Source organism: Balaenoptera acutorostrata, chromosome 2, assembly GCF_949987535.1.
Source record: "Balaenoptera acutorostrata chromosome 2, mBalAcu1.1, whole genome shotgun sequence".
Classification (NCBI taxonomy): domain Eukaryota; kingdom Metazoa; phylum Chordata; class Mammalia; order Artiodactyla; family Balaenopteridae; genus Balaenoptera; species Balaenoptera acutorostrata.
Window position 1 is genome coordinate 172,057,127 of NC_080065.1, and position 72,089 is coordinate 172,129,215.

A 72,089-nucleotide genomic window follows, 5' to 3' on the forward strand; every position below is an offset into this window, starting at 1 on the left:
GCGATGAGGAGTGGCCCCCGCTTGCCGCAACTAGAGAAAGCCCTCGCACAGAAACGAAGACCCAACACAGCCAATAAATAAATAAATAAATAAAAATACATTTAAAAAAAAAAAGAAAGAAAGAAATGGGGGACCCAGAAAGGGTTTTTTGCCCAGGAGGGCCAGTTTCAAGTCCTGCTGTGACCTTTCATGACTCAGAAAGAAGAAAAACATTTCTGGCAAAGCAATCAGATTCTGGGTTGATGGTCAAGGTAGAGCTGAGCATTCCCTGTTGGATCAATGGGACAAAGAAGGGTCCACAATGTTGCCAAGGTTTACAATGGACCTGTGGAAAGACGGGGTTGCTATTATTTGAAGTTGATAAGGTGGAGTCAGGTGTTTGATTTGTGGACTTTAAATGTGTCTCTAAAAAACCCAAGTGGAGAGAGAATATCTCATTCTGTCTGGCATTCAGGGTAGAGGTGTGGGACTGTGGATGAAATTTTGACTCTTGAGTGTATACACAGTACTTAAAGAGGTAAGATTCAGTGCTACCACAGGGATTATAAGACGAAAAGAGCCCTGAGAAATGAGTCCCGAGGCACTTGAACAATTAGAAGTTGGGGGGAAATGAGCGCCATCCGCAGTTTCCACCGAGGTACCCCCACCATGCCCCTCTAAACTCCAGAACTACATTTCCCAGAATCCTTTCCGTCTGTGCTTCCTGGTTAGCGGCCAGTTATGAAGTCCCGCGACACTTAGAAGGCGGAAGTGAAGCGGAAGCCATTACTCTCCGGAGGCGATTGCTGCTGTACACATGGGCAGAGGAGTGGTCCACCGTGGCCACTTCCGAGCTGTTGGTCCCCGCGGCATACCGGACCTTTCAATGAGGTTCTCGTCTCTTCGGCGGCAGCTTCCGTGACCTCTGCTCCCCGTGATTCTACCCTCCGTGATGTAAGACCCGCTTTCCTCACTTAACCCTTTACTCCCCGCCTTCCTGAGGACAAGAGAGGCCCACAAGGCAGGGAGGGGTAACGGGGGACAGGGACCTAGGACCGGGAAGCCAGGCAGCCAGTCGGAGTGTGTTTTAGATCCTGTGATAAGCAGTATGAAACGCTAGTGATGAAGTTTAGGACCACTGTATTTAGCGACGAGGGGGAGGCACTGGTGATCTGGTCCAAAAAAACTGACATCTTGGGATGGGGACAGAAAAGCCCGGCCGAAGTGAGTTCAGGACATTATTTTGGGGGGGGGAGGGGTGTGTGTGTGTGTGTGTGTGTGTGTGTGTGTCCGGAATTGGAGACCGCAAGGATAAACTACCTACCTTTTGCTTTGTGGTCAGCTTTGTCTAACATTAATAGGAGCACACTGGTTTTCTTTCTGTTAGCATTTGTCTTGAATACTTTTTACACTTAAACTTTTCGGTTAGTTATCTTTATTTACTTTAGTTGACTCTCGTGTAAATAGCCTATAACTAGATTTTAAAATGCACTTCAACATTGTTGTTTAATTTGAGAATTAGTCCATTAATATTTATTGTGATTACTAATATTTTGCGTTGATTTTTACCATCTTATTTGGTACTTCCTGTTTATTTTTTTCCCTTCAAATAATTATTTTATCAGAATATAGGACATATATGTCTCACAAAAATATGAAAACACAGAAAATTAAAAGAAAAATAAAGTGAATCTGCAAACCAGGCCAAGAAAAAGTAAGAATTCGAAACCTCAGAAACCTGTATTCTCCTAAACTTCATCCTTCTCTTTCCCCATGATTTTCTTCCTGGATTTTACTGCTTATATGTTTTCTCAAAAATGTATTTACTAATTTTGGTAATTACTTGTAGGTGGACTTACACTAAAGTATTTTCAGAGACACCCTCTTCCCATATTGATGGAAGTACACATTTTAATTTAGAGATTTCCAAATATCTTGTAGAAGATTACACGCACCTACCTACCCATTCTTTTTCAGGTATTTTGTGACTTAAATTTTAGTCAGTTTACAAAGTTCCACATACCGAGGTTTTGTTTTCAAGTTGAGTTGAATATATATATATGGATTTTGAGAATATTGGCATCATTATGCCATTGAATTTTACAATTAATTAGTTATATCTTTTTTTTAAATAAATTTATTTATTTTTGGCTGCACTGGGTCTTTGTTACTGCGTGCAGGCTGTCTCTAGTTGCTGCGAGTGGGGGCTACTCTTTGTTGTGGTGCACGAGCTTCTCACTGTGGTGTCTTCTCTTGTTGCGGAGCTCCGGCTCTAGGCGAGCGGGCTTCAGTAGTTGTGGCACGCGGGCTCAGTAGTTGTGGCTCACGGGCTTAGTTGCTCCACGGCATGTGGGATCTTCACGGACCAGGGCTCGAACCTGTGTCTCCTGCATTGACAGGTGGATTCTCGACCACTGTGCCACCAGGGAAGTCCCAGTTATATCTTGTATAATGCCTTTCAATAAAGTTTTATGAGGATCAGCAAAAACGATTTAAGGGTTTGGTTTGTTGTTGTTGTTTTTGTTGTTAGATTTATTCCTAGGAAAGTGTATATTTTCCTTTTGCATCACACACTTTTTTTTTTAAAACAGAACAGAGTCACACATTTATTTTTTTTATTTATTTTTATGTATTTATTTATGGCTGTGTTGGGTCTTCGTTTCTGTGCGAGGGCTTTCTCTAGTTGTGGCAAGCGGGGGCCACTCTTCATTGCGGTGCGCGGGCCTCTCACTATCGCGGCCTCTACTTCTTGCAGAGCACAGGCTCCAGACGCGCAGGCTCAGTAGTTGTGGCTCACGGGCCTAGTTGCTCCGCGGCATGTGGGATCCTCCCAGACCAGGGCTCGAACCCGTGTCCCCCGCATCAGCAGGCAGACTCTCAACCACTGCGCCACCAGGGAAGCCCACACACATTTTTTATTATTTACTTTCTCTGCTAGAGAGGCTGAGGACTTTGAGTAGCATTGAATGGAGTTTGGATAGCAAACTTGAAGCAGTCCTATTTTCTTTCTGACTTTAAGGGAAGTTAACTTGAATGTTTGCTGGAGGCTTTTTTTTTTTTGGAAAGCGTTTATTAGGTAAAAGAAGTCTCCTATTTCCTAATTTAAGAGTTTTTGTCACGAACAGCTGTAGGCTTTTAACAAGTGATTTTCAACCCCCCTCCCCCAGCAACTACTTTGATATGTTGATGGATTTCAATCACCTTTTGAAAACTATGCCTGGTCTGTGATAGGTTCTAGTTCTGTTTGTGCTTTGAATGAATAAGTGAAAAATATGACTTTCTCATTTACCTGATAATGTGGTGAATTAAACCAATTGATTTTCTAATGTTACATTAAATTTGCTTTGATAAAATAACTAAATTGGAAAGGATATGTACTATTTTATCAGTTTTGGTTTCTGGTTGCTAGTATTTTTGTTTGATGATTTGCATCTATGTTTGAGTGAAATTGGCTTGTAATTTTCCTTTTCTGTTTCAGGTTTATTCCAGCCTCATAAAGTGGGGTGGGAGTGTTCCCTCTTTTTTCTAAACTCTGGAATATTTTGCCTAAGAGTAGAATAACTTGTTCCTTAAAAGGGAGTTTTACCAGGAAAAACCATTGGGGTCTGAATTTTCTTTGCGGAAAATTTTAAAGCTGTTGTTTCAGTTCTCTAAGAGTCATAGGGCATCCAAGTTCTCTATTTCATTATGGTAAGTAAAATTTCTTTAGGAATTTATTCATTCCATCTAAGGCTAAATTCTGTAGTCAAAGTTGTTAATAATGTGCTTTTATTATTATTATTATTTTTTTTTAAATATTTATTTAGTTATTTATTTATTTTTGGCTGTGTTGGGTCTTCGTTTCTGTGCGAGGGCTTTCTCTAGTTGTGGCAAGTGGGGGTCACTCTTCATCGCGGTGCGTGGGCCTTTCACTGTCGCGGCCTCTCTTGCTGCGGATCACAGGCTCCAGACGCGCAGGCTCGGTAATTGTGGCACACGGGCTTGGTTGCTCCGCGGCATGTGGGATCTTCCCAGACCAGGGCTCGAACTCGTGTCCCCTGCATTGGCAGGCAGACTCTCAACCACTGCGCCACCAGGGAAGCCCCTTTTATTATATTTTTAATGCTTGCTGCATGTGTAGTGTTTTCTAGGTTTTCATTCTTGTATTTATATGTTCTTTTTTTTAAAAAATGCATCCTGCCAAAATTTTGTCAATTTTGTTTTTCATGAAGAACCACTTTATAATGTGTATGTTTTCTATTTCATAACTTTCTGTTCTTTATAATTGTCTTTCTTTTACCTTTTTGGCATGTTTCTTTACAGTTTCTTACATTGGAACCTGCACATCGAAAGGATTACAGTGATAGTATTTTATTATACTTCAGTTCTAAATATTATCAAATATTATGATTTCTTTGGCATGTGAATTATTTAGGCCTTTTTCTTTTAATTTCCATTTCTGTGACTTTTTTGGGTAATCTTTTGGTTATTGTTTGCTAACTTGATTGCACTATAGTCAGAGATTGATGCCATTTTCTGAGACACACATTGTGCCCCATGTGTGGTTGGAGTTTATAGTTAGGAAATACTGTTTCATCTTGTGCAATCTGCATATAGTTATTGAATTGTTTGCTTGAACATATTATTGAGAGCTCTGGTAGTGGCTTTGTCCATTCTCCTTAGAGTTCTGCCCCCCTCCCCCCCCACCGATATATATATATTTTTTAATAAATTTATTTATTTAATTTTGGTTGCGTTGGGTCTTCCTTGCTGCACGCGGGCTTTCTCTAGTTGCAGTGAGCGGGGGCTACTCTGTTGTGATGCGCGGGCTTCTCATTGAGGTGGTTTCTCTTGTTGAGGAGCATGGGCTCTAGGCGTGCGGGCTTCAGTAGTTGTGGCGCAAGGGCTCAGTAATTGTGGCTCACAGGATCTAGAGTGCAGGCTCAGTAGTTTTGGCGCACAGGCTTAGTTGCTCCACGGCATGTGGAATCTTCCCAGACCAGGGCTCGAACCCGTGTCTCCTGCATTAGCAGGCGGATTCTTAACCACTGCACCACCAGGAAAGTCCTACCACTGATATACTTTTGAGGCTGTATTATGACATATATACAGCTTTTTCTTGGATTGTACCTCTTCTTTTTGTAATTCCTCAGTTTTCTCTATTAGCCTTTTTGCCTTAATTCATTCTGATATTAATATATTTAAACCAGGTTTTTTTTAAAGTATTTGCCTTGTATATCTTTTTTTTTTTTTTTTTTGCCTTGTATATCTTTTTAAAATTTCTGTTCTTGCTATATCCTTTCTCTTGTAAACAGCATATAACTGGATTGTTTTTACTCCATTTTGAGAATATCTGTATTTTAGTTGAAGCATTTTGTCCCTTAACATCCTTTTTCCTTTTCTCTAGCTTCCTTTGATTTGAGGAGTTTTTTCATTCCACATTTTTCTTTGCATATTTTGAATTTATCTACATGTTTATATGCATATTGAATTTATTTATGTCTATTATTTTAGTGGTTATTTTGGAGTATTCTTATTCATGCTCATTCATGAAATTTAGATTTTTTTTAATTAATTAATTTATTTATGGCTGCGTTCGGTCTTCATTGCAGTGCGCGGGCTTCTCATTGCATTGGCTTCTCTTATTGCGGAGCACGGGCTCTAGGCGCGTGGGTTTCAGTAGTTGTGGCATGTGGGCTCAGTAGTTGTGGCTCACGGGCTCTAGAGCACAAGCTCTGTAGTTGTGGCACACGGGCTTAGTTGCTCCGTGGCATGTGGGATCTTCCCAGACCAGGGCTCGAACCCATGTCCCCTGCATTGGCAGGCAGATTCTTAACCACTGTGCCACCAGGGAAGTCCCTAAATTTTTGATATGTTATCACTCTCCTGATTTACATGGTTTTTTGATCATGCATTTTAATTCTATCTTTTTTTAAACCTCAGAAGAGATTATCATTGTATACAGTCATTTTTAGTTTCATTTTACCCACACATTTTCCATTTTGTATGCTTGCTTTGATTCTTGGACTCTGATGTAAGTTCTTAACACTCTTTACTTTGGTTCCTTGATTTTTTTCTTTCTCTCTAAAGTATGTATTTTAGATTTTCTCTTTTCTGTGAATGGCAAGCCCAAATATACCATTATTTTGCCATCTTAGTAGACATTTTGGTTGCTAAAGGACTGTATATTTTATTCCAGAGCCATGAAGATGTTCCACTATCTTCTGGCTTCCATTGTTGCTGGCGAGGAGTCAGGTATCAGGCTAATGTTTTTTTTTTTTTTTTTTTAATTTTATTTATTTATTTATTTATTTATTTATTTTTGGCTGTGCTGGGTCTTCGGTTCGTGCGAGGGCTTTCTCTAGTTGCGGCAAGTGGGGGCCACTCTTCATCGCGGTGCGGGGACCGCTCTTCATCGCGGTGCGCGGGCCTTTCACTATCGCGGCCCCTCCCGTTGCGGGGCACAGGCTCCAGACGCGCAGGCTCAGCAGCTGTGGCTCACGGGCCCAGCTGCTCCATGGCATGTGGGATCTTCCCAGACCAGGGCTCGAACCCGTGTCTCCTGCATTAGCAGGCAGATTCTCAACCACTGCGCCACCAGGGAAGCCCAGGCTAATGTTTATTTCTTTAAAGCAGTGATTCTTAAAGTGTACTCTTCAGACCTACAACATCAGCATCACCTGGGAACTTATTAGAAATGCATATTCTTGCATCCCCAGTTTCTGATTCATCAGAAACTGGGGATGTGGCCTAGCAATGTGAGTTTTTTGGTTTGTTTTTATAAAATATGTTTTCAGTGTGTTTTAACAAGCCCTCCAGGTGATTCAGATGCAGCTTGAAGTTTGGAAATCATTGCTTTAAAGGTAACCTGTGCTATTTCCCCTGGCTGCTGTTAAAATATTCTTTTTGCCGTTGCTGTTTCTCTGGTTCAGTGTTATTGTATCTAACTGTGATCTGTTTTTATCTTCAATCTCTTTATATTTGCTTTCTGAAATGAGAAATCCACAGCTACTATATTTTGCAGTAACTGCCTGTGCTCCTTCTCTCTCCCTTTGGAATTCTATTTAGAATCAGTTCAGCCCTTTTCCCTCTGTCCCCCATGGCTCTTTATACTTATCTTTTTATCTGTGTGCCCTCATGTTTATTCTCTAGAAGTGGTTTTTAAATGTAAGCCTGCATAAAAGTCACCTATAGTGCTTGTTAAAACAGATTCATCAGTCTACTCCAAAGAGTCTCATTCAGTTGGACTTGGATATGAACTGGGCATCAGAATTATTAAAGCTCTCTAGATGATGTTTATGCAGCTGGCTGGGGGACCACACTTTGTGTGATACTCTAGAAAACAATTTTTGGGGGGCTGTGTGTAATCTGATAAAGCTATTTACCTAGTCCCCCCATTTTACCTTTATTTCAGCAATTGTAATTGTCCTTTTAGAAATTACATATTTTTAAATTTCTGAGTATTTATCTCCAGCTTGTGAATGATTTTGAAAGATATGTCTTTTTTAAAAAATTAATTAATTAAATTTATTTTTTGGCTGCGTTGGGTCTTCATTGCTGCATCCGGGCTTTTTCTAGTTGCGGTGAGCAGAGGCTACTCTTTGTTGCGGTGCACAGTCTTCTCATTGCATTGGCTTCTTTTGTTGCGGAGCACGGGCTCTAGGCGCGTGGGTTTCAGTAGTTGTGGCATGTGGGCTCAGTAGTTGTGGCTCACGGGCTCTAGAGCACACGCTCTGTAGTTGTGGCACACGGGCTTAGTTGCTCCGCGGCATGTGGGATCTTCCCGGACCGGGGCTCGAACCCATGTCCGCTGCATTGGCAGGCGGATTCTTAACCACTGCGCCACCAGGGAAGCCCTCTGTCTGTATTTTGTGTTGCACTTAAAATAGTTTTTTTTTTTTTTTTTTTTTTAAATCTTTTATTTATTTTTGGCTGTGTTGGGTCTTCGGTTCGTGCGAGGGCTTTCTCTAGTTGCGGCAAGTGGGGGCCACTCTTCATCGTGGTGCGGGGACCGCTCTTCATCGCGGTGCGCGGGCCTTTCACTATCGCGGCCCCTCCCGTTGCGGGGCACAGGCTCCAGACGCGCAGGCTCAGTAGTTGTGGCACACGGGCCCAGCTGCTCCGTGGCATGTGGGATCTTCCCAGACCAGGGCTCGAACCCGTGTCCCCTGCATTAGCAGGCAGATTCTCAACCACTGCGCCACCAGGGAAGCCCCACTTAAAATAGTTTTGAGGGGAAGGTTTAATCAGTATATCTAGATTGCCTGTTGGAAATAGAAGTCTTAATCTGCCCTTTTAGCCGTGGGACATTTCATCTGGTTGAAAGCTTACAGATAGTGAAGTACATAGAGATATTAATTTACAAGTGTAACACATTTCTGGACTGAGAAAAATGGCATGCAGTGTTCTCACAACTATTGTTACTTTGTCTATGTGTACAAGAATAACACTGGTAGAAACAGTTCTAGCAGAGGCAGAAATATCACTCCATAAAAGTAACAAAAGAATCATTCTATCTTTAGTATTTACATCTGCAAATTCTGAATATCTTGGGGCAGTATTACAAAATTGAATGTGGGGATTTTAAATCAAATATTGGAAGAATTATGGCCACAAAAGGAGAAGTCACAATAGAACAATTTAAAGGGTAAAATGTGTTTTGGACCAAAAAACTGATGTAGGAGGCAGATCTTCTGTAATTGTGGGGAGCAGGGGTGAGATTAGGGTGAGGTATGTGGGTGGAGGCATTAACCGTGCACTTGTATGATGCTGAAAGCACCTCTTTGAATTTTGTACTCCAGCAACCTCTCTTACCTCACCCTAGTGCTGGTCCTGGCACAGAGAAAAACAGATCCCAATGAGAAGGGGCTAAGATGTGTTGCAATAGAAAAAGGGAACTGTTTTCACTGTGTTATAAAGGAAATTAAAAGAGAAATTAAACAATCTCAGTAGCCTTTGAAAATTCTCTCTCCATCGCATTTATCTGTGCTGATATCAGTCTGATCATCGTGGTTTTGTTTCATGTATTGTGTAGAAACGGGAGTCAAAACTTCTTTAATAGATCCCATAACTGTTTCCAGACTCCCCTGCTCCACTTCCAGTCACTTAGATGCTGAGGTAGTCCTGTTGCATCTGTATTCAGGGTCACTGAGTGTAGCTCAACAAGTGGTATAATGCTCAGATGAGAAACACTCCAGAACCTCGCTCTGGCCTCTAGTTTGCATTACCATGAGACTTTGAAAATATCCCCCAGGTTTGAAATTGATGTGAGTGCACTCTCTATCCAGGCTTGAACCGTTTGTTTACCTTGCCCCACGTTGCGGGCAGTAGTGAATGATGGGGAGCCAAGGTGTGGCTAAGCTTTATGGCTGTGTCCTAGCACATGGGTCAACATACATCTCATAGGACCTGAAGGGGAGCCCCCCACACACATACACCAAGATCCATAGACCCCCTCCTTTGTGATCTTCCCAAGACCCCCGGGTCCAGGAGGGCCTTCTCAATATGGAGAGAAATGTAGATCAGCTTATTTGTCATCCATTCATTCTTTTTGCTCACTGTTACCCTGTTTGTTGTCTGAGGTACTGTTCCAGACACCTCAACAGTGAAAAAAACAAAGAAGTGGAAAATCTATCTGCCTGGAGCTTATTGTCAGGCTGGGCATAAGGGAAGAAAACTAAACAAGTAAAATACATAGTATGTGTGGGAGAGACAGTAATGCTTACTAGGTGTTCTGTGTGCTGTCCTACACTTCCCAGGATCCCTGGAACTAGCAGGGGCATGTGACTAGTTCTGGGCAATGAGCTGTGAGCACTTCAGGGTCAGAGCATATGTGTCAAGGTGCACAGTTCTCTAGGCACACCCTTCTCTCATCATCCATGGCCAGAATGACCACAGGTTTCAGTTGGCTCAGTTATAAGAGGCATGCCCCCGTGTAACTGGTAAAGTTTCACCACCAGCCCAGGTTGAACAAGTAACATGAGCCAGACATAAACTTCCGTTTCATCAAGTCATTGAGATTTGAAGTCTGTTTTTGCAGTAAAATAGAGCCTACCCTGACTTACACGGTATGTTAAGTGGAGGTTAGTGCTTTGAAGAAAAATAGAAGAAGGAGTGGGGTTTAGGGGTAGACAGGCAGAGGTTTGCATTTTGACTAGAGTGGCCAGTCAATGCCATGTCGAGACACTTAAAGTTGACTAAAGATCCGAAGCAGGAGAGGGAGCAGGTACACTTGAATGTGGAGAAGCACATTTCCATGTAGAGAACAGCAAGTGCAAAGATCCCAAGGCGGGAACATGCCTAGTACAGGCATAAGGCCCAGTGAGGATAGTGTGAGCAGAGCCAGCGGGGGCCGGGAGCCAGGAGGGGTTGTGGATGAGGCAGCAGGAATGTAGGCCTTTGGCTGAGTGAGATAGGACGCCAGCAGGTTTTGAGCAACAGAGTGATGTGACCTACATTTTACTGGCAAAGTTCTACTTGCCGTATAAACTAAAGGACAGAAACAGGGAGACTTTAGGAAGCTATTGGAATGATCTAGGAGAGAGGTGGTGCCTTCCACCAAGACAGTATTAGAGTAGGTGGTGAGGAGTGGCCAGATTTTGGGTAAGTTTTCAAGGTAAAGCCCATAAGATTTGCTGGTGATTTGGATCTAAAGTGTGAAAAAGGAGAATCCAGGATGACTTCAAGGCTTTTTGCCTGTAGCTCCTGGAAGCATGGAGTTGCCATGGAGATGGGGAGGCTGGCAGGAGCCCAGCATTAGGTGTTTACCTTCAGGTCTTATTAGATATTGCAGGGGAAATGTTTTACGTAGCGCTCATCTGCCCATTTCTCTTGCTCATGCTGCCTGGGGCAAGTACCAAGGAATGGAGAGTGGCATCCACTGTAAATTAACAGTTTACAGTTTAAATCGCCAACAGCCATTTTGTTTTATGATAAAAATAATGGTGTTTTAGAGTGAACATTTATTGAGCACATACAGTCCCATAATCCAGTGTTATAACCTCCAGTTTCCAGATGAGAAAACAAGTTTAGTGAGCCCATTCTTTTTTTTTTTTAATTAATTAATTTATTTATTTATTTTTGGCTGCGTTGGGTCTTTGTTGCTGCACTCTGGCTTTTTCTCTTGTTGCGGCGAGCGGGGGCTACTCCTCGTTGCGGTGCGTGTGCTTCTCATTGCCGTGGCTTCTCTTGTTGCGGAGCATGGGCTCTAGGCTCCTGGGCTCAGTAGTTGTGGTTTGCGGGCTCTAGAGCGCAGGCTCAGTAGTTGTGGCGCTCGGGCTTAGTTGCTCCGCGGCATGTGGGATCTTCCCAGACCAGGCCTCGAACCCGTGTCCCCTGCATTGGCAGGCAGATTCTTAACCACTGTGCCACCAGGGAAGTCCGTGAAGCCATTCTTGAATGGAGCCCCCATGGGCAAGAAAGCTGGGCTTGCAGCAAGGTGGGGTCACCTGAGGTCTCAAGGACAGACAGACAACAATCTTCATGGATGTGTAATCAGAACCTGGATGTCAGTACTGAAGGGAGGAGGGATTTCAGAGTGTGAACATGTGTGGGATGGGGTAGAAGAAGGCCCAGGAGAACCCTGGCCCTTAGGGATCCTGGCAAAGGAGGAAGGACCACGAGCAGGATTCTCAAAAAGAGCAACCAGAGATGGAGGGGGACAACCTTGGGATTGATGCACAGTGGCCAAGAGCAGAGGCTCCCCAGGAAGAGGGAGAGAGGGGAGGTTGGTAGTGGGCAGGATCATGTATTGAGATCAAGCAAGACAAGAATCAGGAAAAAGCTGTTTCCTGATTTGGTGTCAGGGAGTTCACATGCAGAGGCCACCTTGAGAGGGGACATGTGTGGCTCTGGAATCAGGTTCATTAGCCCCTGTTTTGTGACCTTGGTCACATGACCTAACCCTTCAGTACATGCCCCACTTTTCTCAGGATACTGCTTACCTCCTGGGGAAGTTGTGAGAATTAAATGAGAGTCCCTGGAAAGACTCAGGAGATACTTTGTACATAGTAAGCATGCTTATGTTGTTATTTGTAGCATTGCTATTGATGTTGGCAAGAAAAATTGGGGGACAGAAACTTGAGCAGAAATTTGTAAATTGAGAATAGAGGAATAAGTGGGAGGCGAGGGTGGAGACCTTGTTCTTCAGTGACCCTGAACCTCTTTTTTTAACTTATCGAGTCTCTTCTCAGTAATCTGATGTTGGAACCCAAAGGCACAGAGATCCAGAAAGAGCTTTGTAAGTGAGAATCCTCTACTTGAGAAAGGCAATGTTTGTTCCAAGTTCGACCTCAGAAGGCTTGCAATACCCCTTTATACCCAGAAGGTGGCAGCACCTGATCTCATTTGGAGACAGGTACCCTGGTATCTAGAAATGAATGAAAGATGGTTAACATTTGTGTATTTCCTCACTGCAAAAGGGGAAAGAGAAGGGAGCTAATATTTGTTGAGAATCTACTACATCAGCTGATGTAGTATTCTTGAATCTCTGAGAACCCTCACTGTTCTCACACAGGTGGTACTTATCAAATAAAACTATGCCCCCACTGCCACCTCCAAAGGGAGGAATGAACTCAGGCTTGGCAGTTAAAGAAATTAGAGCCCAGGTCTCACCCCTGCCATCTGCTATGCAATTTTCTGGCAGTTACTTAAACTCTCTGAGCCTGTTTGCGCACCTCTGATGGTGCTATAAGGCCCATCTGATTGGTTTTTTGTGGGGTTCAGGTAAACCCAACACTGGATCGTGCTTAACATGAAGGTGGGACCTGGGTTCCCACCAGTGGCAGTGCTGTTCACTCCCTTTGTAAACCTTTCAAAGAGAAATGCAACTACTTTTATTATTATTATTTCACCCAGTTTCATAAGTTGTCCCCAAGAGTATTATATTTTTCCAATTGTGTTTTTTTTTTTTAAAGGATTTTCTTATTTATTTATTTATTTATTTATTTATTTTTGGCTGTGCTGGGTCTTCGGTTCGTGCGAGGGCTTTCTCCAGTTGCGGCAAGCGGGGGCCACTCTTCATCGCGGTGCGGGGACCGCTCTTCATCGCGGTGCGCGGGCCTTTCTCTATCGCGGCCCCTCCCGTCGCGGGGCACAGGCTCCAGATGCGCAGGCTCAGCAATTGTGGCTCACGGGCCCAGCTGCTCCGTGGCATGTGGGATCTTCCCAGACCAGGGCTCGAACCCGTGTCCCCTGCATTAGCAGGCAGATTCTCAACCACTGCGCCACCAGGGAAGCCCTCCAATTGTGTTTTATTACATCTGATTTGTGCATATTTCTAGAGAAAAGGTAAGACTGGTGCTCGGTAACATTGAATTACAGCTCAAGGAATTAAACAGCTTGCCCCTTATTTTCTAGTTAACAAGCTATAAAATTGTGTTCTACAGTATTTTACATCCCTACTCAGTTTTTAATTTGAAAAGAACATAATTCATCACCTTGGCAAACAAGTGTTTTTTTCCAGTGTATGATAAATGTGTGTGTAGCTAAAGAGACTGCAGATAAAGCAGTTTTGGAGAGCATTTTGGCAACACTTACTAAATGTTTAGTCATAAATGTTGACTAAACATTTCACTATCTAGAAATTCGTTCTAAGGAAAAACTTGAAAAAAACTTCAAAAATTTAGCTGCAAATATTTCTTCCAAGTGTTGTTTTTCTACTTGTGAAAAATTGGAAATATTCTAAACATTTTAACGTAAGATCATTTCAATAAATTGATGTGCCTATCTAGAAACACTGAGAAAATGAAGACATTAAAATATCAAGACATTAATGAAAATGAAAATACATTATACAAATAGTATAGCTGATTCTAAATTTCATCTGCAAAAGAAAATATTTGAGAATATCCAATATTTTTGACAAAGGAAAACTGATGAGTGACACATTGTCCTAGATACCAGAAGATACTAATGTGATTTTTTTTTAACTTTTATCATTTGAACTTGATTTTACTATTCATATATCCTTTTCTTCATTCAGTATTTTAAAAGTAATTTCTATGTGCGAGGTACTGTGCTTGGCATATGTATAACTGAATCACTTTGCTGTATGTCAGAAATTGCTGATATGTATAACAAATCAGCATAAATTCAGATGAGATTTGATAATCACCTATATGAAAAAACCCCCAAAACTGCTAAAGGATTAATTCAGCCAAACAATAAATGACTGGGGTAACTATGACATATGGATTAGCAGTGATGGAGGTCAGGGCAAGATGCCCCAAAATATGCTGCTTTGGCATATTGATTATTTTGAATTAAAGTTACATAAGAAACAGTTGGCATGAGAAGGACACTCTGACCCTTTTTTGCTACCCTGAAAGTAGGAAATAAATCTCCCATGTGAAAGGCACCTTCCCTGTACCAGAAGGCAAAGAGACATCCTTATCTCCAGAGATAGATATGAAGTTCAGAGCTGAGGAGGCTGTATAAACAAATTTGTTACTTCTTTACCAATTTACTACCTCATGTCAATTCTTCACAAATTTATTGTTTCTTTGTCTGAAAGGTATAAAAGCTGCCTGCTTTGGTCACTTCTTTGAGTCTCAGAGAATAATGTGGCATTGACTGAGAACCAGACAACCTATCAGTGACATAGAGTCTAAACACCACCCCAGGCTTAACATGTATACAGGTAGCTTGGTGTCTTTAGGAGTTCAAAGATGTTTGAGATTGTGCTGTCTTGGTTTTGGTATCAGGGTAATGCTGGCCGTAAAGATTGTGTTAGAAAAATGTTACCTCTTCTATTTTTGGAAAAGTTTGAATAGGATTGGTGTTAATTCTTCTTTTAAGTGTTCGGTAGAATTCACCAGTGAAGTCTTCTGGTCCTGGACTTCTCCTTGTTGGGAGAATTTGATGACTGATTGCGCCTGTTTATTTGTTATGGGTCTGTTGATTTTCTATTTCTTCTCCAGTCCATTTTGGTAAAGTGTATGTTTCTGGGAATTTGTCCATTTTATCTAGATTACCTAATTTGTTGGTGTACAGTTGTTCATGGTATTCTCTTTATTTTTATTTTTTAAAATATTTTTTCTATTTCTATAATGTTGTGGGTTTTTTTTTTTTTTTTTTGGCCATGCCTCACGGCTTGCAGGATGTTTGCTGACCAAGGATTGAACCCGGCCCTGGCAGTGAAAGCCTGGCGTCCTAACCACTAGGCCACTAGGGAACACCCTTTTAGAGTCTTTTTAATTTCTGTAAGGTTGATAGTAATGTCCCCACTTTTACTTCTTCTTTTTTTTTTAAATTTATTTATTTATTTATTTATTTATGGCTGTGTTGGGTCTTAGTTCCTGTGCGAGGGCTTTCTCCAGTTGTGGCAAGTGGGGGCCACTCTTCATCGCAGTGCACGGGCCTCTCACTATCGTGGCCTCTCTTGTTGCGGAGCACAGGCTCCAGACGTGCAGGCTCAGTAGTTGTGGCTCACGGGCCCAGCTGCTCCGCGGCATGTGGGATCCTCCCAGACCAGGGCTCGAACCCGTGTCCCTTGCATTGGCAGGTGGATTCTTAACCATTGCGCCACCAGGGAAGCCCCCCCACTTTTACTTCTGATTTTAGTTATCTTGTTGATCTTTTGAAAGAACCAACTTGTTGATTCTAGTTTTTCTGCTCTCCATTTCATTTATCTCTGTTCTAATTCTTTTGCTGCCTTTAGGTTTAGTTTGCTCTTATCTTGTTGCTTAAGATGTAAAGTTAGGTTGTTTGAGATCTTTCTTCTTTAATTTAGGTATTAACTGCTATAAATTTCCCTCTGAGCGCTGCTTTCATTGCATCCCATCAATTTTGCTGTGTTATATTTCCGTTTTCATTTGTCAGAAAGTTTTTTCTAATTTCCCCAGTGATTTCTTCTTTGTCCTGTTGGTTGTGTGAGAATGTGTTGTTTCATTTCCATGTATTTGTAGATTTTCCAGTTTTCCCTCTGTCATTGTTTTTTAGGTTCATTCCATTGTGGTTGGAGAATATATTTTGCTATTATTGGTCTTAAAATTGGTTGAGAATTGTGTTTGGCCTAATTTATGGTTTATCCTGGAAAACCCTAATTTTCTTTTTTTTTTGTAAGTGTAGTTCATTGATTTTCACTGTGCTTGTCCACTTTTTTTTTTTTTTTGTCCACTTTTTAATGTAGACATTTAACTGTATACATTTCCTTCTGAGAATGACTTTAACCTCATTTCACAAGTTTTCATTTGTTGTATTTTCATTTTCATTTAGTATAAAATATTAAGTTTCTCTTGTTTCATCTTCTACATAAAATTATTTGTGTGCCTTTAACTTCCAAATATTTGAGTATTTTCTAGATATCTTACTGTTATTAATTTCTAATTTAGTACATTTGCTATCTTTTTAAATTTGAGACTTTTTTATGGTCCAGCATATATGATCCAGACTCTATTGCTGGGTGTTGAATTGGAGAAAGTTAAATGATTTGGAGACACGTGGTGTAAGAGGTAGAATTCATTGACTTTTTTTACAAGAGTTTTAAATCGTCTACTTTATTTTATTATTGAAGTATAATTGATTTACCATGTTGTGTTTATTACTGCTGTACAGCAAAGTGATTCAGTTATACATGTATATACTTTTTTTATTATTCTTTTCCATTATGGTTTATCATAGGATATTGAATATAGTTCTCTGTGCTATACAGTGGGACCTTGTTGTTTATCAATTCTGTATATAAAAGCTTACATTTGCTAACCCCAAACTCCCACTCTATCCCTCCCCCAAACCCCTCCCCCTTGGCAACCACCAGTCTGTTCTCTATTCATTGACCTTTTCTGCCCCCACCCCCCTTCATTTTCTACTTAATATCGGGCAGTGGATTAGGACCTGAGTACAGTGGTGCACTCTTCTAGTTTACTATATAGTTTAGGAAACAGAGTATAAAACAAGGAAATAAAAACAAGGAAGTAAAAACATAAAAATACATTGTGACAGGTTTTGTAGGAGAAAGAGAGTCAGCTAACAGAGAAAGCCAAGTTCTTTCATATGAAGATAATAACTTAAATTTGTAATGTGAAGAAGGTTGTGTGGCTTTTTCTTTAGTTTCTAAGTGATTAGAGCTGTGGACTGGAGCAGTTAAGTTGCAGCTTTTTTTTTAAACATCTTTATTGGAGTATAATTGCTTTACAATGTTGTGTTGGTTTCTGCTGTGTAACAAAGTGAATCAGCTATATGTATACATACATCCCCATACCCCCCTCCCTCTTGTGAGCAGCCAGAGAGCTGGCTACTGATTCTCTTTGTTGAGCCCAGAAACACAGGCTCAACAGGCTTTTGTATGAGATGTTCTTTGGTGGCTATTAGTAGGCAGTGAGAATATGATTTCGACTTCATATTGGACCTTGACTGTTAGAGATGAAAATTAAGGGACATTAAGGGAAGCCTTGGCGAAGCACAGAGTATGAAGAGCAATAGGGTAAGGGCTGATTCTTGAGCAAATTCAGCCTTTAATGGTGGAAGGAGACCTTCTGAAAAAACCTTGACAGAGTATCAAGAGAAGTAGAGAGAGAACCAGGGAGAGAGTTATATAGAAGCCTAGAAAGAGAATGATTCTCGAAAATATACACCAAATTTTGCTGAGGAATTGTATTTTCTGTGAAGATGGAGATGATGGTAGTTGACATTAGGTACACTGAATTAGGGAGATGGTCAGTGTGGACTGTCTTTATAAGCTTTTGCTCTGGAGGGAGGGCTAAGTGTAGTCGAGGCAGATCTGAAGAGGTTGGCTTTAGAAAGGAGGGAGGGCAGACATCTTACTGGTAATAGGAGTCATAGGTCAGTTGTGGGAGGAATTTTTGTGTAACTGGAGACAGGAAAGTAAGAAAGACTCCACTTAACTTTTTTAAAGTAGAGTATAATTTACGTTCAAGAAAATGCACATATCTCAGGCGATCAGTTTGATGAATTTTTTGACACGGTGTACATTGTATAACCACTAACTGAAAAAAATAATAAAATATTTCAGTTGCCCCAGAAAGTTCCCTCTTGCTTCTCATTCTACCACCATATCATATTCCTGCAAGGAGGCGACCAACTTTTTTCCTTCTGTTGACTTAAACACATTTTGCTATCAACCTTAATAAATTTTACCTATTTGTGGAATTGGAGTTATAGAGCTTTTGTTTTTGTTTTTGTTTTTGTTTTTTGGTCTCGCTTCTTTGTCAGCATTATAGAAGTTCATCCATGTTGTGTGTCTCAGTAGTTTCTTTTCGTTGCTGAGTAGTATTCCACTCTACATACCACAGTTTGCTTATTCATTCTTTTGTTGATGGATATTTAGATTGTTTACACTTTGGGGCTATTAAGAATCAGATTGCTATGACCATTTTTATATGAATCTTTGTGGACATGTTTTAAACTTTTTCTCTTGGGTAAATATCTAGGAGTGGAATTGCTGAGTCAAATGGTAGGTATACTTTTTAAGAAACTGGCGCATTGTTTTCCAAAGTGGTTGAACCATGTCACACCCCCACCTTTATTATATGAGAGTTTTGGGTGTGCTGTATCCTTGCCACCATTTAGTGTTGATAGTCTTTTAATTTTGGCTGCTCTGGTGGGTTAAAATATTATTCCATTAGTTTTAATTTGCATCCATCTGATGACTAATGATCTTGAGTAACTTGTCATGCTTATTGTTGCTCACTCATTAAATTTTGTGAAGTGTCTAAGTGTAGCCCTTCCTGAGTTATTTTTTATTTTTTATTATTATTGTTTTGTAGGAGTTCTTTATGTAGTCTGAATGTGAATTCTTTGTCAGGTGTACGTACTGCAAATATCTTTTTTCCCCAATCTGTGGCTTGCCTATTTATTTTCTTTTTTTAAAAAAATAAATTTATTTATTTATTTATGGCTGTTTTGGGTCTTTGTTGCTGTGCGCGGGCTTTCTCTAGTTGCGGCGGGTGGTGCCTGGGCTTCTCATTGTCGTGGCTTCTCTTGTTGCGGAGCACGGGGTCTAGGCACACAGGCTTCAGTAGTTATGGCACGTGGGCTCAGTAGTGTGGCTTGCGGGCTCTAGAGCTCAGGCTCAGTAGTTGTGGCACACGGGCTTAGTTGCTCCACAGCATGTGGGATCTTCCTGGACTAGGACTCGAACCCATGTTCCCTGCACTGGCAGGTGGCTTCTTAACCACTGTGCCACCAGAGAAGCCCTTATTTTCTTAATAATATTATTTGATGAATAGAAATTTTTAATTTTGGTAAAGTTTAATTTATTGATTTTTTTAAATGTTTAGTTCTCTTTGTGTCTAGTCTAAAATATTGTTCTGTAACTCAATGTTGTTAAAGTGTTCTCTGTGGATTTTACTTTTTGGTGTCTGAGTTATCTCAAAAAGGTTTTTTTTAATTCAAATTTTTGTGTATGCAGTGATAATGAAGGTCAAAGTTCCTTTTTGTCCATTAAGTTCTTGCAACACCTTGTTTTTTTCCTAATTTGAAGATCTAATTGGCTTTCTTAGGCAATTTATGAATTGGGCAGCATCCCGTCTACTGACTATAGAAGGGTGCTGTCTCAGCACTATTTATTAAAAAGACAACTTTCCCTAATGAATTTCTTTATTCCCTTATTGAAAATCATTTGACTATGCACGTGTAGGTCTATTTCTGTTTTGTTCCATTGCCCTTTTTGTCTATACTTATTCCAATAGCTTTTCATTACTGTAGTAAAGTTAGTAATATGAATCTTCCAAGTTTATTTTTCTTTCTTAACATTGTTCTGGCTCTTCGAGATCTTCTGCATTTTGGTACCCATTTTAGATTTGGTTCGTCAATGTCTAGAACACAACCTGCTGAGATTTTGGTGATGACTGCGTTGTATCTGCAGATGAATTTGGGGAGAGTGAATACCTTAATAATACTGACTCTTGCAGCCCCTGAAAATGATATAGCTCCTCACTTATTTAGGTTTTTTATTTCTTCCAGCATGGTTTCACAGCTTTTATTTGGTTTATTCGTATGTGCTTTATATGTTTTATGCTATTATAAATGAAAGTATTTTTTAAGTTTCATTTTCCAGTTCTTTGCTGAGTTATGTTTTTTTAGTTGTGATTACTGTGAAATGAAATGCAAGATTATTTGCTGAAAGCAAGGGTCATGTAAGACAGTTTTGGGTTTAGAAAAACTGGTGAGATTTTTACGTGGTTTTGGGGAGATTGGAAGATTGGATTACCACTTATGCTTTTCTTTAGTGTAGATGCTCCTTCAAGGTTAGTGACTGGGTTTTGAAAGCTGCTGGTGTGACTGGGTGTGTGCAGACTGGTCTTTCCAAGTACTTTCAGGGAGGAAACAGATGGTTGGAATCATCCCAGACTGGTCTTCTGCTCATTAGGGGTATACTAGGTAGAGGATTAACGGAATTTGGACAAAATTTTGTAGAAGTGATGGATCATGATGGATCTCTCAGCTGAACAGGTGGGGCAATGAAGAAGAATTTGCTGTTAGGGAGCAAGGTGGTAGAAGCCTGGGTGGCCCGGAATCCCCTCTAAGTGGTAGAGTTTATGTGAGAAGAATGTTGTGTAGGAGGTTTTGTCCAGAGAGCAAATTTCTGAATCATTGTTTGTGAAGTGAATCTGATTCTGGTGATGACAAGGCCTGGGCCGTGGCCCACAGGTGTGTATGTTGGTGTGGAGTGGGGGGCCAAAAGGCACTGGCGATCAGAACACATGGTCCAGATGGACCAGTCCTCATGGATGCTGGAGCCATCCTAAGCCAGGACTATGCCTTGAAGTTGAAGAAGTCTGGGGCCCAAGTGTTCAGTGAGCGACAGAGTTTAACAGAACTGTAACTGGGGACAAATTACTTGAGAGAGTGAATCTGAATCTTACTTGAGGTAGGTCAGGGACCTCCACCACGTTGCCTGGAGGTTTTACCTAAGCAAGGTTAAGGCCCAAGCTGAGGCAAGCTGCTCCAAAGAGGAAACGCTGAAAAACGAAAGTTAGAAGTGTCCTGTTAGTGGGAGAGACAGAAAGCCTTTGGCTACACCTAGTAGTCTTTTTCTCATTTACTACAGATGCCTGCTCCAAGAGTCCCATGAGAACGAGAGAGTAGCTTTCTGGTGCCAGTGCCCTGCTTTCGTTCGGGCAAATTTACTATCATTCTCGCAGGATGGCAGCTCTTGGTCTGTCTCCCACATGTGGTAAGTTCTTCGGGTGAAGAATGCCCTCAGAAATCAAGCCTCAGTGGCCCCTGCCCCTTCACTGAGGGCAAGGATGTGCACAGCTAGTGGGAGGGCTGCCAGGTTAGAAGTGGAGGAACTGAACGAGGGTGGGAGCAAAGTCCTGAGAGCTCCCCAGGTGACTGTGTCTGATTCAGGGTCTTTGTGAGTTTGGGTGAGGCAGGGAGTGTTTGTAGTTGGTGTGTAAGGAAGGATACTGGTAATTGGTAACCCTGCGGCATCCCATTTATTATTTTGATAAGTCTGGATGAAGTAACAGCTCTATCTCAGAGCTTTTATTTCTTTACCCATGAATTGAGAATATATATCATTATGTTTATGACTATGTAGGCCCACCACCCTTTTTCCTGTCCTTGAGTAGAGCAGGACTTCTCTGGCTTGTTGTACAACAGTGTGTGTGAGGGAGTGTGAGATTGGGGCATGTGCACTGCACACATATCGTTAGTGTGAGACCGTTTCCTGATCTGCGAATGTCAGGTGGGCTTTAATCCTCATGGGTCCTCTCTTCTCTAGCTATGTCCAACCAGGAGCCTGCCTATGTCCATGAGTCAGAAATTCCTCTTTCTTCAAAAGACCATTCCTGTCCCCAGGATGTGGAGCTGTTTGCATACAATGGCCTGGAGCCTCATACATCAACCAGTGTTGGTTCCCAGGTACACCAAGGATCTCAAGGCCCCTGAGGGTGGAGGAGGCACTTCCCTAGAATGCCCCCAACATCACATGTTAGGATTCTTTTAGATCTTTATCCAGGCTGATCGATGCATGATCAGGGTGCAAGAGGAAGAGCTGGAGAAGTTGGTGAGGCTGTCCTGGTATCAGGGATGTTAGGGGAAATGACTTATATAACAGGTGTTTCTCTCATAGTATAGCTCAAAGCTCTCAGGCCAGGTTTGGAGTTTAAGCAGGTTTGATCCCATGTCAGAGTTGCATTTGAAGCAATGAGATTATCTCATGAGATTTCTCATTGGAAGAGAAAACATCTGAGGACTGACTTCTAGGGTAAATGTTTAGACCCCAGATCCCCGTATTGAAAATCCTGTGTTTAGAGTCTCTTCTGTGTAATCTTTAGCTTCAGCCATCTTTGAACACAGATAGGCTGGGTTCTCACTGACCCCAAATGTGTGTGGTGTTTCAGAAATCAGTGACTTTCCAGGATGTTGCCGTGGACTTCACTGAGAAGGAGTGGCCCTTGCTGGATTCTTCTCAGAGAAAACTGTACAAAGATGTGATGCTGGAGAACTATAGCAACCTTGCCTCAGTGGGTAAGGCTGGTGGCATTTCTTCATTTATTCGTTCATGAATGAAATGTCTTTGTTGTAAGTACTTGCTGTGACCCAGGAACTGTGTGGGGATTCGGAAAACAGTTACGAACAAGCCGACCTGGTGCCTGCCCTGATGGTACCTTGGATATTGAGACCTGTCCATTGCATTGCCCTTGGAGGTTGTCAAGTGTATCTGAGCTTGGGCATAGCTTTCTGAGTTAAGACGGCTTCAACCCTAGCAGTCCAGTGGTTAGAACTCTGAGCTTTCACTGCCAAGGGCACGGGTTCAACCCCTGGTTGGAGAAGTAAGATCCTACAAGCCGTGTGCCACGGCCAAAAAGAAAAAAAAAATCCTCATTCTTTTGAAGGGCAAAATGTGTGGGTATTTGTGGTTTTGTGTTTTATGAAAGCCTTTCACTGTGTTCCTTAGAAATGTGGCACCATCATTTTGCTGCTCCTAAGTCAGACTTGTCCATCTTCAGAGCACTGAAGACCAAAACACTGACCCCAGACTAATGGAAGGGGTTGTCCTCTGCACGATCCTCCCTCAACATGTGTCTTTCCCCGTGAGTAGGGTGTCAGGTGAGCAAACCCAGCCTCATCTCCCACTTGGAGCAAGAAGAGGAGCTGAGGACAGAGGAGCAGGAACTTCACCAAGGCCCTTGTCCCGGTAAGCACCAGGCAGACACAAGTGCTTCTGAGAATCTGCTCTCTCCAGTGATTGGGATGACAGAGATCCGTTAGGAAACGTCACCCAGGGAAATCTGAAAATGCTCTTTCTCTTTCACTGTCCCTCCATCCTCTCACAATTCTTTTGGTCTCCATGTCCCTTCGTCTTTAAATTCGACATGTGTCCAAATGGGTTCTTTGTCCCATTCTTTCCTACTCAACATTCCTGATCACACTCTTAATGTCATTATCAATGTCATTCTTTGAAGAGGTGCTTCTTAGTGAGTCAGCTTAAATTTCTACCCTTGTCATTGCCAAATATCTCACATAGCCAGATTTTTCAGTCATTTTTACTCATGTGTGTTCTCCCCTTTCATATTCCCTTTCCTTCTTTAAGGTTAGTATTTGCAAAGAAGGCCACCTCTGTTTTTGTCACCATCATCCCACCATTTTCTTTCTCCAGCAAGTTAATATTTTACCAATTTGTTTCAGATTGGGAGACTCCATCTAAAACCAAATGGTCAATTCTTATGGAAGATATTTTTGGGAAGGAAACATCTAATGGTGTGACAATGGTAAGACTTCCTTGGGATAATTCTGGATCTTCCATATTGGGAGAGGACAGGGGCAGCCTGAGTTAGAAAAGCAGCTCAAAACCAGGCAGGTCCCCAAGAGGAAACAGTGTCAGAAACACTGAATATTACTGATTTGGGGAAAACCCTAAAACCTGGCCCCAAACCTCTTCATTTAAAGTTCCAGTGAGTAAATATTTCTATAACTATGTCTCAGATGTTGAGTGTTGGAGCTTAATTTAGTTTTAAACAGTTAACAAAGTATATGCAAAAAGCTTTATGAAAGTTATACACATGGAGCCTCAGGGCATAGCATTCACTTATTTTCTTTGATGGAGTCCAAATGAGGCAGGAGCAGTACTTTTGCATTGCAAATTATGACATTATTAGTCATAATGATGTGCTTCTATGCCAGTTTATGTGGGGATAGTCTTAGGAATGTAATGAATATGGGAAATGCCTTAGTCAACACTCCCTCTTCATCAACAGGAAAGCAGTCGGCTTGGAGAGAAATCCAGTGAATATGCTAACCTGTTTGACGTCTTCAGCATGGGTGCTCACCTTACTCAGCAAATGGGAAGGCACACTAGCAAGAGGCCTTATCACCGCCGGGACTGTGGCGTGACTTTCAAGAACAGATCCCATGTAACCCAACATGTGAACATTTACAATGGGAGGAAAATGCATGAATGTCATCAGTGCCAAAAAGCTTTCACCACGAGCGCTTCCCTTACACGGCACAGGAGAATACACACTGGGGAGAAGCCCTATGAGTGCAATGCCTGTGGTAAAGCTTTCAATGACCCCTCAGCTCTTAGGAGTCATGCAAGAACTCATCTCACAGAGAAGCCCTTTGACTGCAGTCAGTGTGGAAATGCATTCCGAACCCTCTCCTCACTGAAGATACACATGAGAGTTCACACTGGGGAGAGACCTTACAAGTGTGATGAATGTGGGAAGGCATACGGCAGGAGCTGCCATCTTATTGCACACAGAAGAACACACACTGGAGAGAGACCCTACGAATGTCACGACTGTGGGAAAGCTTTCCAGCATCCCTCACATCTCAAAGAGCACGTCAGGAACCACACTGGAGAGAAACCCTATGAATGCACACAGTGTGGAAAAGCCTTCCGATGGAAGTCCAACTTTAACTTGCACAAGAAGAACCACATGGTAGAGAAAACATACGAGTGTAAAGAGTGCGGGAAATCCTTTGGGGACCTCCTGTCACGGAGAAAACACATGAGAATTCACATTGTAAAGAAACCTGTTGAATGTAGACAGTGCGGAAAAGCCTTCAGAAACCAGTCCATCCTTAAGACACACATGAATTCCCACACTGGAGAGAAACCGTATGGGTGCGATCTCTGTGGGAAAGCCTTCAGTGCAAGCTCCAACCTAACTGCGCACAGAAAAATACACACTCAAGAGAGGCGCTATGAGTGTGCCGCCTGCGGTAAGGTATTCGGTGATTATTTATCGCGGAGGAGGCACATGAGCATTCATCTCGTAAAGAAGCGCGTCGAATGCAGACAGTGTGGGAAAGCCTTCAGAAACCAGTCGACCCTTAAGACACACATGAGGAGTCACACAGGAGAGAAGCCTTACGAGTGTGATCACTGCGGGAAAGCCTTTAGCATCGGCTCGAACCTTAATGTGCACCGGAGGATACACACCGGCGAGAAGCCCTACGAGTGCCTGGCCTGCGGGAAAGCCTTCAGTGATCACTCGTCCCTCAGGAGTCACGTGAAGACGCACCGGGGAGAGAAGCTCTTCACGTCATCAGTGTGGAAAAGGCTCCAGTGACACATCTCTTTAAAGAGAAACACGAGAGCGCAGACTGGAAGGGAACCTGGCAGGTGTAAGGAAGGCAGGAAGCCTTGATGAACTCATCTCACTGGGCACAAAAGAATATGTGTTAATTTGGGAGAAATCCAATTTGCGTAATAACTGTGGAAAGACTTGGGTTTTTCCACATCACTTTGGAGATAGCGTGAGAACTCAAGTTAGGTGAGAAAACGTGTTTGTGGTGTGAAGAAGCCGTCAGTGTATGTTTAGCTCTCAACAAACGAGAACTTAGGGGGAGAAACCCTAGTCTGATATTTAATGTCAAAATGACTTCAGCATCACCTTTTACCTTCTTGGCACAAGAGTAAGCCCACCAGGGAGGATCTCTGTAAATTCCAAGACTGGACAGACCTTTCCTGGTCTCACTGTATTCCTCATGAGAGAAATCACACTGAAGAGAAAAACCTATGAAATAAGGAACATGGGAAAGTCGGTAACGGGTGGGCAAACTATGGCCAGCTGTCTGTTTTTGTACAGCTGGCAAGCTGAGAATAGTTGTTGCATTTTTAAGAAGAAAAATATATGCCAGAGACCATGTGTGGCCGACAAAGTCTAAAATACTCATTGTCTGGCCCTTTACAGAAAAAACTTGCCAGTCCTTGGTCTACAGCAGTGGTTCTCAACTAGGGATAACTTTGCTCCCCGGGAGACACTTGGCAACGTCTGGAGACATTTTTGGTTGTCAAAACTGGGGAGGTGCCACTGGCATGTTTTGGGAAACATTGGGGATGCTGTTAAATATCCTGCAGTGGACAGGGGCTTCCCCCAAGAGAGAGAAATTATGTGCCCCAAAATGTCAATATTGCTGAGGTTGAGAAACCTTAGCCAACAATCCCTCAATTTTTTATGCAACACGTGGGTACTCACACTAGGAGAAATTTCTATTTAAAACTTCAAAATTATAATCAGTGTAATTCTTTCAGGAAACACATGAGAACCCACACTGCAGACAATTCCTATGTGGAGATAATTTCATCCACAGCCCTATCACTTGTGCATATGAGAATTCACTCCCCAGTGGGATTTCTTAGTAAATGTGAAATTGCACTTATCAGTCTTTCATCATGAAAGTGGACCCCAGCTCATGAATTTTTAAGTGTTTAATTTTAAGATTATGCTCTTCCAAATAACCCTTATGCCTCATCACAGAAGGTTTGTATATAGTATTTTTACTACAATTTCATTCTCAATATGTGTTCATTTCCTTTTGGACAACTTACTTGACCGATGGAATTTTTTAGAATAGTGTTACATGCTGTGTAACATGTGGGTATTTTTAGTACCTGTTTGTTACAAGTATCTAATTCAAATGCAGTTGTGATCAGAGCAGGATGTCTTCATCAGATTCATCCTTTGGAATATTTTTGGCCTCCCATCCAGCCAAGAGTAACATATAGTTGCTCCTTCAGTATCTCATATTCTTTTATGTCAAGAAAGTCCAAGTTTTGTCTGATTAGTAAGGTGTGCTATTTTTAAAAATCTCTTACAGGTTTTCCTGCAGCTAGTACAGTCCATGTCCACAGCCTGGCCATTGACAAATAAGCAGATATCACTGTATGGGTGGTAAAAAAAAGCTCTTGAAAAAGAGTCATTCTAGATTCTTCTCTACATTTTTTTTTACCCTTGCTTTTCTCATTACTTCTCACCTTGAAAAGAGATTCAGTATCTTGTGTTAAAGGTGCATCTTATGACCATGAGGATGCAAGCCACAGGCTGAAGGGGGAGATAAGCACAGAAAAATCACAATGATCCTGGCTTCCCCCGTGGCTTCTTTGAGTGTCTGCACTAGTCCTGGATTTGTTGTTTCCAGACTTCCTATTACATGAGAAAAAATAAAACTGATTATTGGTTTAAGCTACTTTGGATATTTGATTGTTTAATCTATTTAATAATTGTTTTATTGGTGGCAGGAGGGTTCTGCTGTACCCAGCTGGATGCTATCTGTAACCCATACATCTGGTCATTAGTGAGGTTGGAGAGCTGCTACATATGTGGGTATAATCTACTTATACTTTTAATTGTTGGATGTGGGTTTTAAAAATCCTTAAACCATGTTTTTAAATTGTATTTCAAATCCCTGATGTACTTAAACATTACTTCTTGACTTGTGTTGAAATAAGTGTATTAATTTTCACAAAAGCTCTAAGAAGTAGGTACCACCAGTAACTCCCTTTTGCATATGGGCAGTCTGAGGCAAGGAAGTTTAAGGGTGCTTGTGTGAGGTCAGCTCATTAACAATTAGTAGTGCCGGTGTTTTGAGTCCATACTCTCTTATGTCAGGCCCTGTTTGGTGCCCTGAATCTATAGCAGTGAGTCAGGATTTTTGCCTTCATGGTGATCACATTCTACTTGGGATTAAGGCATGTGATAAACAAATGAGTAAATATATTGTATATCAGATGGTGGTCAGTTCAGTGCTGGGAAATTTAAGCATGGTGATGATGAGAGGGATGCGGGGGTTCAGTGGAACTGTTGGATGGATAGGGAAAGCCTTTCGTTTAAGGGGGCATTTGAGCAGAGATGTAAATTCACTGCCAGTGTGCACCATGTTGTAATGTGGGGAAGAGCACCCTCGGCAGTTCAAAGGTCATGAAAAAGAACTTTGCTTGGGACAGAGGGGCCAGTGTGACTGGAGTCAGGCAAGCTTGGGAGTTGCAGAAGGTGTTGAGGTCAGAGCTGGATTGAGGTCCTGTTCACTGCAGCATCTTGTGGGTTAACTGGAAGGACTTTGCCTTTCTTTCTCAGTGTGGAAAGTCAGTGGAGGAGTTTGGACAGAGACGTGACAACCATTCAATTTCTGTTTTTAGAGGAACATAGTGGCTTATGGGTTGATAGGCTAAATAGAGGGACAAGGTGCGAACAGAAACCTGTTAGAAGGTCATTGCAAAGTTCAAGTTAAATGTAACAGTGTCCAGATTATTAGTAGTAGGGGTGTTTTGAGAGTCACGTTGAATGTGGCTGTAGTTTCTTTTGTATTTTCATCCCATAATTCGTTTAACTACTGCTGATGTACAGTTAGTTGCTGGACTATTTCCACTTTTCCCAGTTAGGAACAATGCTGCTTTAAGAAATTGTATACATGCCTTCTGGAGCGTTGCTGAGTTATTCCAGGAGTGTGAAATTGCTGGGTTGTAAAGTCTGTGCATGTTCATTTTATCTTAATGCCACAGTTGTTTCTGCAGTGTTTGTGTATTGATACCTGTGTGGTAACATTTACAACAGGTTTTACTGAAATGCAGAAAAGTGCTTAACTCATTCATATGTACAGCTAAATTATCACATGAACACATCCGTGTAAACAGGCAAGAAAAATGTTTTACTCGCATTCCTGATAACCCCTTCTCGCTTCGTCCACATAACAAACCTTTCCTTACCCCTCACAAGTGACTAATATTCGAACTCTGACAACATGGCTTGGATTTTTGTTTTTGAACCCTGTGCAAATGGAGCCACACAGTATACGTTCTTTAGTGTCTGTCTTAATTTGCCCAGTATTTTTGTGAGGATCTCTAGATAGTAATACATTTTATTGGGTTCCATTGTTTGACTGTTCCGTTTATTTAAGCAGTTTGTGTTGATGGACATTTGTCTTTTCAGCTTGGGGCTATTGTAAATAATGCTGCTGTGAGCATATTTTAGTATTTCTGATAGTGCATAAGTGCATATATTTCTCTTGGGTGTATACCCTGGACTGAAATCACTGGATCACATGGGGTGCATATTTCATAGATGATGCCAATTTTCCAAAGTGGTTGTACAAATTTGTTTTTCAACAGGCTATTTTATGGAGTTGGATCAGATGATACTAAAGTTGCCTGCCATTTTCTTACTGATTTGTATATTCTAGATGTGGGCCCTATGGCTGGATACGTTTTGCAAGTAATTTTTCCCACTCTGGCTTGTCTCTTCAGTGTTTTAATTGGTGTCTTCTGATGAAATGAGTTCTTAATTTTAATGTCACCTAATCTTTTTTTTTTTTTTTGTCAGCACAGGACTGAAAAGCCATTTTATTTCCACAGTTACATTCTTAGGATTAATAAAATTATTTTTGGAATGGATCTTGGAGGTAGGGAACCATAATGTTAATAATACCTCACCATTTCCCACACAGACACAAAGCAAATGCACAACACAACACCAGACATATCGAATGTCATCTAATCTTTATGGGCATCATTCTTCTGTTCCTGTGTAAGAAACATTTACCTACCCTGAAGGGAAGAAGATGTTTCACATTTTTTTCTATAGGTTTTATTGTTTTAGTATGCACATTTAGATCTACACCTTGGAATTGATTTTTTGTGTTATTGTGTGAGGTAGGATTAAGTTTTATTTTTTTCCATATTAACCCAGCATCATTTATTTTAAAAGTACATCTTTACCCCAGGGATTTTTCACCTTTATCATATACTGAATTCCATATGTGTTGGGTCTAAATTTGGACTTTATTCTATTCTGTTGGTCTGTTTGTTCACACACCATGCCACAGTGTTTAAATTATAAATCAGAGGCTTTATAGTAAGTTTCAGTGTCTGGATGGACTAGTTCCCCCTCATGGTTTTTCTTTTTAAGTGTTTTTCTAGGTATTCTTGTATGTATGTGTGTGTGCAGGGAGGGAGGTATATGTACTTGTCTATTATCTTGTCCAACTCCATAAAAGTAGCTTGTTGGTATTTTTATTGGCATTGCCTTGAATTTATAACTTATAAATTAACTTGGGTGAATTAACATCTCTATAATGTTAAGTCATCTTATCCAAGAACAGGGGATGTCTTCTGATTAGTTCAAGTCTACTTTAGTGTATGTCAGGAATGTTTAAGAATTTGCTTTGTAAAAGTTTTCTACATTCTTGTTAGGTTTTCCCTAAGTATTTAATCTTACATTGTAAATTAAATTTTCTCTACCATTATGTCTTCTCTTCACAGTTTCTGTATATGAGAGCTACTAATTTTGTATCTTGATTTTATAATTTGATACTTCACTGAATTCTTTCGTTTTTTGAGTTCATTTTATTATTTATTTTCTGGGATTTTCCAGGCATACTACCATATCATCTGCAAACTGAGTGAGCTTTGCTTGTTTATCAACTCTTATGCCTCTTATTGTTTTTGATTGTCTGATTGCATTGGCTTGTACCTCTAGTATGATAATAGAGGGCATTCTTGCCTCGTTCTAGAGGTAATGCCCCTATTGTTTTTCCATTCATTAAGATAAATGTTCTTTAGAACTAAGGTGTACAGTTGACCCTTGAAGAACGTGGGGGTTAGGGACACCGACCCTTCACACAGAAAATCCATGTATAACTTTACTGTTTGCCCTCCATATCCATGGTTCCACATCCAAGGATTCAGTTGCAGATTGTATAGTATTGTAGTACATATTGTTTGAAAAAAAAAAATCCATGTATAAGTGGACCCATGCAGTTCAAACCTATGTTGTTCAGGGGTCAACTGTATATTTTATCATATTGAGAAGGTATCCTGTGTTCTTGAATGTTTTACCATGAATGGGTATTGTATTTTGTGCAAGTTTTTCTGAACATCTATGAGGAGGATTGTGATTCTCTTCCTCTGATTTATCAATATAGTATATGATATTAATAAATTTCTCAACACTCAACAGATTTTGTGTCCCTAGAATGAATTTTATTGGCCATGGTATATTATTTTCTTAATGTTTTGTTGGATTCTGTTTGCTAGTATTTTTAGAATTTTGCATTGGTATTCATGAATAATTGATGTGTGGTTTCTTAGTACCATCTGTCTGGTTTGGGTATTAGTATTATGGCTGCTTCATGAGAGGAATTAGGAATTTTTGCCTCGTTTTCAGTGCTCTGGAATAATTTGTACAGCATTAAGACTATGTGGTTTTTAGAAGATTTGGTAGAATTCTTTGTGAAACCATCTGGGTGGAGTGCTTTTTAGTGGTTTGTTTTCTTAGGAACTTTATTTCTTTAATGGAATTAGTCTGTTCTAAGCTTTCTAACCTGAATGGAGTCAGCACTGGTAATCTGTATTTTCCTAGGAAAGTGTTCATTTCATCTAACATAGAGGTCAGCAAAGTGGTTATGTGACTTTAAAAATATTTTTTGATTCAGTGGTCATCACCTCTTATTTTTTGTATATTTGCTTTCTCATTTCGTGCATCAAATAAGCTAGTGGTTTATTTGTTTTTTGAAACAAATGGAATTAATTTCTTTTTATTTATGTATTTAGGCTGTACCGGGTCTTAGTTGCAGCATGCGGGATCTTTAGTTGTGACATGCGGACTTCTTAGTTGCGGCATGCAGGTGGGATCTTAGTTCCCCGACCAGGGATCGAACCTGGGCTCCCTGCATTGGGAGCGTGGAATCTTACCCACTGGACCACCAGGGAAGTCCCTTCCTCATTAATTTCTGCTTTTATCTCCACTACTTCCTTATGCTTTCTTTTGGTTTATTTTTCTAGGTTTTTTTTTCTTAACTAGTAATTAATTTATTCTTAATCTTTCATTTCATTCACAAGTGTTTTGTGCAGTGAATTTTCCTCTGCTCACTGCTTTGAATGCATCCCGTAGATTCTAATATGTAGTTTTGATTATCATCATTTCTTTACAGTTCTGTAATTTCAGTTTGTATTTTTCTTTTCACTTAGGAGTTAATAAGGTTTTTAAATATCCAGGTACAAGAGCCCTTTTTGTTTTTGTTAGTAAAGTCTAGGTTTATTTTATATTGATTATTCTGCAATTTGAATATAATATGCCTAGATCTAGGCTTTTTTTTTTTTCCTTTTTTCTTTTTTGTATTGATCCCATTTTGTATTGATGATCTCTTAGTTTCCTGTATCTGTGGTGGTTTGCTGTCTCATTAATTTTGGAAAATTCTTATCCGTTATTACTTCAAATATTGTTCTTTTCTCTCATTCTTCTCCTGGTATTCCCATTATATGCATTTACACCTTTTGTAAATCGTCCTACAGTTCTTGGATACTGTTTTTCTTTTCATATTTTTCTTTGCATTTCAGTTTTGAAAGTTTCACTGCTGTATCTTCAAGCTCACTGATCATTGATTCTTTCTTCAGCCACGTCCAGTTTACTGAGCCCATCCTTTGATAGCATCCTTCATTTCTGATATAGTGTTTTTTATATTTAGCATTTCCTTTGATTCTTTCTTTTTTTTTAATTTTAATTTTAATTTATTTATTTTTGGCTGTGTTGGGTCTTCGTTGCAGTGTGCAGGCTTTCTCTAGTTGCGGCAAGCAGGGGCTACTCTTCGTTGCAGTGCGTGGGCTTCTAATTGCGGTGGCTTCTCTTGATGCAGAGCACGGGCTCTAGGCGCGCGGGCTTCTGTAGTTGTGGCACGCAGGCTCAGTAGTTGCGCAGGCTCTAGAGTGCAGGCTCAGTAGTTGTGGTGCATGGGCTTAGTTGTTCCACGGCATGTGGGATCTTCCCAGACCAGGGCTCGAACCCGTGTCCCCTGCATTGGCAGGCGGATTCTTAACCACTGCGCCACCAGGGAAGTCCTTGATTCTTTCTTAAAGTTTCCATTTCTCTGCTTACATTATCCATTTGTTCTTATGTATTCCCTTTATCCATTAGAACCCATACCATATTAACCACAGTTAATTAAAATTCCCAGTCTGGTAATTCCAAAATCTCTGCCATAACTGAGTCTGGTTCTGATGCTTGCTTTCTTGTTGTAGACTGTTTCTTTTCTTTTTTCCTTGCCTTTTAATACGTCTTGCAGGTTTTTTTTTGAAATCTTGACATGATGTGTTGGGTAAAGTGAACTGCAGTAGATAGTCCTTTAGTGTGCTATATATTTTTCTAGCTAGAAGTTAGCCTATGTTTGCTGGTTGCTGTAGCTATTGTGTCAGAAGCTAAAGTATCCTCCAGTGTCCTTATTTTTATCTTCCCTGTTCTTGGGTTCTTCTAGAGACTCTTTTTTTAAATTTTTATTTATTTACTTATTTTTGCAGCCTCTCAAATTTATTTGGGTTTGCTTAATTTTTATTTTTATCTTTTGGCCATGCTGTGTGGCTTGTGGGATCTCAGTTCCCCGACCAGGGATTGAACCCCGGGCTGCAGCAGTGAAAGCCTGGAATCCTAACCACTAGGCCACCAGGGAACTCCCTAGAGACTCTTTAAATAGGAGCTTAAGACTAGCAATTCTTTAAACTGTAGTCCTTTGTTCTACATGAGCCCAGGAAAATCCTTTCCCTTCAGTTTAAGCTACATGCGTTCCTTTATATTTGTCTTTAGCCCACTGCTACTTTTATGAATTCAGAATAAAAGCTGATTTTTTAAAAAAGTACTCAGTTATGCCTTGAGAATCTAAGTAGATAAATAAATCTGCTTCCTAAAGACAAGTTCCAGCCTCAGGCCTTTGACAATCCTTCTGACTTAATATTTGTGATAACTAAAAAAAAAAAAAGTTTCTCTACCTTACCCAAGAAGAAGGCAGATTTAAATACTGTAACATAGATTAACTGCCGTCTTCTACACACCACTGTAAGTTAGTCATTCACCTGAGAAGACACAGGTGAAATAAGTCAACTTATCAGCTGGAAACTGGGACCATTTATCGAGTGCTGTCTGTTCAACCTCACTTCATCTCCTCTCAGCTACAGTACCTTTCATGCTGGCACCACCTGATAGATCAGTTGGGCTTACAGTGCATTACAGTGTCAGGAGGGCAGGGTCACAGGGCTTCCATCTTCCGTTTGTCTTCCTGAAGTCCCTGCACCCTTTCCACATGCAGTGCTCCATGCATGTCTTTGGGTGCTTGGTGGGGGGCAGTTGCACATCTGTGAGTGAAGGTGGTGAGTGTTCTGCAGATCAAAAGTTTTCCTCAGCTCATTAGTGAAGAAATAGCAATTATTGACTGGCTCTTGCCTACATTTGAAAAAAAATGTACCCTAGAGGCCAAGCCCAAGGGGAGAAGAGCACTTTCTCTCAGCATTGAGTAAAATATGACTATTCTTTAATTAGGAGCCCTGGGAGTCCAGCACAGCTACTCCCTCAACCCAGTTCCTCCATCATGTCAATTAACAGGGCAGAAGGACACTGAATTCCCATCGCCACCTAAGTGGCTCAGAGCTCTTGCATCTCATTGCACTGTTCTGCCAGTTCTTGGGACAGACGTGATACCTTACACAGTCTCTCTGGAGAGGACTTGTAATTATACTCCTACCCGGTCTTCTTGTCTCACTGTGGCTTTCAGTTCTTGGGGCCTCTCCAGCAGGAAGCAGCTCTATCTTGTGTAATGTTTGGGTAATTCCACTCCACTCAGGATTTTTTCCTCTCTAGGGAACCAGTGAATATCAGTTAAGTGCCTTACACTGGACTAGGCTTTGGGAAGAAAGACATGGTGCTGTCCTTAAAGGAGTAAAGGTCTAGGAGGAGAGACAGATATAAACAACAAATAAGATAGTTAGTATGGCCTGGTAATCCATTAACGAGGCCCCGAGGAGGGATGTTGAACTTTGGGAGTTCAAGGAAAGCCATATTGAAGAGATGATGCAAGCTAAGTTTAGAAAGCTTATTTATAGTGTTCAGGATCAGATTTGAATAAGCATGTCGATCCTGAGTGCAAAGGCACAGAAAAACACATATAACTTTCTCTGACAAGTAAAAGGACAATCTTTGAAGTAGGAGATAAAGCTGAAGGGATAACATGGGACATTATATAACACACATGTACATCAGGACTTTATCAGTCTCAGTTTAAATGTTAGTTGAAGTTGATGGAAATCCATTGGCATCTGATGAGATTTGCTGTGTAGGAAGAAAGGTAGCCTTTGCATGCTCCTTAGTAGAATGGAATGAAGGAGGCCTGTTCATATTTGCTGCATAATAAACTACCCCAAACACCGTGGTTTAAAACAACCACCACTTATTTCGTTTACAATTCTGTTGCTTGACAATTTGGGCTTTTCTTAGCTGGGCTTTCCTTGTGCTTGCAGTTGGCTGCTGGTTTGGTTACTTGCGCTTCACTCCAGTCTCATCCCCCAGTAGTCTAGATGGGGCCTGTACACATGATGCCAGAGGGTTCCAGAAGAGCGCAAGCTCCACCCTGCAGGGTGCTTTTCAAGCCCCTTCATGTGTCATGTTTACCTGCACCCCATTGCCCAGTGCAGTCACATGAGTGAGCCCAGTGTGGAAGGGTCCTCAGAATTACACAGACGGGACATGGGTACAGGAAAGGGAAGAAATGGTACCTATTTTTACAGTTGCCACAAGGCCAGTGTTTATATTGCAAGAATTTCAAATGAGAGAGAATAGCTTTTTTTAAATTTATTTATTTATTTATTTTTGGCTGTGTTGGGTCTTCGTTTCTGTGCGAGGGCTTTCTCCAGTTGCGGCAAGCGGGGGCCACTCTTCATCGCAGTGCGCGGGCCTCTCACTATCACGGCCTCTCTTGTTGCAGAGCACAGGCTCGACGCGCAGGCTTAGTAGTTGTGGCTCACGGGCCTAGTTGCTCTGCGGCATGTGGGTTCTACCCAGACCAGGGCTCGAACCCGTGTCCCCTGCATTGGCAGGCAGATTCTCAACCACTGCGCCACCAGGGAAGCCCCGAGAATAGCTTTATATAGATACAATTGACATATAAGAAGCTGCACATTCTTAAAATATACAATTTGATAAGTTTTGACCTATATGTACACTTGTGAAACCATTGTCACAGTCAAGGTGGTGAACCCCCAAAAGTTTCCTCATGTCCCCTTGTAATCCTTCCCCATCATTACCCAGGCAACCAAAGAACAGATAAGGTTCTTGTTCTCTGGCGCTTCAGTCACTACGATTTGTTCATCTGTTTATTCAACAAATGTCCGTTGATGCTCTGTTCCAGACCTATGGCCTCCTTCTCCATGCAAGGACTCTTCTGTCTAGAGACTAGTATTTTAGGTCCGTTCTGTTTGGGGCCTTAGGAAAACTAGGGTCTAACCCTTACTTTTTTTTCTCTTCATTTTCCTTTCATTGATTGTTCTGAGTCGTGGTAAATCAGTGGTTCTCATTCAGGAGAGATTTTGTCCCTAAGGGATATTTGGCAATATCTGGAGTTTTTTTTTTTTTTTTTTTTCTTGGCTGCACTACGCAGTTTTCAGGATCTTAGTTCCTTGACCAGGGGTCGAGTCCTAACCACTGGACCGCCAGGGAATTCCCTATTTTTTTGCTTTTTTTTTTTTTCTTAATTTATTTATTTATTTTTGGCTGTGTTGGGTCTTCGTTGCTGCACGCAGGCTTTCTCTAGTTGTGGTGAGCAGGGGCTACTCTTCGTTGCGGTGTGCGGGCTTCTCATTGCAGTGGCTTCTCTTGTTGCAGAGCACGGGCTCTAGGCATGCGGGCTTCAGTAGCTGTGGCATGTGGGCTCTAGAGCGCAGGCTCAGTAGTTGTGGCACACCGGCTTAGTTGCTCCGCGGCATGTGGGATCTTCCCGGACCAGGGTTCAAACCCTTTTCCCCTGCATTGGCAGGCAGATTCTTAACCACTGCGCCACCAGGGAAGCCCTTTTTACTTTTTTGAATGGGATGTGAGAGTGGCGGAAACTGCTGGCATCTAGTGGATAAAGCCACAGATGCTGCTAAACATCCTACAATGCATAGGGCAGTACCCATCCCCCGCTCCAAGAATTATCTGGCCCCAAATTTTAACAGTACCCAGGTTGAAAAACCCTGTGGTAGAATAATAATTTCTATACCTGCAACTAATTGAAAGATGGAGGACAATCAGATACTGTTCAGGCTTATTAGGATGGTCCTATCTTGGCTTCATCTTAGTTCAGTGTCCCAGGTCACCAGGGCCAGAGGTTCCATAGAATGGTTGGAAGCTAAGACATTGCACTGAATAAAGTGATTTTTTTTTTTTTCCAGTAGCAATCAGTTTTTATCTCACCCTCAGACCTCTCCTGGAGAAGAATGCAGCTGGGCAGAGCTTTGTGGGGTGCAGGATCCTGCCAATAGATATACCTCTTTTTGGCACAAGTTGGGGGTGCAAATAAATATTGTGTTCATGAATATGGTATTCACTGCTTTTTCAAAATGTGTACATTTGATACTTAACACTGATTTTCTATAATCACCCCAGCAATTATTTATAAATGAAGAATCTGAGGCTGCTTAGAGACAGAGAGTAAATGATAAAGTTAGGATTCAAACATTGGAATCTGCCTGCGTCCAAATCTGGTATTCACCAAGAGGGTTCATCGTTCCTCAAGTCAACCCAAGATAGGTTTTAATTCTTTGCTCTCATTTCAAGAGAATCTCCCCATGGAGCTGAACCAGTATAAAGGATGCTCTGCCCTCCCAGTTCCCTGTTGTAGGGAGTCCTTGTTTGGGGCCATTTCCTGGTCCAATCCTTAGTCTCTAGATCCAGGAAAGTTCTCTCCTGGACTCTACAGATCTGGTCTCCAGCACATGGTGCTCCCGGGGAGATTCAGAGGGCTGAGCCTTGCACAGGGCCCCCTCCTACATGACATCCTTGGTGCCCTAAGTCAGAGCTCTGGGGATTCATTCAGGCTCATCTAAATCCATAGCCTGATCAACCCTCTCTAGTCAGCTTTTCTACCTGTTCTGCTGATAATGGATCCCTTTGTACCTTCACATGGTGAACGTGGACCCAGACAGCTCTCATGGATCTTCTGATGGCTAACAATTATTGAGTGCTTATACCAGACACTGTTCTGGGCTCTCTTATGTGTACCATTTAATCGCCACCAGAACTCTTCAGGAAATATATTATGGGGCATAGAGGCACAGAGAAGTTAAATAACTTGCATGAGATTGCACTCGTAGTGAATGATGGCGATATTAACCCAGAGCCCTCTTAGCCTCTATGTTCTGCCACCCCTCAAAATATGATAAATGCTATGGAAATGAATGAATAGGGGGATGGTGGTCAGGGTGGGGCTCTCGGAAGAGCTGACAGTTTTGATTTGAAGCCCAACTTGTGAAAAGGAAACAGGTGTGTGAAGATTTGGGGAAGCATGGGCCAGCCAAGGAAGACAGCGAGTAGATTGCTTTGGACCTTTATTCCAGATCAAATGGATTGACAAAGACCAGAATTTCCCTTCTCTTAAAGTAGACACTACAACGATTTTCCTAAAGAAGTTTCTTATTAACTTTCATATTATCCTCAGTATAGGTCAACAGCCAACACCAAAGCAAGAATCAGTAAGTAAAATCTTATGGTGTGAGGGAGGTTGGTATGAGATGGTCCAAGTAATGGTTTTCAGACCAAGACCAGGGAAAAACATGGTCCAGTAGGCATGGTGCTAGAATAACCGAGAGGGTTAAAAGATGAGCCAGTGTGTAAACTTTTGTTGTCACTCTTGTCCTCTCTTCTCCCCATCTGCATTCCTCGACTTGATTTCTCCTCCCATGATGCTTGTAGGAATCTATATCCTTGAAATAGTTTGTTTTCATGAGAAGTTTTGTTATTGGTTGGCCATTTTTTAAAAAAACTTTTTCTTGGAGTATAGTTGATTTACAATGTTGTGTTGGTTTCAGGTGTACGGCAAAGTGAATTAGTTATCCATATATCCACTCTTTTTTAGATTTTTTTCCTATATAGAGTTGGCCATTCTTTCTTGGTGGATGGTGAACATTCCGGTGTGCTGCTTCAAGTTTGTCTTTGGCTCAGGAATGTTTTCTTCTAGTATATCATAAATGGTACTACTTTTCTATGTCTTCAGGTAACATATTCAGGAAAACCAGTTATCAGCACTTGGGATCTCTGTTGCCTGCCCTTAACTTCCATTATCTCACTGAGAGTACGTTCCTCTAGTGAAAAGTCTCCTCAGAGCCCCCTTCAGTTCCTCAGACTGTAGATGAAGGGATTCAGCATGGGGGTAACTACTGTGTACATCTCCGAGGCTACTGAACCCTTTCTGGAGGGATGGGCTGTTCCAGAAGTGAGGGAGACCCCAAGGCCTGCTCCATAGAACAAGGAGATGACTGAGAGGTGAGACCCACAGGTGGAAAAGACTTTATACTTCCCACCAGTAGATGAAATGCCCATTATGGAAGAGATAAGAATAAGAGAAAAGGATCCCAGTCAGGGGAATAACACCCAGCAGGCCAGTTACAAAATACAGCAGGATGTCACTAACAAGGGCGTCAGAGCAGGTGAGCTTGAGAATCTGAGCAAGTTCACAGAAAAAGTGGGGGATTTCTGTCTCTGCAGAAGGACACCCTCAAAACCAAGCTTTGCAACAAAGAATATATCAGGCAGGTCAACCAAGAAAGCAAAAGCAGGAGACCACAAAGGCGAGGGTTCATGATGACCGTGTAGTATAGGCAGTGACAGATGGCCACGAACCGGTCATAGGCCATCACTGTCAGTAGCAAATTATCTAGCCCAGCAAAGATCATGAAAAAATACATCTGGGTAAGGCAGGCTTCACACGTGATGCCTTTGTTCTGCATCTGGATGTTCACTAACATCTTGGGGACTGTGGTGGTGCTGAAACAGATGTCAGTGAAGGACAGGCTGGAGAGGAAGAAGTACATGGGGGAGTAGAGGTGGGAGTCTGAGATGATGGCCAGGATGATGAGCAGGTTCCCTATAACACAGACCAGGTACATGGGCAGGAACAGCCCAAAGAGGAGGGGCTGCAGGTCCATATCTTCCGAAAGGCTCAGAAGGATGAATTTTGAAATAGCTGTTTGGTTCCCTGTTTCCATATAACTTATGGAAATTGCCTGGAAAGAGGCAAGAGTAATGTTCAAACAATGACAAAACAGGAATGTGCCATACATTTGAAACTCATTCACTCATGAAGTCTTATGTTTTATCTAGCGTTTTCTAGACCAAGATCTCCTCAATAATACCCTCCCTTCCCTGCTTCGACCACTGCTACCAGGAACACCTCTTTAAAAATGAATGTCCCACACCATGCAGGGGTGTCTTGCATCTTCCCTGACTCACTCACTATTCCTTTGCTGTATAATTCCTGCGAAACTACCAGCCTCGGTAACATCTCCTTTCTGCCTTGCCATTGTGGTCTCTTCAAGTTCCAGGGAAACGTAGAGAGAAAGAGATCATTGGGAGTTGCAGAATTTAATGATGTTTTATTACCCTCATGCCATTTGCCTTGAAATAATATCTTGAAGCACACCATTCTCTGTCTCAAGTTTGACTCGGAGAAGGATATTGTGCAAAGATTTTATAGATAATTCCTCCATTATCATATAGTAACTTCTCCATTACTCTCCCAATTTGTCCCTCTATCATTGTCGTAATGATCAATGTAGCATAATACACCCCAATTCCAAAGACCAAATCAGAACTCCCACCATACATTCTAATTGTGCCCTGCATGCTCGTGTTGCAGTTCTTTAAATTTCTTTAGGTTGAGAGGACTATGCCTTTTCTGTTTCATGTTAATTTTGTAACCTGAGCACTTAGTACAGTACTTGGTATATAATAGGTGCTCTATAAATAGTTGTTGAATGAATGACAGAAATTGTCAGGATGTGTAGAGGCAATTCCCTATCATAAAATCTTTTTTTAAAATTAATTAATTTTTGGCTGCATTGGGTCTTCGTTTCTGCACATGGGCTTTCTCTAGTTGCGGCGAGCGGGGGCTGCTCTTCGTTGTGGTGCGTGTTCTTCTCATTGTGGTGGCTTCTCTTGTTGCAGAGCACAGGCTCTAGGCGCGCAGACTTCAGTAGTTGTGGCACGTGGGCTCAGTAGTTATGGCTCATGGGCTTAGTTGCTCCACGGCATGTGGGATCTTCCCAGACCAGGGATCGAACCATGTCCCCTGCATTGGCAGGCGGATTCTTAACCACTGCACCACCAGGGAAGTCCCTATCATAAAATCTTTTAACCAAGGACAAAGAGACCATTTATCATGAAGCCTTTTCAACTGAAAATAAAGAGAATGAGAGCCTTCTACCTTTTATGTCCCTCCTTAAAATTAAAAAAAAAGTCTTAATTTCTGTTTGAATATTACGTCTCTACCACAGGAGGGAATTTCTAAACTAAGAGACAGTTATCCTCAATTTCATATACATTTAAGAAAAAGTTCCTTCCTTTGAGTTGAAATGTGTCTTTTTATAACTTACATGGTTTTAGTTCCTCTCTCTGAAGATCATTTCTCTTTGTCATGATAATATTTAGATATTTGTAGACATCTAAATGATTCTCTGCATCTCCTCATCTTCTATTTATTCCACAATTATTTGAGTGCCTACTGTATGCCAGGCAGTGGGTTAGAACTAAGTATAGAAAGGTAAGAGGCATGGGCTCTGCTTTCCTGTAGCGTACTGTATGCCAGGCAGTGGGTTAGAACTAAGTATAGAAAGGTAAGAGGCATGGGCTCTGCTTTCCTGTAGCGTTGAGTGTTATGGAAATGTCGCTGCCTTTGACTCCTCTGAGGTAATTATTCGGATTAAGACTCCTATGATCCATCCACTCAAGGAAAGTGATTTGTAGGAGTATTAACTGGTCATACTTAAGGAATATTAACTTAGTTGAAAATTCAAGAAAGTTTGTAAAAGGAGATGAATGAGGACAGGCAACTTTTAAAACAGTGCAATGGACATAAATACAGAAATATCAATGGGACAGACTGGATAGTCATGAAACAGATATTAGCCAATATGAGAATTTAGTTTGTAATATAGATATATCACAAATTAACCCATAAAAGATAAATGATGTAATAAATGGTGTTTAGAAAACTAGAAAACATTTGAAAAATACCTCAAAATAAATACCTAACAGAAAAGAGAGTGACTGGCAAAACTGAAATCAGAACACTATTAGAAATGAATACAAATAATGTATTTATATGACTTCATGAAGTGTGCAAGCTTCCTAAATAGAAGAGCAGTGAAAGGAATCACAAAGGATTAGATCAGTAGTTTAAAAAACATTCAGTAGGGACTTCCCTGGTGGTCCAGAGGTTAAGAATCCACCTTCCAATGCAGGGGACACGGGTTTGATCCCTGGTCTGGGAACTAAGATCCCACATGCCATGGGGCAACTAAGCCTGCACACCACAACGAAAGATCCCAAATGCTGCAACGAAGATCGCATGTGCTGCAACTAAGACCTGATGCAGCCAAATAAATAAATAAATAAATAAATAAAATACATTCAATAAATCATGTGTTTATCAATAATACCAAGTGACATGAGGTAGGGAGGATTTATAAGAAAATATAAAAGTGCAATAACAATATATTAGAACGCTCGTATAAACAGTAAGAAAAAAAATAGAAAAAAATAAAGGCTAAATACAAGTGGATAAAAACATGAAAAAATGCTCAAGTTCCATAAATATATCAATGAAAACCAAAGTAAAGGAACAATTAGATGCTATTTTTGTAGACTTTATTTTTTAAAGTAGTTTTAGTTTACAGAAAAATTGAGCAGAAAGTGGAGTTCCCATTTATTACCCCTCTCCCTGCTGGTCCTTGGTTTTACCTATTATTAACATTTTGCATTGCTGTGATACATTTGTTATCATTAATGAACCATTATTCATATATTATTATTAACTAAAGTCCATAGTTTACTTTAGAGTTAACTCGGTGTTGTATTGTTTTATGGGTTTTGTCAAATGCATAATATTATTTATCCACCATTATAGTATCATACAGACTACGCTAAAAATCCCCTGTGCTCCATGTAATCTTTCCCCTCTCCAACCGCCGGCAACCACTGATCTTCTTACTGTCTCTATAGTTTTGCCTTTTCTAGAACGGCATATGGTTTGAATCGTGTAACCTTTTAGGACTGATTTCTTTTACTTACATATGCATTTACAGTTCTTCCATGTCCTTTGATGGCTTGATAGCTCACTCCCTACTATTCCTAAATAATATTTAATTGTCTGGATGTAACCACAGTTTGTTTACTGAAGAACATCTTGGTTCCTTCCAATTTTGGTCACTTATGAATAAAGCTACATAAAATTTGTAGAAGTTTTTGTGTGGACATAAGTTTACAACTCACTTGGGTCAATACTAGGAACACAACTTCTGGGTAATATGGCAAGACTATGTTTCCATTTAAGGAAATAGCAAACAAAACAAAACAAAACCAGTACCAAATTTAATGAGACTATCAAATGTTGGTCATAATCAGTGAAATTGGCATGACTGTTTGAAAAGACGCCTTTCGGCTAAGCTATTCTAGAGATCAAGTTAGTAAGTATTTGGAACCCTCCAAATGTATATATACACTGGGAGCCCTCTATTTTAATTCTAAGAAAATAGGTTATCAGATTGGTCCCAAAAGATTTAGGTATGAGGCTTCCCTAGTGGCGCAGTGGTTGAGAGTCTGCCTGCCAATGCAGGGGACACGGGTTCAAGCCCTGGTCTGGGAAGATCCCACATGCCGGGGAGCAACTAGGCCCGTGAGCCACAACTACTGAGCCTGCGCGTTTGGAGCCTGTGCTCCGCAACAAGAGAGGCCGCGATGAAGAGTGGCCCCCGCTCGCCGCAACTAGAGAAAGCCCTCGCACAGAAACGAAGACCCAAAGCAGCCAGAAATAAATAAATTAATTAATTAATTTAAAAAAAAAAGATTTAGGTATGAGACTGTTGCAACATTACTTCTAATGTTATGGTACTTTTATTTTATTTTATTGAACAGAATGGATGAATGAATGATTTTCTTTTTGGCCATGCCGTGTGGCATGTGGGATCTTAGTTCCCCAACCAGGAATTGAACCCATGCCCCCTGCATTGGGAGTGTGGAGTCTTAACCACTAGACCACCAGGGAAATCCATTATGGTATTTTAGAATGTACTGTGGAGTATTGCTGTTACAGTACAGGCATACCTCATTTTATTGTGCTTCACTTTATTGTGCTTCACAGATACTGCATTTTTTACAAATTGTTAACTAAGTCTATTGACGCCGTATTACCAATAACATTTGCTCACTTCATGTCTCTGTCACATTTTGATAATTCTCACAATGTCTCAAACTTTTTCTTTATTATACTTATTATATTATACTTTACTTATATTATACTTGTTTATTATCAGTGATCTTTGATGTTACTACTATTACTCACTGAAGGCTCAGATGACGGTTAGCATTTTTTAGCAATAAAGTATTTTTTAGTTAAGGTTATACACATTGTTATTTTAGTCATAATGCTATTGCACACTTAGTAGACTACAGTCTAGTGTAAACAACTTTTATATGCACTGGGAAACCAAAAAAAATTCGTGTGACTCACTATTGTGCTATTCGCTTTGTTGTGGTGGTCTGGAACCAAACTCGCAATATCTCAGGGGTCGGCCTTGTATAATGTTTATAGAACATTACTGTTAGAGTACAGATCTTCCTTGACTTGTAAAGGGGTTATGTCCTGATAAACCCATTGTAAATTGAAAATATCATTAAGTTGAAAACGCATTTAATACACCTAGCCTACCCAACATCATAGCTCAGCCTAGCCTACGTTAAACATGCTCAGAACACTTACATTAGCCTACAGTTGGGCAAAATCATCTAACACAAAACTCATTTTTAAATTGAAGTATAGTTAATTTACAATGTTGCGTTAGTTTCAAGTGTACAGCAAAGTGATTCAGTTATATATATATAATGTAAAGAATATATTCTTTTCCATTAGAGGATATTACAAGATATTGAGTATAGTTCCCACAAAGCCTGTTTTATAATAAAATGTTGACTCACTCATGCAATTTATGGAATACTGTACTGGAAGTGAACAACAGAATGGTTGTAAGTGCATCGGTTGTTTACTCTCCTGATTGCCTGGCTGACTGGGAGCTGCGGTGGCTGCCACTGTCCAGCATCATGAGAGAGTATCTACCACACATCACGAGCCGGGGAAAAGAGCAAGAATCATAATTTATAGTACGGTTTCTACTGAATGCTAATCGCTTTCACTTCATTATAAAGTCAAAAATAGTAAAGTTAGGGCTTCCCTGGTGGCACAGTGGTTGAGAATCTGCCTGCCAATGCAGGGGACACGGGTTCGAGCCCTGGTCTGGGAAGATCCCACATACCGCGGAGCGGCTGGGCCCGTGAGCCACAATTACTGAGCTTGCGCGTCTGGAGCCTGTGCTCTGCAACAGGAGAGGCCGCGATAGTGAGAGGCCCGCGCACCGCGATGAAGAGTGGCCCCCGCTTGCCACAACTAGAGAAAGCCCTCGCACAGAAACGGAGACCCAACACAGCCATAAATAAATAAATAAATAAAATTAAAAAAAAAAAAAGAAATAGTTACTTTAAAGAAAGAAAGAAAGAAATAAAATGGAAAGGGTGTTTCTCCATCTTAGTGACACAGTGTTTAAAAAAAAATAACCTCCTTTGCAAAGCCTCCCACAACTCCCCACCCAGCCCTCTCCAGAATCCCAGTGTCCAGCCACCCGGTGGGCATAATGACAAGGTGCCGACCGCGTTCAGATGAGCTCAGTGGAAACCAACGGTGAAGACAGGCTGCCCAGAGGCGCCGAGGAGCTCTGGACAGGCCTTGTCCCTGGACGCCCAGGCACAGCTCGTACCTCAGCCCACCAGGCGTCATGCATCCCGTGCTTGTGTTGCAACAAAAATAGAAATGAGACTTTTTTTCCTGATAAACAAGGAAATAAGGAAACAATGAACAGGCTGGCAAATAACATAAGCAGGCCTGAAAGAGTTAAGCAATCTTTGTCATTCTTAGTTGTTAACTACTAACAAACACTTGTCGTTAGACTTGTCCTTCACAAAGATGATTATTCTCTGACTCCATATGAATTACCCTTTGCACCTGGCATTTCTTCTCCCCCTACACTCCCTTGCAGCACTCTTCATTTCAGGAAGAAGGTCACGGGCTAATAACCTCAGGGACAACAGACCCTTTTGCTGAGCCGCCTGACCCCAGCTTCAGCCATAAATTTGCACAAGAAAAGAAATGCAAGACCTTTATTACTTTGAGCCTTATCACATACCCCAGACCACGAGCCCTGGGCTATATAACCTTTCCCTATTCCCCAGGGAAGGTGGGGGCACAGTTCTCGTGCACTAGCCTGCTGTGCTACCCCTTTGCCAGGAAAGTTTAAGCTATTTTTCTCGTTCCTCCAAAACTCTGTCTCCGTATTGCTTTTTAGCATCAGTGCACAGAGAGCCAAGATTTTGGCATTACTTCTCGGGGTCTGTCCCCACTGTGCGGGTCCCCAAGCTGTGTGCTCACTGGTGGACGTGCTCGCGGGCTCCAGGCCTTTGATGGACCAGCTCCTGGGCCCTCCTGTGTGTTCCTTCATCCTCTTCTCTCTGCCCTGAGTCTCTGTCCCGCTCTGCGTCCAGCCTCCCGAATCCATGAACAGCTCACTGATTTCCAGTGTCTCCTGTGACTCGGTTAAAACCCATTAAGACTCCACATTTCTCCTGAAATACACTTTAGCTGCCTTCCCGTGCCTGTCGGTATTGTCAGGTCTAAGTATTTCTAATTTCCATTATGATTTCTTCTTAGACCCATGAACTATTTAGAGATGTTTTCAAATGTATGGGTTTTGGGTTTTTTTTTAATCATCAACAAGGATTTATTGATGGCCCCTCGTAGCAGTCACTGTGTTCTGGGTGCTGGAGGTACCCAAAAGAGCACTCCCCATTAAATGTGTATTGTTGGCTACACATGTGTTTTTGAAACGCTCTAAAGTTTTGATTCTGCAGGTTTTTTCTCAAATATCAGAACACACACACACACACATTTCCATAACCCTTTCTTAAGATCACAGGCCCATGAAGCGGGTGCCTCATGGCTACAACAGCCCTGTTGCCCAGCACCACAGGCCACCTCCTCCAGGAAGCCCTCGGAGTTTTTTCAGACCATACATGGGGCTGGACGAGGGCACCACCCAGCCCTACCCCCTTAGCAGGGAAGGGTCCATACAGACAGTGCCTTCCTCCACCCCGTCCAGCTACTTCCTGGGATGGGAGGGAGGGCGGCTGAGACACCCTAGGAGAACCACCTCCTGAGCCTCTCCTGCCCGGGATAACAGCGGGGTGCCTGCATTGAGCCCCTCGCTCCCACCCCTTGCAGGACTCCACAGGGTTCACGTAGGAGGAGCTGCTCCTCCTGGTCCCTGGGCAGCCTGGCCACCAGGCTGCACGTGTCTCCGGGCTTCAGAAACCTCGAGCTGAGCCTGGGGCCCAGTAGGGGTTTTCACTGCAGGTCTGAGTGCCCAGTCTCTGTGCCAACGTGCAGAACAATGCAGGGCACAGCTCTGTGTAGGTGCTACCTGGGACAGGTGCTATCCCTCAGCCCCGGGTGCACCAGCATTCACAGAACGGGGCTGAATTGCAGGCTCGTGCTCCGGGCTCCGGGCTCCGGGCTCCGGGCTCCTTGCTCCACCTCGCATCTCCTGCTGCCCCCAGGGCAGACCCTGCTCTCCCAGGACGTTAGCCTCCCAAAGCCCGTGCCCACTCCTCACGCTGAGACAGGCTGGGACCTGGGACTCTTTGCTGTAGGGCTGCAGGCTTGCACCTACCTAGACACACCTCTCCTGGAGCAACAAAATACAAAGTATCTGTATGGGACTAAAAATAACTGCATGCATGAGCAGTTGGGACAAATTCTGGACAAAAGATACAAAGAGACCAAAACCCCCAGTTCCTACTTTTGAAGAGCCTGGAGCAAAAGCAGGGGGTTGGGAGCAAAAGCAGGGTACTGCGCATGCGCCCTGCACACAACACCACCAAAGGGGTGGGCAAACCACCTAAGCCGCCCCTCCAGCCCGACCCCCTGGACACACCCCTACCCTCACCCCATATAAGGAACAAGCTCGGCCCCCCCACCTTCAGGGAGCTAGCAAGCAAGGGTACCTGTTGTTTCTTCTCCTTACCCCCTGCTGCAACAGGGGCCCCGATAAAGACCTGCCTGAATTTCCTGTCTGACCGCTGATCAATTTCTATTGATTAAGGGGGCCAAGAACCCTGGTCGGTATCAACACCACACTTGGCCCCCTGAGGCCCCTGCAGGGACAGGCCATGGTGGGCTTCTAGGTCCATTCCTAGATGCGGCCAGAGTGGGAGAACGGGAACAGATCCCTGGATTTAAAATGATCTTTTCATTGTTGATTCCTGACTTAATGGCATTGTGTTTAGAAAATGTTCCTTATGATACTGCTTCTTTTTTCTTTTTCTTTCGATTTTTTATTTTTGGCTGTGTTGCATCTTCGTTGCTGTGCACAGGCTCTCTCTAGTTGTGGCGAGCAGGGGCTACACTTCATTGTGGTGCGCTGGCTTCTTGCTGTGGCTTCTCTTGGTGTGGAGTACGGGCTCTACGGGTGGGGGCTTCATTAGTTGTGGTGCGCAGGCTCAGTAGTTGTGGCGCACAAGATTCATTGCTCCACGGCATGTGGGATCTTCCTGGACCAGGGCTTGAACCTATGTCCCCTGCATTGGCAGGCAGATTCTTTTTTTTTTTTTTTTTTTTTTTTTTTAATTTTAAATTTATTTATTTATTTATTTATGGCTGTGTTGGGTCTTCGTTTTTGTGCGAGGGCTTTCTCCAGTTGCGGCAAGCGGGGGCCACTCTTCATCGCGATGCGCGGGCCTCTCACTATCGCGGCCTCTCTTGTTGCGGAGCACAGGCTCCAGACGCGCAGGCTCAGTAGTTGTGGCTCACGGGCCTAGTTGCTCCGCGGCATGTGGGATCTTCCCAGACCAGGGCTCGAACCCGTGTCCCCTGCATTGGCAGGCAGATTCTCAACCACTGCGCCACCAGGGAAGCCCGGCAGGCAGATTCTTAACCACTGCGCCACCAGGGAAGTCCCAATACAGCTTCTTTGGTACTTGTTGAGATTTGCTTTCTCCCTGGTATATGATCAGTCTTCCTAACCTTTGCACGTACGCTCCAGAAGCACAGGCAGCCCCTAGTTCCATATGTGTCCCCTTGATCAAGCCCAGCAGCTGTTCATCGAGGCTTCTGTGAATTTGCTCATCTCTATAAGACTCGTTGGTTACGACACGCAGGACATCCAGGCATCTTGTCCCTCTCAGGTCCCATCAGTTTTCGTGTCTGTCTTTTTTTTTTTTTTAAATAACTGTTTTTAGATGGCTATTTTAATTAATTAATTAATTAATTAATGGTTGTTTTGGGTCTTCGTTTCTGTGCGAGGGCTTTCTCTAGTTGCGGCGAGCGGGGGCCACTCTTCATCGCGGTGCGCGGGCCTCTCACTATCGCGGCCTCTCTTGTTGCGGAGCACAGGCTCCAGACGCGCAGGCTCAGTAATTGTGGCTCACGGGTCTAGTTGCTCCGTGGCATGTGGGATCTTCCCAGACCAGGGCTCGAACACGTGTCCCCTGCATTGGCAGGCAGACTCTCAACCACTGCGCCACCGGGGAAGCCCCGTCTCTGTCTTTTGAGGCTGTGAGAGGAACACAGTCTGGGTCCCGTCCCTTCCCCGGGAACCGCGTCTCCAGACAGCGTGTCCCTGATGCTGTCAGCCCCCAAGGCTGCCCCCAGATTCCCCACCTGCACACCCTCCTCCACCCCTACCGTACTCCCGTCCTCACACTTAGGGTTGCTGCTCATAACTGCTTTTAGAGAGAACTTATTTCATTTCACTTACAATCATTGCATTGTGTTCACCTTGCTTTTCCTTTTCTTTGTAATATGAACACATGAACTCTGCCCTCGGAACATTTGAAGTGCACAGTGCAGTGTTGGTAACCACAGGCGCCTCTAGAACGTATGTTTTCCAGTCATACATACTTATGTCTTTATTTTTAGTTTGAACTTTCTTTTTTATTGAGGTATAGTTGATTCACATTATTATGTTCATTTCAGGTGTACAGCATAGTGATTCACAATTTTTAAAAGTTACCTGTCACGAATTTTTAAACTGATTTTCATTCTGGAGCTTCTGCTGTGTGTCCAGGAGCTGTGCAGGGCACAGAGACTAGAACAGATGCCACCCTGCCCACGTGAACTTCAGGAAACAGTGGGAATCAGTAAAATGTTTTCAGGTGCTTCACTGTGCTAAGTGCTCAAGAGAAAACTGGAGCAGGGGAGTGGGGGCGGGGCAGGTGGGCGGGGCTGTCCATCCTTCCCTCTGGGGAGGAGGCTTAGACGCCCAGGGGTGGGACAGGATGGACGGGGGCGTGGCCTGTGGGGTCTCCAGGCCAGCGTAGCTGCTGTGCTGGGGCCAGGGTTCAAGGGCGGGAGCAGGAGGCAGGAGGGCGCCGGCTGAGCAGGGTCCGGGCCCTGGGGGTGCCGCCCCTCGTCCCTGCCCCTGGGGAGTGAGGACCTGGGCTGTCGCTGCCTGACCCGTCCCCGAGGGTCGGGGGCTGCGCAGGGGGAGGGCAGTGGGCGCAGAACCGGCCGAGGCCACAGTCATTTCCAGTTCTCTGCTGTTTCCTGTCCTATGGGGCCCCACGTGACACCCTGACTGCGGGGCAGAAGCTGACAGCGAGCGGTGAGTTCACGTCCCGGGTCCCCAGCCACCTCGACCCCTGGTCAGGGACTGGTCAGGGGCGCCTGGCACGGAGGGTCCACCCAGTGCCTCCGGCTTGGGCTCCGGCCCTTCCTGTCATGAGGACGGAAGGCAGGGGTGAGGGATGCGAAAGTCTGCTGATTCCTGCCCTTCTGGGCAGTCCTGGAGCCCGTGCCCCCGCCCCTCAGTCTGTACCCCCATCCACTCCTAGACGGAGTTGGGGGGCAAATCTGGGAGCACCCATCTGCTCCAGCCCCTCTGGGTGCAGAGGAAGAGCGGGACGCCCGGCCCCCCCACCCCCGCCACAGGCATGCACAGGCCTCCTCGGGAGCCAGAGCTGGAGGGGGACATCTAAGCCAGGTGACGTTGTGGAACCAGGCCGACAGCACAGGGAGGCTGGTGTGGTGCCCACGCAGGGCCTTATTCACGTTGCTCTGCTTTAGTGGGGTCTTAGTTCTGAGAAGTTACAGAGACCCCCGAACGCCCTCCTTGCAGCAACTTGACCACGTGCCCAGCCTGCCGACCCCTCCCCACGGCCAGTGGGGGAGTCAGAGACCACACTGGGTGCCGCGCCCTGAGGACGTGCGCGACCTGAGTCGACGACATGGAGGAGCCCCAGGAAGATGTCGTGTTAGCTGTTTCAGGACTTAGAGGAGCTGACTCGAAAGTTCACATGCAGAGTAACTAAGCAAGAACAGCTGGGAAAACCCTTTAAAAGTGTGAATGAGGGAGTAGGCACACCAGCTACAAGACATAGATAAAGGTTACACTAATGCTACCGTAATTACCAAAAGCCTTTCTAAGTCAGACAAAATCCTAGATTCCACTGTAAAAAGTGGCTGATTCAACCACATGAAAATCAAGTATCTGCATGGGGGAAAAATCCCTAATCAAACTCAAAGAAACTATGAAACTGGGGAAAAATATTTACAGTTCTAATGCCCTTAATGGGTGAGGACTTTCTACAAATTAGTTTCTTACAAGGCAAAAATATGAGCAATGATAAGAAGGGATAGTTCACACAAAAAAGGAAGGAATGATAAAATATGCTTGTTCACCTCGCTCCTAAGAGATGTGCACATTGACACCAAATCGATGTCACTGTGTCCGTCTCACCTCAGCAGCGAGGTCACAGCTATGAGGGATGGTCGAGGAATCTCAGAGGGTTCTGGTTGGGGGTCATCGGGTACCATGAACACACTGTTAAAGCTAAGAGCGCGGAGGTGACAGACAGCATCCTCTACAGGTGGGAAGAGCACGAGCTTGGAGCCCTCCATTGGCCCTTGTGCATTTGCCAGATCAGAAAAACATGAGTGCCCATCAGGAAGGAACTTTAATAAAATCATGATGGAAAGCAGCAACAAGTACAACCATATCTAAATGTAAAACTGTCATTCTGCAAAAGACACAGTTAAGAGAATGAAAAAGCTACAGAGTGGGAGAAAAAATTTGCCTATCATATATCTAATGAAAGACTCGCGCAGAATAAGAACCAAAGTGCTGGCGAGGACGTGGAGCAACAGGAACTCTCGTTCAGCACCGGTGGGGATGCATATGTCGCAGCCACCGTGGGAGACAGCTTGCCGATTCCTTACAAAACCGCACACACCCTCACCACGTGCTCAGCAATCATGCTCCTTCGGATTTACCCAAAGAACTTGAAAACATACATCCACATAAAACCTGCATGCAATCTTCTCTGCTTTGCTCATGATCGTTAACAACTGGAAGCAACCAAGATGATCTTCAAAGAGGGAATGGAAAAACCGTGGAATTCCATGAAACGGACTACGATTCAGGGACACAAAGGAACCAGCTATTGATTCACTCAAAGCATGGGTGAGGGGCTTCCCTGGTGGCGCAGTGGTTGAGAATCTGCCTGCCAATGCAGAGAACACGGGTTCGAGCCCTGGTCTGGGAAGATCCCACATGCCGCGGAGCAGCTAAGCCCGTGAGCCATGGCTACTGAGCCTGCGCGTCTGGACAGCCATAAATTAAAAAAAATAATAAACAAACAAACAATTAAAAATAAATAAAAATAAATATATAAATAAATATTAAAAATAATAAATAAACATAAATAAATAAATAAAGGAGGCTTTTAACTCAGAAGTGTCAAGTTATCTATCTTTCCAGGGGATGAAGTTCAAAATGCCAGATAAAAACCCTTTAGCTCCTGGTCATGGCATGGGTACTTGCAGTGACCCCAGCTCAGTGACTGTTTACTGCTCTGATTGGAAACATTTCAGGATTTTAATTGGTAAGCCGGTGCCCATGCATGTCCATGCATCATCAGTTTGGTGACATCTACTTCTGGACCTCTCAAAACCCCCCCTTCTCAAGGTTTATCTTTCAAACTCCCACCAGGAAAATTTCAGGCCCTCCCCTCATTAAGCACAGCTCAAGGCAGTAGAAAAGAACACAGCCATCCCCAGGGCTACAGCTTAGTGGACTCAGGCGAACTGCTGCTTTAGGACACATTGGTAACAAGACAAATGTATTTGTGATTACCAGAGGTGGAGAATTGGCGCGAGGAGAAAGAGGATGAAGGTTGTCAAAAGGTACAAACTTCCAGTTATAAAAGAAATACAAAAGATGTAATGTACATGAGGACCATACTTAACACTGCTGTATGATAGTGAAAATTAAGAATTCTCATCATAAGAAAAAATTTTTTAAGTATGAGATGAATGTTAATGTTTTGTGGTAATCAGTTCACAATATATGAAAGTCATATCATTATGCTGCACATTTAAACTTATACGGAGCTGTATGTCAGTGATCTCATAAAACTAAGAAATATTTATTTAAAAGATAAAAAATAAAAATGCAAAACATGATCAATGAAAGAGGACAACCAACAGTTGTTTTTCCTTTAGAAGTCTTTATTAGATCATAAATGTACAATAGCTTCTTAAGTCTACACAGACACTTCAGTTTTTTAAAGGAATACATGTAACATTATGTCTCATTACACCATGGTGCTGGATAACAGCTTTTCAAAACTTTGTGAGAAAATTCTTGAAAATGGTTTCATATGTCACCCAACACTTACAAATTTCAACATGATCAAAGAAGGTATGCTTCTACACTCTTACAAAGACCAGTAGAAAGAAACAATTAGAAAGCTAAGAAACTGTCTCAAATCTTTCCTCCTTAGTAAGGTAATGTTCTTAAATAATCCAATCCGTTCACAGATGGCTCTCCGCATCTGCTCTGATGTCTTCTGCCATATCACTGCATATTTCTGCATTACTGAGGTAAGAGTTTCCACGACCTGAAGATGTTCTGCTGCCTCTGGGCTTTCCCACTTGCCCACAGCAAATAGAAGCTCAGTATCAGATGGTCCCTCCATAACTCCCACTTCCTCCACTGCCTCCTGGACCATACTTTCCTCCACGGTGTAATCCTTGTTCCTGCAGCCAAAGTTTCCACTCTTCACTAAGCTCAGTTAGAAGGTTGCTGGTTATGATTTCTGAAAATCACTGTCGTTTCCACTCGCACACTTTCCTCCTCCATAGATGCCATACCCACCCCCGGATCCTCCACCCTGGTTGCCAGATCCAGGTCCTCCACCACCATATCTTCCTCCTCCTCCATAACCAGGGCCACCTCCAAAATTGTCACCTCCAGGTCCTCCTCCACACCTATTAGAGCCATGACCAAGTCCACCGACCACTCCTGAATCCGTCAGATCGTCCTCCAAATTTCCTTCCTCGTCCTGGTCCTGCTCCAACATTTCCACCACCACCAGGAGAGTCTCCAAAACCGACGTTGCCTCCTCTTCCACCTCTAGAACTGTGGATTTCCTGCATTTTAGGTCGAGACAAGGCCTTTCTTACTTCTGCATGATGACCATTGATGCTATGGTATTTCTGCAGCACAAGCTTATCCACGGGATCATGGTCATTAAAAGTAACAAATCCAAAGCCTCTTTTCTTTCCAGACTCCCTATTGGTAATTATCTCAATGGCATCGATTTTTCCATATTTCTCAAAGTAACCTCTAAGATGATGCTCCTCAGTATCTTCTTCAATTCCACCAACAAACAGCTTCTTCACAGTCAAGAAAGCGCCCTGCTGTCCAGAATCCTCTCTTGGGACAGCACGTTTGGGCGCAACCGTTTTCCCATCAATGGAATGAGGTCTGGCAGCCATGGCAACATCCACCTCAGCCATGGATGAAAACGTGACAAAACCGAATCCTCTTGATCTTTTGCTGGCAGGATCCCTTATGACCACACAGCCTGTAAGTTTTCCCCATTGCTGGTAGTAGTTCCTCAGACTTTCTTCTGTGGTTTCAGAGCTCAAGCCACCAATAAAGAGTTTACGGAATTCTTCTTGTTCCTTCTTCTTCCTCCAGAAAGTAACAGTTTTGAAAGTTTCCTCCATCTCGGACTCCATTGCTTCAGCCATTTTCTTGAAGCTGAGAGAGATAAGGGAGATCTCAGGGGAAGATCATGGACCTGGAACCTGACCTGCCCCGGATCTGAGGTGAGAACGAACCTCCAATGCTCCAGCAACACTTTCTAGGAGCACCTCCACGCAGGACCCGGTGACTCCCTTGAATAATTCTTGGAACACCTTTCAATTTTCCTGCAAAACACCATTTGCACAAGTGACCTTTCCTGATCCACTAATCAAAATTAATATTACATTTTCTATTTTTTTTCCAATTTTAAATTGTATGTGTATTGCTCTTTCATTTTATATTGTTTTTCTCACTAAATTGATATCCAATGAAGAGAAGACTGATCTGGACCTTAATGTTTAACACTGACATATTATTCACTTATTGCTTTGTCCCTAGGGAATGCTCAGATGTATTTTTGAAAGAATTTATCCGTACCCCAAAACAAACCTTTTTTTCTACATTTTTGAAATAAATTCACTCAACTACAATTATGCACTGATAGTCTCTTTTGTGATATACTGCAATCAATTCTCATTAAGATTTCAAATCCTTTTTCTCTTTGTAATCCATTCTAAGACTCTAGTCACAGAAATCTGTTTAAAATGTAAAGCTAATCAGTGCACACTTTCTTTTATATTTTTTTTAATTAATTAATTTCTGGCTGCGTTGGGTCTTTGATGCTGCAAGTGGGGTTTCTCTAGTTGAGAACAGGAGCTACTCTTCGTTGCAGTGCAGCGGGCTTAGTTGCTCCGCGGCATGTGGGATCTTCCCAGACCAGGGATCAAACCCGGGACCGCTGCGTTGGCAGGGAGATTCTTAACTACTGCACTACCAGGGAAGTCCCCACCCTTTCTTTTATCTTTCATTGCTGTCCTCATTTTTTTTTAAAATTAATTTATTAATTTATTTATGTATTTTAGGCTGTGTTGGGTCTTCGTTTCTGTGCGAGGGCTTTCTCTAGTTGCGGCAAGCGGGGGCCACTCTTCATCACGGTGCACGGGCCTCTTACTATTGCGGCCTCTCGTTGCGGCGCACAGGCTCCAGACGCGCAGGCTCAGTAGTTGTGGCTCACGGGCTTAGTTGCTCCACGGCATGTGGGATCTTCCCAGACCAGGACTTGAACCCGTGTCCCCTGCATTGGCAGGCGGATTCTCAACCACTGCACCACCAGGGAAGCCCTGTCCTCATATTTTTAAAGGGAGAAATAATAAATCGAATTTCATTCCTGCTGTCCTGTCATAATTATTAACACTACCCCTTAAAACACTCAAAAGATGTTTGAGTCTGGAGGGAAAATTACTTGATCCTCTTATTTACAGAGCACCTAATATATGCCAAGTTGTGAACTAAAACCCAGGATTCAGAATTGCACTTAACAAAGTCACTGCCCCAGTTTATTTTAATGCTGATGAGATAAAAGGGTTAAATGACTGAAGAGTGTCTACTCTAGTGTTGGTATGAATAAATGCTGTTAGGTATGAATAAGTGCTCTGATTAACAGTAAGGCTAACACAGAAATAGAAGGAGGCTTGGAGGAAGAGCAGTAAGAAGGAGAGAGGGAGGGAGAATTAACTACAATTTCTGATGATGATGAGATTAGGGGAAGCCTGACTGATGACATTAGAGCAGAGAACTTAATTTTAAAAAAGAAAAGAAAAAGGGGAGTTCCCTGGCTGTCCAGTGGTTAGGACTCAGCGCTTTCACTGCCCTGGCCCAGGTTCAATCCCTGGTCCAGGAACTAAAATCCCACAAGCCACATGGCATAGCATGGACAAAAAATAAAGAAAAAAGAAAAAAAAAAGAAAAACCAAGCATATTCTGGGTAAAGAATTTTCCAGAGAGGAGAGCAATTTCAACAGCACAGGGCTAAAAACACTACTTCCCTTCCCAGTGATGTTGGTTTAAAAACAAAAATCCAGGGCTTCCCTGGTGGCGCAGTGGTTAAGAATCCGCCTGCCAATGCAGGGGACAAGGGTTCAAGCCCTGGTCCGGGAAGTTCCCACACGCCGCGGAGCAATGAAGCCTGTGCACCACAACTACTGAGCCTGCGCTCTAGAGCCCAAAAGCCACAACTACTGAGTCCTCGTGCCCCAACTACTGAAGCCCGCGCGCCTAGAGCCCGTGCTCCGCAACAAGAGAAGCCACCGCAATGAGAAGCCCACGCACCGCAACGAAGAGTAACCCCCGCTCACCGCAACTGGAGAGAGCACGCACGCAGCAAGGAAGACCCAACACAGCCAAAAATAAATAAAATAAATTAATTTATTAAAAAAAAAACGAAAACAAAAATCTGGATTATTATCCCAAGAAAGCTTCATGTACAAAGATATACAAAACCTTGAATATTTCTTAATACCAACACCAAAGAAATAACTTCAGTAAGATAACCTCTTGTTTTAAGAGTAAAGTCTGCTAACTTAAAGAGATTTTACTGAAGAAATAAGGATACAAGTGGACACTCTTGCCATCAATAAAGATGCCACACTCACCAGAGTCTGATTTGTGAAAAAGGCTGATGCAGGTTCCCTCAGTTCAAGAGCTGTCCTGGGACCCACTCCTGAGATGCAGACAGCCTGTAGCTTGCTGGAAAAAGGAGTGACTTCTGCCTCTGATTCTTCTTTTATAGACTAAGAGAGTGGATAATCCAATCACTGGATAATCCAGAGGAGGCACCCTGTCTCAGATTAATGGGATTGGAGAGGTTCTTAAATCCTTTCACACAAAGATAAAAATATGGGGCTACTCACATTTGCATACTGTCCTAGATGAAAAAAATGTAATACATATGTGTATGTGGGTGTTACTTAGAGTTTATGTCAACATTTTAGTCAATATTATAGTATTTCCTTTTTTTCTCACTCTGGAATACATTCTACAAAAATAGGAATGGAAGCTTCTATATATAAAAATTTCCAGGTAACATGTTTCAATACGAAAAATTAGAGATCGTTGAAATGTTTATCAATAAAAAAGTCAAAAATCCTTATTGACAAGTCTATACTGTCTATATCATACAGCCATTACAACAAAATTAGTGTTTTGTGCATTTACATTTTATCTAATTACTGGGAATTTGAGATGATTACAACCCTCTTACTTTTTCCTCATTCTTTGACCTAAATGTTCTCTTTATCCTTTTTACTTCACTTTTATTATTCCATTGTTCCCTCTGTCAACTTGTTAATCCAAATCATGTACAGATCTGGGTGTAGTTACATTGGTGACTAAATTATGAATCCTTCACTTATTATTCTAATACAGATAATTACTTTTACCACCTTTCCCAATGACTAAAACCTTAGAACACTTTCAATTCCATTACAACTTCCTGACTTTTCTAACACTGCTGTCATGCATTTTAATTCTACATATATTTTAATCTCCATGAGATGTATCTAGTTCCTTATAAAACAAAATTTATTTATATTTATTTTGAAATTATCCCTTCCTTTCCTCTTCATTCCTTCCCTCATTCCTGGTTTTCAGTCTGGGATTTTTTTCCTTTGGACTTAATAACTCACTCTAGTATTTTGTTTAATTCAAGACTGCTAACAATGAAATGTTTCACTTTAAGATTTACAGACATCTTTACTTGGGACAATATGATGCTCGACATAGAATTCTGGTTTGATATGATACTTTTTGCACTTTAAAAATGGTATAGATACCAAGGGGGAAAGGGTAGGGGTGGGATGAATTGGGAGATTGGGATTGACATATATACACTACTATGTATAAAATAGATAACTAATGAGAACCTACTGTATAGCACAGGGAACTCTACTCAGTGCTCTGTGGTGACCTAAGTGGGAAGGAAATCCAAAAAAGAGGGGATATATATATATACCTATGGGCTGATTCACATTGTTGTACAGCAGAAACTGACACAGCAGTGTAAAGCAACTGTACTCCAATAAAAAAAAAAATCTCAAAAAATTGGTGCTCTGTTGGTATCTATCTTATTTGGTTTCAATATCAATGTCACCAATTAACCTTTTTCTTGCTCATTTGTCTTCTGTATTCTCTACAAATCTATTAGGTTACCTTTGGCTTTTAGATCATAGAATAGCTCTGTTTCCTCTGTATATGCTTTTCTTAGGGAATGTTGAGTTACTCCCAACTGTGCGTGGATGACTTTCATCAATTTGAAAAATGCTTGTGTATTTTCACTTGTGATATTATAACCGAAAGTGGGGTCCAGCTGCTCGCCACTCAAAAGCCATTAAAGAGGCAAGGTTGGTGGAAAGGAAAGTTTGCTTTATTTTGGATGTCAACAACCGGGGCGGGGGGGTGGGGGAGGGCAGACTCCTGTCCAAAGGCTGACCCCCTGCCCCCGACAATCAGGGAACAAGAGATTTTATAGACAGAGAGAGGGGGCTACATGCAGAAAAGCAGTCAGCTCTGACAGTTATCTTGAAATTGGTCATGCAGTGGTCATCTTAATTGTTTTAAGTACAGTTCATCTTTATTTCCAGAGTTGGTTTGTTCCCATTTCCTTGAGGCCAGTTCTCAGAATTGTGGCAGCTTATGTCATGGCTACAGTCTGGTCATCATGTAGTTAACTTCTTCCACCTGGTAGGGGTTTCAGTATCTAGCTCACAGGATATGGCTCAGAATATTATCTATAGCCCTTGAGAAGGAATTAAAGGTCCTTAACTATGCTTAATGACTAAACTATTTTTATTTAGTCTTGTTGGACTGCTTTCCTTTGTTTCTGCAGCATTTTCTCACTTCTCTGATTAAACTTATTCTTTGGCTAAACTTTTTCCACAGACAAAAGTCAGGCTGAGGACATGGTGGTGGGGGGAAGGACCATAAGGTCCTGCTCCATTTCAATATTAATTCCTCCCCACATTTACTCTGCTTCCCTTTTAATGATATCTCTCTTCCATTTTAACTCTGTGTTGAGTTGTTTATTATTCTTCACTCTCAGCTTCTGTTAGGCTATTTGCTCTGTCTTGCTGTTTAGTAATCCAGCTAAACTGTTTAGAATCACTATCTTCTTAATTACCTAAATTCTTAGTTTCAGTTCTAAGACAAACAATACAAAACTTTAATTTTTTTAAAAAGGAGCAGTTTCACAATGAGGAGAAAATTCTTTCCTTTTGATACACTAACACTCAAACAGAGAGGGGAACTTATAACTTGGATCAGATTAAGATATTTTAGGATTCAGTATTCATCAAAATTCCTCAGAAGGACAGAGGGAATGGAAAACTTGTGTGGGAGAAGAGATTCGCATTACATACCTTGGTAAAGTACATCAAGCTAAATTATGTAAATATTCAACACAAATACTGTCAAATGAAACAATATACTGAAAAAAACACTAGAAAAATGGGGCAAACTAGAATAGGCACTGTGTAACAAAGGATAAATACTCTGTGTGAATACTCTCTTACAACTATAAATCTTGTGAAATCTTGATACAGATCAAGTATAATGAATCAAATTTAACTTTTGTATTGACATGTGCTCTAAGTCATAAGGCATCATATTTCAAGGCTCAGAAAGAAGAAAAGGATATAATGAAATGAAGCTGGGCCTTATGAGGCCCTCCCTGGTACAAAACCTTTCTGTGTCCCCTGTTTCTTGTTTGTAGGAAATAGGTTTCATTCCTTCTCCTTGAACTTCCCTGAGTTCCAAAGGGCACATTCAAAAAGTAGCTTATGAGGGAAGGGAGGGAATGAAAGGAAGAGCATTCAAGAAACAATAGTGCAGCCTTGGAGCAGGGTGCCTCCTGAAGGAATATACATAACAATATTGTTGAGTTCTTCTGCAGGAACTAAAGACCCCACCCAGGTGGAGGATGGTAACTTCAGCCTGAGCACAAGATTCCCAAAACAGCGCACTGTTAAACCACCAACCAACCAGAAAAAGTCACAAACCCTTCAGCCCTAGATTGGAATTGACATATATACACTAATATGTATAAAATGGATAACTAATAAGAACCTGCTGTATAAATAAATAAATAAAATAAAATTCAAATTTTACCTATAAAAACTTCTCCCTGAAAACCATGTGGGAATTCAGGGTTTTTGAACATGAGCTACGCATTCTTCCTTGCTTGGTCCTGCAGTAAGACTTTCTCTGTTCCAAACTCTGGCGTTTCAGTTTGTTTGACCTGACTGTGCTTCAGGCACGTGAATTTATGTTCAGTAACAATAACATATCTTGTTCTGTTCTGGACTACATTTTGAAATGACAATAACTCGATTTCTTTGGTTAAATATAGATGTGATAGAAACAAGGGTCCCCTGTGTGGGTTTACTTTCCTTAATGTGTGTTCTCCAAATTTTAAAATTCCATAGGTCACATTGTTCTCTTTCTATTAGTGTTAGCTGGATAAAGCCATGGATGACAGCTAATTTTTTGTGTCAACTTGATTGAGCTGTGGGATATCCAGATTGCTGGTTAAGCATTGTTTCTGGTTGTGTAATTAAGGGTGTTTCTAGAAAAGATTAGCATTTGATTCCACAGACTGAGTAAGGAGATTCACTCTCACCAATGTGGTTGGGTGTTATGCAATTTGCTCAGGGCCCAAATGAAATAAAAAGTGAAGGAAGGATGAATGCATTCTCTCTTCCTGAGCTGGGACATCCATCTTTTCCTGCCTTTGGACTTCAGAACCCCTGGTTCTCAGGCATTCAGACTTGGAATCAAATATACTACTGGCTTTTCTGGTTCTCCAGTTTGGAGATGGTAGTTTCTGGGACTTCTCCATCTAATAAGCCTATGAGCCAATGCTTACAAAAATTTTCAGATATATATGAAACATTATGGTGAACAGATCAGATTTATGTTTTAAATGGATCATTGTGACTAGACTCTCATAACTGAATGAGTGGAGAAAGGATTAGGAATCTTAACCTGTCATTGCTAATTTACTAGAGGAGGTCACTCAAAAGATGACATCTTACATAAGTATAGTTAGTGGATGGATTTTAAATATATCAGGAAGTAAAGTTTTAGTGTTTGAATAATTTATTCTGTAAATTGGTCTGGATTTGGTGCTGGACAATGACCTTCTGCTTTCTTTGTCTCACATCAGCTTTGTAATGTCCCAGAATCCCTTTCTCAATGTGTGATGCCTGTACCAGCAGCATCAACATCACCTGGGAACCTCTTAGAAATGAAAATTCTCCATTCCCACCCTAGATCTACTTGGATTAATGTCTAGAAATCTGAGATTTTAAAACCCTCTAGATGATTGTGATGCACTCTAAATTTGAGACACATTTCTCCAGGGAGACAAAAGGGATAGAATATCCAAATGAGCTGAGACATTCGCCATGGATGGTGGTCTTTGTCCTCCATTTTATTCAAATTTCACATTTTAATTTTAAAAAGAAAGCTCCAAACAAATGCTGGAGAGGGTGTGGAGAAAAGGGAACCTTCCTGCACTGTTGGTGGGAATGTAAATTGATACAGCCACTATGGAGAACAGTATGGAGGTTCCTTTAAAAACTAAAAATAGAACTACCATATGACCCAGCAATCCCACTACTGGACATATACCCTGAGAAAACCATAATTCAAAAAGAGTCATGTACCACAATGTTCATTGCAGCTCTATTTACAATAGCCAGACATGGAAGCAACCTAAGTGTCCATCGACAGATGAATGGATAAAGGAGATGTGGCACATATATACAATGGAATACTAGTCAGCCATAAATTGGCTGGGACCTCTGATTCCCCCCAGAGAGCCAAAACAGGTCACTTCCCAAAGTCCTATGGTCACTTTCAAAGGCACTGTAGAGATCATAACCAAAGGACAGGTTGGGGAGTAGGTGGGGGTTCTTGTTGATCTCCTCAGTGGCCAGAGAGAGAAAGGCCAGAACATATTGGTAGTTCTTGAAGAACCTCCTAAACAGAGGGGAGAGTATTAGGCAGAATGGTTTAGTAATTCAGGGGTGAATCCTAAGCCAAGTTATGGGAAAAGAAAGGTTTTAAACTCAGGTTTCCCATTCAGGGATTCTCCTGTCTTGTCATATGGAGATGGTGTGAATACTGTTCTGAGGGCTCTGGAAGACACTGGCAAGGCTCTCTTGTTCTAAGGAGGCAAATTGTGGCTGATCCACCTAGAGAGGGTTATAGGGCACTGTGAGTGGGGTGAGGTCATATTTAGCTGGATGATAGAGCTGTCAACGGGACAGATTTTCATGAGCTCTTTAAAGGTGAGGTGCACCAAGATAGCAAGATAAGGGACCTCCCTGGTGGTCCAGTGGTTAAGACTCTGTGCTTCCAATGCAGTGGGTGCTGGTCCGATCCCTGGTTAGGGAACATGCTGAGCTGCATGGACAAAAACTTTTTTTTAAGAAAGATAGCAAGATAATTCTCCTCTAGGTATGTGAATAAGGAGTGCACAGCCATCTCATAAACCATTTATCAAAGATTTATTTGAGTCTCAAATGTCATATTCTTTTTCTTAGGACTGAAAGTCAAGATGCAAGCATTCCCCCTTCACCATACTTGGATTACTTTAAATAGTACCTGACTTAACCGTTCCTAAAAATTTTGGAGAATTATTTTCTGATGCCATATTCACCTGAGGCATTTCAAGGGATTTTCACTCTTATTTTCTATTCTAATTAGTCAGCTCTTATGAAGCCAATTTTGTTAAATTATATTTTCCTTAAAAATATACTCTTCATCCATTATTATAGTTTATATTCATGGATTTCAGCAAAATCTTTTCATACTTTTTCTTCTATAATTTATCATTTTATATGTGACTATTTTATATTTCCTTAATTCCATTCAATAAATATTTATTTGATATTTAAAATAGCTCTTACATTTTTGTATTTCCTAAATAATTAATGTTTGCTTTTTTTATTTGTTAATCTTTGTCTTCTTCTTTCCTTGGAATTGTTTTGGTGTTTCTCTGTGTGAATTTCAAGGTTAATATAAGCACATTTAAAATCAACACTTATTTGTTAATAAATTATAATAAACTCAATATTTTCGTGTAAACAGTGCTTTGGCTGTTTTCCTGTGTTTCTTTTTTTTTTTAATTTAATTTATTTTATTTTTGGCTGCGTTGGGTCTTTGCTGCTGTGCGCGGGCTTTCTCTAGTTGCGGTGACCGGGGGCTACTCCTCGTTGCAGTGCGAGGGCTTCTCATTGCGGTGGCTTCTTCTGTTGCAGAGCACGGGCTCTAGGCACGTGGGCTCAGGAGTTGTGGCTCATGGGTTCTGGAGCACAGGCTCAGTAGTTGTGGCACACCGGCTTAGTTGCTCCGCGGCATGTGGGATCTTCCCCGACCGGGGCTCGAAGCTGTGTCCCCGGCATTGGCAGGCGGATTCTTAAGCACTGCGCCACGAGGGAAGCCCTTTTCCTGTGTTTCTTACATGTTTTCAATGTTGGCATTTTCTAGATAATGTGCAATTTTATTTTGAGTGAACTGTTTATCCAAATATTGTGAGATATTTTAAAAACAGTTCCCAAGTAGTGGCTTAATATTTCTAATTTTTAAAAATGTCATTACATTCTGCTCTAATAATTTTATGTGTTTTTTTTTTTTACTTTAGAATTTGAGTATTTTTCTGCTTTCAAAACGAATGGTCAGTTTTCCCCTCTCCATTAACTTTTGAAAGAAAACTGTATACAGTTCATATAGAGGACACACTTGATATACAACAAATAGCTCCTCCACACTGACGATGTTTTTTAGAGATCTTTTCTTAATTTCAAGTATTTGAGCTGTCATAAACTGGGAAAAGTGAGTTCACTATTTTTTTTACTATTAAGGTTTACCTTATATCTTACTTCTATCCTTATGAAAGGATTTTTTTTTTTGTATTTGCTGTTGAGGTATAACATTTGAGTCAGCTTTAAATTCAATGTGCTTAATTATCTCTTCCTTTAATTTTAACCTCTGAGATGATAAGCTCATCATCACAAACAAATGGGTAGAAAACCTGAAGAGGTCATAAACATCAACAAAGTTAGATTTGTAACTTAATTTTAAACATAGCACACAAAGCCCCCGATATAGGTTTCTTAAGTCATCTCTCTGTAAACTTTAGGAAACTTCAGGGTACATATAAAGTGAAAGTCATAACATTTGTGCCAGAAAATAAAACAGAGAACTCCTCCAACCAACTCTCTTAAGGCTGAGGAACCAGTACACAAAGTTGCATATTGAGAAATCAATTTCTGTCCCATCCCGTGGACAGATCTAAATGTAATTATTCTACACAAAATTTTACCTAATAAAATCCAGCAAGGCATTATAAAAGACAAAAAAAAAAAAAATTGTATGACATAGGACAATGTGTCACAGCACCCAAAGTTTGGAAGAAAAGAAAATCTATGACTTCTCCCAAATATTTCATCTAGAGATCAGACCAATTCTTTAAAAACTCTTCCAGAAAAGGAAGAAGATGTAACACTTTCAGAGTCATTCTGCACTACTTGCATTACCATAATAACAAAACAAGACAAGGATATTAGAAGAAAAAAATACTGCAGATGAATTAATCGTAACTTATTTATTGTTACATAAAATTAATGAGAACAGCTACATAAATATTCCATGTTTATAATAATGACATTTGTAGACATTAACTAATAATGCAAATGTACATTTACTTATATTAAACTATGTTCATGATAAATTGTTATGTATGAGAAGCAGTTCACAGAATGAAGTTGACAGTATATGCCCACATAGTAACCCACACAGCTTAAGAAAACATTAGAGCTTGACAATTACATGATGCCTGCAGCTCCTCAGCCCAGAAGGGAGATGTCCATGTATTTCTCTGGCTGCAGTACAGAAGGTAGGCTGCAAAGTTTGGCCTCCAGCCTGGTGACATTACTAAAGACTCTCACCACTCCCACCACAGTGACCTCATGGACAAAACAGGTTCTCTCTTTCTTAACACAGTGCCTGAGATCAGAGAGGTGCCTTCACCGGCTGATGGTCACTTCCTGCCACCCTAGCCTTGGTAGAGGGCAAATAATCAGTAGCTTCCACCAAACCAGAGAATGTACATACCTGAAATAATTTTCATAAAACAGTCCACGTTATGTTTTGGTAAACGATACAGAAGCAAACCGAGAGGAAAGGAAATATGAAATGAGACAGCTGGAAGGGACAAAGATTGGGCAGGCAGAGATCCTCGCACAGATGAGAGAAAAGGTCAGCAACCCTCCACTGCAGCAGCACCTGCTCAAATGATTAGTGTTAAGGCATTCCAAAAGGAACCAGTAAGGAAACAAGCACATAGGTTCTAAACGTCTCCTCACTCTTCTGAAGACATGGGCATGTTGAGAAATGTTGCAGAAGCACTGCTTACTCTCTAAACCAACAAAGCATGAACAGAACACAGGATGCCTGATGTAAACCCATTTGTTAAGCATCAATACTGTAACTCAACCAGCGATATGCATGCCACACAATTAGATAAAGTCCAGATTTTAATACAGTGTTCATCATTTTTCCTGGAGAAGTTAATGATATGGATAAATATGAAGGGCTTTAGCCTCTTCTAAAATATTATCTACTTTTCTTCTTTTGGCTTCTAGGATATTGGGCTAAATACCTCATTCTTGATGGGACTAAATGAATGATATTTAGAGGAACTTACTTTTTAGGGTGGTGAATCCAAGCCATGTAGGGTCTCTCCAGGGGGGCACATTTCAGCAATGTCTTTGTCAGCAGTGAGCTTCAGGCTGAGCCATTTTCTGCTACGAGTGCCCTCAGGCCTAGGGGATCAGTGACTCAAAGGGATTGTGTGCTTCAGTCTAAGGGCCCTGGCAGTAGGAGGGGCAGGGGTTCAGCAGTCTCACTAATTCTAAGTCTTCCAAGAACTGATCTTGGGTATCCTGCTGATGGAGTGGACAGGAAAGATGCATAATTCTGTCCTCTGTCTTAAGAAAAGTGAGGAGAGGAGCTTCCCTGGTGGCGCAGTGGTTGAGAATCTGCCTGCCAATGCAGGGGACACGGGTTCGAGCCCTGGTCTGGGAAGATCCCACATGCCGCGGAGCAACTAGGCCCGTGAGCCACAATTACTGAGTCTGCGCGTCTGGAGCCTGTGCTCCGCAACAAGAGAGGCCGCGATAGTGAGAGGCCTGCACACCGCGATGAAGAGTGGCCCCCACTTGCCACAACTAGAGAAAGCCCTCGCACAGAAACGAAGACCCAACACAGCCATAAATAAATAAATTAATTAATTTAAAAAAAAAGTAAAGGAAAATAATTAGCATAGTTAAAAAAAAAAAGAAAAGTGAGGAGAAAAAAATTTTTAAGGTAATACAGAGACAAAGAAAGGATAGAATGTTCAGAATCCCACTGGTCTACATTTCTGCCATTTCTGTGTGCACCTTAGATCATTTTCAGGGGGATGAAACACACACACACATATGCAAACAAGAACTTACAAACTGGGTGACAGTTGTTTTGGCCTTCTCAGGAAGGAGAGCTGGAATTCGTCTGCTTCCTGATTCATGAAATAAAGGGGAAAAACCCACCCACTACCAGATCCCCATCTCTATAGACACTTGGCTTCTAGTATAGCAAACAATCCTCAAAATCCACTGTGCATGCACTGTGTAAAGGCTGCAGGAATAGGAAAAGGCAAATCAGAGAGAATGACGTGGCACAACAGAGAGACAAAACCCTGTGTCTAAGCTGAGCTGAGGAGAAGATGGATCAGGGGCGAGTCTACAGGCTCTGCTTTAAGAAAGGAAAATCCCCCCTCGTGTACACCACAGCCTATGCCCACTACCACTCTGTCTCTCAGCCTGTGGAAACACTGCAGGGCATGTGCCAGGCTGGTGTGCCAGACAAGGGCACAGTCAGAATCATAAAGTCGGTATTTATAAGGGAGTCACAGTGCAGAGACTTCAGCCTCAGTGTCACTGTGATGGGAGCAGCCTGACTTCCCCTTCTTTTTACTGCTTCATATCAGTCCCAACAAGGACCTCTGGGAATGCTCCTGTCCTGGGGCTCTGCACCTGTCCCCCTCCATCTTGGAGAAAAACAATGAGAAAAACATGTTTTTTCCCCTTGCCTCTATGATTTCATCATGAGTGTGACCACAAGACTTCATGGATGGGGAGGGAGTGGAGAGGGAGGTGTGGAGGAGACAAGCCCATCCTGACCCTGAGAGCTCTGTCATCCTGTGTCCATGATTGATGTCCCTGCAAGGAGCTCCTGGTGGTTGTGTCAGACACACCAAAGGGGAACTTTGTGCACGCTTGGTGAGAATGTCAATTGGTGCAGCCACTTTGAAAAACAGTATGAAGGTGTGTCAAAAAATTAAAAATAGAACCACAGTAGGAACCAGCAATTCCACTTCTGGGTATATATCTGAATAAAATAAAGCCACTGTCCCAAATAATCGTCTACACTCACATGATCATTGCAGCATCACTTCCAACAGTCAAGACATGAGAAAATGACCTAAATATCTATCAAAAGCTGAGTATATCAAGAAAAAGTGATTTCATGGGACTTCCCTGGTGGTCCAGTGGTAAAGAATCCGCCCTACAATGCAGGGGACGCAGGTTCGATCCCTGGTCAGGGAACTAAGATCCCACACGCCGCAGGGCAACTAAGCCCATGCACCACAACTACTGAGCTCGCATGGCTCAACTAGACAGCCTGCGTGCCACAAACTACAGAGCCCACGTGCTCTGGAACCCGTGCGCCACAACTATGGAGCCCACCTGCCCTGGAGCCTGCGCGCCACAACTAGAGAGAGAAAACCCGCACGCCACAACTAGAGACAAGCCCGTGTGCCACAACTAGAGAGAGAAAACCCACACGCCACAAACAGAGAGAAGCCCGCACGCTGAAACAAGATCCTGTGTGCCTCAATGAAGATCCCACATGCCGCAACTAAGACCCAATGCAGCCTAAAATAAATAAATAATAAATAAACCTTTTAAAAAAGTGATTTCATATTTTATACATATGTAAATGTCTGTGTATATATACACACACATTTTATATACAGATACAGACATATATATATATATATATATATATATATATATATATATATATACACACACACATGCAATGGTATACTATTCAGCCATAAAGAAATCCTCCATTTGAAACAACATGGACGGCAGTTCTGATAAGTGAAATAAATCAAAGACAAATATTGTATGATCGTATTTATTTGTGAAATCCAGAAACAAAATAAACTCATGAAAAAAAAAAATCATGCATCGTGCTCATGGTTCCTAGAAGCAGAGAACTGGTGGGAGGAAATACAGAATGGAGGTTGTCAAAACGTACAAACTTCCAGTTATAAGATAAATAAATACAAAACAGGTAATGTACAACAAAAACTCATATACCACAATAGCAAATAATCAAACTATAATATGGACTAAGGAACTGAATAGACATTTATCCAAAAAAGATATACAAATGACCAATAGGCACATGACAAGTTACTCAACATTACAAAAGATGTAAGGTACAGGATGACCAAAATTAGCCCAGCTGTAGGATGTATATCAAAGTTGTTAAGGCAGTAAATCCTACAAATATTCATCGCAAGAAGAAAAACTTTTTTCTGGTAATCATTTCATAATGCATGTAAGTCTTATCACTACCCTGCAAACTCTGATATCATAAAACAAGAAAAATATTTAAAAGGTAAAAACTAAAAGTGCAAAATTATCAAAGAGGACAAACTACTACTGTTTTACCTTTAGAATTATTTTATTAAATCTTAAAGGATCAACAGTCTCTTAACTCTGCACATGAACTAATTTTCTTTAGAAGAATGATGTTATGTCTCATTACACCATGATTCTAGCTAATAGTTTTTCAAAATTTTGAGAAAAATCTTGAAAAAGGATTCAAATATCATCCAAAACTTTGAAATTTAACATTATCAAAGAGGGGATGCTTCCACATTCTTACAGAGACCACTGGAGAGACAACAATTCAAAAGCTAAGAAACGGTCTCAAAAGCATTTTTTCATACAGTCTTTCCTCCGCAGGAAGGTATTGTTCTTACATAATCTAGTCTACTCACACAATGGCTCTCTGTACCTGCTCTGGTGTCTTCTGCCATATCACTGCATATTTATGCATGACTGAGATAAGAGTTTCCTGAACGCTGTTATTTCGATAACCTAAAGCTGTTCTGTTACCTCTGGTCTCTCAACGTCTCCTATTTATACAGTCAAGCCCACGGCAAATAGAAGCTCAGAATTGGCTGGTCACTGCATAACGCCCACGTCTTCCACCGCCTACTGGACCATAGTTTCCTCCACCGTATGATCCTCCCACGTTCCTGCTACCACTCAGTTTTCCAGTTTTCAGTAAATCGTACTTAGAAGGTTTCTGCTTATAATTTCCCAAATCATTGTAATTACGACTTCCATAATTTCTTCCTCCATAGCTGTCAAAACCACCTCCGGAGCCCCCATCCAGGTCGCCATATCGAGATCCTCTACCACTGTATCCTCCTCGTCCTCCTCCATAACCAGGGCCAACCCCCAAATTGCCACCTGCAGATCCTCCTCCACACCCATGATAGCCATCCCCAAATGTATGTCCTCTTCCATGTCCATCAGATCTTCCTCCAAGTTTCCTTCCTCATCCTGGTCCTGCTCCAACATTTCCACCGCCACCAGGAGGGTCTCCAAAACTGACGTTGCCTCCTCCTCCACCTCTAGAACTTTGGACTCCCTGCATTTTAGGTCGAGACAAGGCCTTTCTTACTTCTGCATGATGACCATTGATGCTATGGTCTTTCTGCAACACAAGCTTATCCACGGGATCATGGTCATTAAAAGTAACAAATCCAAAGCCTCTTTTCTTTCCAGACTCCCTATCGGTAATTATCTCAATGGCATCGATTTTTCCATATTTCTCAAAGTAATCTCTAAGATGATGCTCCTCAGTATCTTCTTCAATTCCACCAACAAACAGCTTCTTCACAGTCAAGAAAGCGCCCCGCTGTCCACAATCCTCTCTTGGGACAGCACGTTTGGGCGCAACCGTTTTCCCATCAATGGAATGAGGTCTGGCAGCCATGGCAACATCCACCTCAGCCATGGATGAAAACGTGACAAAACCAAATCTTCCTGGTTTTTGACTGGCAGGATCCCTTATTAACACACAGTCTGTAAGGTTTCCCCGTTGCTTGTAGTAGTTCCTCAGACTTTCTTCCGTGGTTTCAGAGCTTAAGCCACCAATAAAGAGTTTACAGAATTGTTCTTTTTCTTTCTTACTCCTCTCCAAAGGAACAGATGTTGAAGTTTTCTTCATCGCAGGCTTACTCGCTTGAGCCATTTTCCCGAAGCTGAGGGGGATGAGGGAGATCTCCAAAGACTAACATGAACCGGAGGGTCCCGGCCCCGCGGTGAGAACGAACCTCCGCTGCTCCAGCAGCAACACCTGTAGGAGCACCTCCACCGGGGACCTGGTGATGTGCTACTGCTCTGGAGCCGCTGCCACCCTTGAACCAATCTTGAGCAACTTTCAATTTTTCTGCACAACATCATTTTGAACCGAGTGACCTTTCCTGATCCAGTAATCAAACTTATTATTACATTTCCTCTACATTGATTTTTTTCCGAACTTTTAATTTTCTCTGCATTGTTATCTCTTTTTGATACAGTTTTCCTCACTAAATTGGATATTCAATGAAGAGATCACTAATGTGGACTTTAAAGTTTTACACCAAATACTTACCTATTGCTTTGCCCTTACAATGAGTTCAGATATCTTTTTTGAAAGAAACTATTCAGACTACAAAAAGGATTTTTCTAAATTTTACAAATAAATTCACTTAACTACAATCATGTAA

At 41.9% G+C, this 72,089-nt stretch overlaps 2 protein-coding genes and 2 pseudogenes across 2 annotated transcripts; 1 reads left to right on the top strand and 3 right to left on the bottom strand.

Moving 5' to 3' along the window:
- Positions 1-761: 761 nt before the first annotated feature.
- Positions 762-27,346, top strand: ZNF317 (zinc finger protein 317). The gene is made up of 7 exons (XM_007195396.2): positions 762-933; positions 20,969-21,094; positions 21,647-21,786; positions 22,269-22,395; positions 22,970-23,065; positions 23,557-23,639; positions 24,126-27,346. Exons 2-7 carry the CDS (start codon positions 21,064-21,066, stop codon positions 25,443-25,445), a joined length of 1,797 nt encoding a protein of 598 aa, XP_007195458.1. The 5' UTR covers positions 762-933; positions 20,969-21,063; the 3' UTR covers positions 25,446-27,346.
- Positions 27,347-39,272: 11,926 nt separating this feature from the next.
- LOC103014729 (olfactory receptor 7D2-like) lies at positions 39,273-40,147 on the bottom strand (annotated as a pseudogene).
- A 13,942-nt stretch (positions 40,148-54,089) lies between these two features.
- LOC130707331 (heterogeneous nuclear ribonucleoproteins A2/B1-like) lies at positions 54,090-55,269 on the bottom strand (annotated as a pseudogene).
- A 15,211-nt stretch (positions 55,270-70,480) lies between these two features.
- Positions 70,481-71,548, bottom strand: LOC103005245 (heterogeneous nuclear ribonucleoproteins A2/B1-like). Its single transcript, XM_057540453.1, is given in 1 exon segment — positions 70,481-71,548. A coding segment is annotated over 1 exon segment (1,068 nt).
- Between the last annotated feature and the right edge of the window lie 541 nt (positions 71,549-72,089).

Excerpts from the sequence above, each read along its gene's own strand:
- ZNF317 (XM_007195396.2), top strand. The coding sequence starts at position 21,064 with ATGGCAGCTCTTGGTCTGTCTCCCACATGTG. Across the intron at positions 23,066-23,556 it reads TCACCAAGGCCCTTGTCCCG|ATTGGGAGACTCCATCTAAA; the intron begins GTAAGCACCAGG and ends AATTTGTTTCAG. Across the intron at positions 23,640-24,125 it reads CATCTAATGGTGTGACAATG|GAAAGCAGTCGGCTTGGAGA; the intron begins GTAAGACTTCCT and ends CTTCATCAACAG.